The 72,089-nt window shown below is 41.9% G+C and overlaps 1 protein-coding gene and 1 long non-coding RNA gene across 6 annotated transcripts in view; one reads left to right on the forward strand and one right to left on the reverse strand.

Moving 5' to 3' along the window:
* The first annotated feature begins 717 nt into the window (after window positions 1–717).
* LOC105473390 (bestrophin 3) lies at window positions 718–48,323 on the forward strand. 5 transcript variants are annotated; one of them, XM_011727186.2, is made up of 10 exons: window positions 718–882; window positions 2,258–2,424; window positions 5,602–5,696; window positions 6,158–6,391; window positions 21,320–21,474; window positions 22,935–23,012; window positions 23,124–23,276; window positions 27,252–27,332; window positions 28,653–28,804; window positions 44,349–48,323. In XM_011727186.2, exons 2-10 carry the CDS (start codon window positions 2,273–2,275, stop codon window positions 45,256–45,258), a joined length of 2,010 nt encoding a protein of 669 aa, XP_011725488.1. In that variant the 5' UTR covers window positions 718–882; window positions 2,258–2,272; the 3' UTR covers window positions 45,259–48,323. The 5 variants fall into 5 exon arrangements, with proteins under 5 accessions (XP_011725488.1, XP_070927555.1, XP_070927557.1 ...); XM_071071454.1 differs by having other exon boundaries at window positions 718–2,424; XM_071071456.1 differs by lacking the exon at window positions 5,602–5,696 and having other exon boundaries at window positions 6,246–6,391.
* Window positions 48,324–69,502: 21,179 nt separating this feature from the next.
* The window catches only part of LOC105473391 (uncharacterized), a 9,632-nt gene continuing 7,045 nt past the window's right edge, over window positions 69,503–72,089 (reverse strand). The window contains exon 4 of the long non-coding RNA XR_982212.3: window positions 69,503–70,084. This is a non-coding gene — a long non-coding RNA (uncharacterized lncRNA). The remainder of the gene's footprint in view (window positions 70,085–72,089) is intronic.

Below are 72,089 nucleotides of genomic sequence, written 5' to 3' on the forward strand. Positions count from 1 at the left end.
AAGTGGGCAAAAATCCTGTTTATATTCTTGTCTGCTCCAGTTTTGGCTTCATAAGAATTTTTTTGTTTGTTTTTTGAGGCAGAGTCTCTCTCTCTGCCCAGGCTAAAGTACAGTGGTATGATCTCAGATCGCTGCAGCCTCCACTTCCTGGGTTCCAGTGATTCTCCATCCTTAACCTCCCGAGTAGGTGGGATTATAGGAGCCCACCACCAGGCCCAGCTAATTTTTGTATTTTTAGTAGCGACGGGGTTTCACCATATTGGCCAGGCTGGTCTCGAACTCCTGATCTCAGGTGATCTGCCTGCCTCGGCCTCCCAAAGTGCTAGGATTACAGGTGTGAGCCTCCGCGTCCCAGCCCAGCTTTAAGAATTTAATCTTCATTTCAAGCACAAAAAGACTGTCTTTTTTTTGGTGGGGGGGGGGGTGTTGGGGCCTCTTTTTTGAACTCTTTAGGGCCAAATGAACCTTTCTTCCTTGATCCCAGGGTGGAGTCAAAATGAATCTAACAGACAAATGGCCCAACATCCTTCATGTCACTGCCGACTTCTCATTCAAAGGGGTACTTGGGGTGGCAGGTGGAGTTATAATTATAGCTTAGAAAAAAGCAGCATCAGCAGCTGTCGCTTCTGTTTGTTCCCAGCTATAACTGTCATCAGTGGGTAAATTGGCATAAACAGGCCTCCACAAGTGGAAAAACATTTAACCCCTGTACTTGTCACACTCTGGGTCCTCTCAGTGGCCAGAGAACAGAAAGAAAATCTGACTGTGCACGAGCGAAGGGTAACACCGGGCGTGCAGCACCGACCTGAAGGCGCCTCTTCAGGGGGAGCCCCAAATTTGAAGATTCTCTTTCCTGTCGGAGACTCCAAACCAAATAAATAGGTTAGTGCCCAGAGTAAACCTATGCATTTTAATTCTGACCTCTACTTGCTGTGATTTTCATTTTCCTGGCAGAGCTTAAAAAGAGTGAACTACTAAATGAAAGAAAGGAAAGTTATTTAAGGACTGTTACTTAAAATTACTGGGAATCCATGAGAACACATTATGAAATGGGCTTAATGTATTATGCTCCTCTCCCAATTTTGGCTGTATTCGCACTAGACAAATAGACAAGGTAAAGATGGAAAAATAAAACCGGTTTTGTGGCATAAGTCCCATCCTTTTGTAATGCCACTTACTTATGCCAAAAGGCCCTCCCTTCTTTATTAAAATCCGTAATGTTGAAAGCTAAGTTTGTGATTTTAGAAAATGCTGTAAACGTAGCTCCAGAGTTTCATTTCCTTAGGGAAAATAGGCAAATCAGAGTTGAATTGTTTTTCCAACAATGAGTAAAGATAGAACATTTTCTTGTTTATGATAAAATGTGTGGTGTAGGTTACTTTACAAAAGAAATCTGCTACAGAATTTATTTTTTGTGTCTAGTACAATTCTACCTAAAAGCTTCATGATTTCAGTCTAAGTAGCTCTATAAGACTCTCCTCATAGATCCTTTTGAGAAAAGATTTTAAATAAATCTAATTTTATTTGCATATATTCTATCTTAGCCAGAAATTGAGCAGGATTTAGCTCTGCGCTGTCTGTTTCAAAACCTGAATATTTAATGTATTGGTGAAAAGTGGTGGAATTCCAAAGAACTCACTGAAAACAAGGCTTTGGGGCCCAGTGCTCATCCTAACCACATTCATGAAATGGACTCAAGTAGAAAGAGTGGTAAATAATAACCTCATTTTGTTCAGTTCAAAAGAGAATGTGAACCATCCCTAAGCGTTTATGTACAACCTTTCATGAGGAAAGTGCACCGTTCTTATTTATCATTATGGCCCAACTTTTTGGCTACCTTTTGAAATGCAATGAGTGCTAACGATGTACTTGGACCTCCACTAGAGAGACATCTACATGCAACCAAACCCACCAAAAGTGCCCCATCAATTACATTCCCATGAGGGCCTTGTTTGTCTCATTTGTTCATTCAAATACATATTGACCAATGGCTATATAATCTAAAAATAATATTTAACAGTTAAGGCAAGTTTAGGATGTCTAATATTACTCTTCCCAGAGACTCCTGTCTTCCTGCTTTCTGCTAAACTGAGATAATGGTTATCTGAAAGTTCCAAATTATAGAAACTAAGAAACACAAAAAAGAGATATAGCTGACTAGTTGCTGGCTTGAATTTCCTTGATATACAGACATACAGATTTATGCCCTATTTTAAACATTGCTTTTTACTTGTGTTTTGTCTTCTTGCTCTTCTAGAAAAAACTATCCAAGATGACTGTCACTTACTCCAGTAAAGTAGCAAATGCAACTTTTTTTGGATTTCATAGGTTACTCTTCAAGTGGAGAGGCAGCATCTACAAACTACTGTACAGGGAATTTATTGTTTTTGCTGTTCTTTATACAGCAATAAGTTTGGTGTACAGGTACTTTTCTTTGCATGTCTCTTTAAATGGCCATCAGATATTGTATAAGAATACAGTCTCAAAAATCTGAACCTTTTGATCGCCACTGACTTTGCGTTATGTAACTCCTTTTTTGCATGAGCCTCTCTTTTGTCTTCTTCCCTTCAGGACAGATTTTAATCCACCACTAACCATTGTTAGGATGTAAAATAGACCCTCACTGTAAGATTCAAGTGGCCTTCATTCCAGCCCCAGTTGTGCCTCAAGACTGTTGCAATAGGCATAAAATGGAAGAATTACCCTTAGATGCTTACTATGTGAAGATTTTTGAATGGGCAAAGTCCACAGACAACAATTATTTGTGCTTCTGTCTACTTGTCATTCATAGTTGATGATTTGACAGCTTGTAGCAACTACCTATATAATCAACATGTTCATGATTGGTGTATGTCAGGCAAAAGCTTTCCTTCTTTTTGCCTGGAATGAAAATATCTTATCCAGGATGATGCCTGCCACACTTAACAGTACCTCAACTAAAGCAAAGGCCTGTAGACTAATTTATTTTCTTTCCATTTTCTGAGTTGAGGGCATGTTATGTTCACAAAAGGAGGTGCTTATTCTTTATAACATTACAACATATGCCTGTCAGATTGACAGGAAATTTGAGCAATATCAAGTCCAAGAAATACTTTGATGATGAAAAATTATAGACTTAATAAAATTTCATCAGTACGATAAAAGGGAAAACTTATGAGATTTTAAAGCTTTTTAAATTAACATCGAATGCATAAATTTCTTCTCTGGAAGAAGCTAAAACTTAAAACAGGAAAGCTAAAGGTTTTTGAGGCTGTATTTCCATTTTTTCTACGTACATAGTTTGTTATTTTTCCTCTGCATACAGATAAACAAATTTGTGTTTCATTGCTCTCACATTCTTCCTTGTAGCAACAGAATCTCCTTTGGAAAAGAGGGATATTAATTTAGTTGACTGATAATTATTAAAAGTAAAATAGGTAGAGCTATTTTTCCATATGTCAAAACAACCCTTCCAAGCAAGTGTATGCATTGGTATATATTTTGACAAAATATTTTTAGAGGGAAAGTCTTGTTAACAACCTCTAATAATTTTTCAGACATGTCATATAATATGATATTATTTTGGCAATTTAGGTGTGTATCACCTAAGCCTTCAGAATATGAAATGGTAGAAGATACAATGGTGTTTCGTGATAATTATCTCATTAGTTCATTTTTACTAATGTGAATTTATTGCTGCTACTGCTGCTAAGAATAGAACAGAATAGCCCTAAGGACAGTTGCAGTGTAGCTAGAAATGTTCCTTGGGGCCTCAACTTTTGTTCCAATATCATACTTATACCCCATAAAATGTTATGCATATATTTCTTCTAAAGCTGAGTGCTTACATTTATAACAAAAATTATCAGTTCAAGTCATCCTTAAATTTTTAAAGTTTAATTGTAATACCTTATTAAAATAGATCCTTCTGTCTTAATCAAAGGTATACCAAGGACTGTAGGATGAGTTTGTCAAGAAGGTCAAACATATCTGTAGAAAAAAATAGATGTAGTTTCATTCTCTGAGTCTTTATTAGCCCTATTATAAGTAAATAATTATTCCTAACAAAAGTTATAAGGAGGAACCAGATTCATTAATTTGATTACATTTCTTTCTATTTTTGGAGGAATTTGACAAATTTTCTGAAATACTTTCTAGCTATTAAAATTTCTACATCTATTAGCCAAATATTTTTTCCTTGGCCAACTACTAATAGCAACCATTTCATTATTAACTAAGTATGAGGCAATTTGTTAAATGGTTATATATATGTGTATATATATTATTTAATCTTTACAATAATCCATATATGGATATTTTTATCCCCACTTACAGATGAGAAAACTGAGACTCAGAGAGATGTAAAAATATGCTGAAAGTCCAAATTCATAAGTGTCAGACTTGGGATTAAAATCTGGCTTTGTCTGACCTTAAGAAAGGTCTATGCTTTCCACATTTAAATCCTCTTTGACCATGTCTGTTTGAACATCAGAAACCATTCTGGCTGTAATTTGTCATCAGCATAACCCTGATAGACCTCTGCAACAATCTGGTACCTCTCCTGTCAGCTTTCCCTGACTTCAGTAATTCTAACACCTCTTCCAAAGCTGGGGCAGGAATTCCAAACTCACCTTGTACCCCACACCTTCTTTGTCAGGACCAGTTCCCAACAGCTTTCTATCTGCAATCTAATTAGTTGCTTACTATTATCTTATTATCCCTTTGCTTCCTTTATCAAAGTTCTACTGACCCAAATGAGCCTTTGATGCTTGTTGTAATGGATCTTTCCTTGAGTTCCTTCTTCCTTTGGAACAGCTACACTCGTCGATTTATTCAAATTCATCTGTTTGGCTTTCCTTCCTGTATTTTGATCATTATTATTAGTTCACCTTAAAACATTTCTTCAGACTCTGAATCTCTTCCCTATAATGTAAATATCAATAATGGTCTCATTAAGTGCACTTATATTTAACGATACCAGAAAATGGGGTTTGGGCAGGATGGGTTAGATCTATAATATCAATTTTGAGAGAGTGACTCAATTTAATAATGAAAGTTTTCATTTTTCATTGTTAAATTTGTTTTAGACTCCAAACAATTCTGGGCTTTAAAATGAACAGGTATAATAAAATCCCTTGAAGTATAACACATGATAATCAAGAATGTGCTAAGTAGCATATTCAGGGGAAAGATCAAGGTGTCAAATTCAGTGTTATTATTGAACAATTACTTAATAATGCTAATTCATATTTAATCAATAATATACTCTTCTTAAGGTATTCCTGACGAATAATTGAAAACTGAACTATTTTGTAACATACCTTGCTCTAAATCCAATGAATCAATCATGTAAAACTTTTAAAATATAAAATTTTTAGAATAAAATGATTAATTAATCCCACTATTTAATAGCCAATCATGTTTACAAAATGTTAGCACTTGAAACATTAAGCAATTGAAAAGTTTTCAAGACACATCAGCTTAAGAAAAAAGGAAAAAATTATTGCTCCTTCAAAAATAAAACAGATTATTTGTGCTTAATTGTTTGCACTTAATGTCACTTGCAAAGCAGGTGCAGAAGTATAATATCATAAAGGGCTGTGCATTTTATTTTTGCTCCAGATTGTTACTTACAGGAGCCCAAAAACGTTACTTTGAAAAATTATCAATTTACTGTGACAGATATGCTGAACAAATTCCAGTAACCTTTGTGCTTGGTAAGTATAGGTCACACGCAGATTGCAGCCACACAGCTGTCTCCATTACGATGACACCGATGACTCTGCATGGGAGTGTTTCCAAGCTGAGAGGCATGCCTGAAAAGCCACCGCTTGCAGTAGAACCAGAATCATCCATAAGGTTTGCCTTCACGGCTGCTTTTGCTAAATTAACGCCAAACAAGTTTGAGGAAATAATCTGCTATTGGACATTTAAGCTTTCTCTTCACTAACTCTCCATTTTTGCAGTCAATATTTGAGATCTAATACCCACTTACAGGGTGCTTAGGCATTGCCAGGCACAAATGACATTTTTTTCTGGAAGGCAAAATCAGAAGATATGGATAATAACATATTTTTGTCCTCCAACCTCTAAAAAGGCTAAAATTCAGCTAAAAGCATCAGTGTCACCAACGTGTCTGCTGTAAGAAACTGCTTTATAATTTCCTGTTATTCTACAGGGTTTTATGTTACTCTGGTAGTAAACCGATGGTGGAACCAGTTTGTGAATTTGCCCTGGCCAGACAGGCTAATGTTCCTCATCTCCAGCAGTGTTCATGGAAGCGACGAGCACGGGCGCCTGCTTAGAAGGACGCTGATGCGTTACGTCAATCTCACCTCCCTGCTCATCTTTCGCTCGGTGAGCACTGCTGTGTACAAAAGGTTTCCAACAATGGACCACGTGGTTGAAGCAGGTACTACGAATGGCTTTTCCTTCACTAGGCTTTCTCAGCTGAGACAGGACCTCCAGAATTCCTTTGAAAATTCCTTATGTTTGTTTATTCACTCAAGAAACATTTAGTGGTCGGGCACAGTGGCTCACGCCTGTAATCCAGCACTTTGGAAGGTCAAGGTGGGTGGATCACCTGAGGTCAGGAGTTTGAGACCAACCTGGCCAGCATGGCGAAACCCTATCTCTACTAAAAATAGAAAAAATTAGCCGGCCGTGGTGGCATGTGCCTGTAATCCCAGCTACTGGGGAGGCTGAGGCACGAGAATCACTTGAACCCAGGAGGCGGAGGCAGAGGTTGCAGTGACCCGAGATTGCAGCACTGCACTTCAGCCTGGGCCACAAAGTCAGACCCTGTCTCAAAAAAAAAAAAAAAAAAAAAAAGAGAGAGAGAGAGAGAAAGAAAGAAAAGAAAAGAAAAGAAAAAAGATAAAGAAACATTTATTGATTTCCTACTATGTGCCAGAAGCAAACTAAGAGACAAAGATGAATAAGACGTGATTCCTGCCCTCAAGTTTACTTCAGCGGTAGGGGAGAGAAAGTGGCAGATAGTAACATTGCCTTAAGGTAAACATAATAATTATCATATTTATTTAAACAATCTGGCTGGGGGAGCTCTTTGGGAGGCCCAGGCGGGTGGATCACCTAAGGTCAGGAGTTCCAGATGAACCTGGCCAACATGGCGAAACCCCGTCTCTACTAAAAATACAATAATTAGCTGGGCGTGCTGGCTCACGCCTGTAATTCCAGCTACTCAGTAGGCTGAGGCAGGAGAATCGCTTGAACCTGGGAAGTGGAGGTTGCAATGAGTCGAGATCGTGCCATTGCATTCTACCCTGGGCAACAAGGTCCCCATCAGTCCCCAAAAAATAAAAAAAATAAAAATAATCTGTCATATTAACTTACAGTTTTCTAGCACTATACGGTTTTGTCTCCTTTATAGCTATTTTGTTTGGACCTCAAGAAAACATGAAAAAGGTAGAAAATAGATTCAGAAAGGTTACAACCTGCGCTAAATTACACAGCTGATCAGTGGAAAGGCCAGAATTAAAATTTACGCTCCAAACTCCTAAGTTAATACTTTCTAATAGATTCTGGTAGGAACCGGCAATGTCAATTTCATCTAGGCAGACACTGAGAGGTGATAGTCAAAAGCTGTTTTAGTGTGGACCTCTTGTCTCTTGTGCCTCAAAGGAGATGTAAATAGTTAAAGGATGATTCTCTTTGGTGTGTAAATATTTAGCAAAGAAGCTGTTAAGTCCGCCTTCGATAGGGCGAGGATTAAATGGATAATTCTCGGCACGTATGGATAAGAACCGTGAGGTGATTCTGCCTTTACATTGAGTCCAGTCTCACATTAGTTTGCAGTATTTAGTCTCCTTTCCTGAAATGTCCTGGAAAATAGATATTTTCGGATAATAGTTTTTGTTTGTTTTGGAGTTTTTGTTGGCTTTTTTTTGTTTTGTTTTTGTTTTGCCTTTTTAAATGGCTAATATAGATAGTGACTACTGAAGTCAAAATAAAACTGTAGAGATGAATGTCTACATTTCACATTTTATTCGAGAAGAAAGAACTCCAGTTTGAGGCATACACACAGACCAGATGGCATTCAGTACATCCAAAATACAAAGAGAAGTTTGGAGGTTTTATAAAAAGACAGAAATGTTACATATTGCTCTTTGAGAAAGTTCATTGGCACTAGTAAGTTTCTGGGGAGCTGGCAAGTTTTGACTGGTGAGCGATGGAGGTGGGTAAAATTAGTCTTCAAGTTGCAGCAGATCATTTCAGCAACTATAAAATTGGTTTCAGGTAATAGCAGGCAGTTTCAGCAACCAGGCCTGCAGAAAATTACTTTGTGTCTTGGCTGCTTTTTTTTTTTTTTTTTTTTTTTTTGAGACAGAGTCTTGCTCCGTGGCCAGGCTGGAGTGAAGTGGCACGATCTTGGCTCACTGCAATCTCTGCCTCCTGGGTTCAAGCAATTCCCCTGCCTCAGCCTCCCAAGCAGCTGGGACTACAGGTGCACACCACCACACCGGGCTAAGTTTTTGTATTTTAGTAGAGATGGGTTTCACCATGTTGGCAGAATGGTCTCAATCTCTTGACCTGGTGATCCACCCACCTCGGCCTCCTAAAGTGCTGGGATTACAGGTGTGATGGCCGGCCTCAACTGCTTTTTCCTGATGACTTCTTGACTCTGTTTTATTGGGTATGACAAGAATGACCCAATTCTATTATCAACTTTCACAATGATGAAGAACACAGAGTAAGGGTTTGAAACCTTATCTCACAGCTTACTAGCTGCATGACTTTGTCTGAGGTAGTTAACCATTCTGTTCCTCAGTTTCCTAATCCATAAAATGGACTTAAAGTAACTTATAATAGCACCTACCTCATATACCCCATCGGCTTGTTATGAGGATTTAGAAAGTTCATACTTGCAAAATGTTTAGAGCATTGCTGGCACACAGTAAGTGCTGCATGATTTCTTGCCATTGTAATGAAAGTATATCTCGAACAACAGCACAACATAGCACTCTAGCCGCTTTAGAAGAGGTTGCGAATGTCAAGGTGGAAATAAGGCAGAAGGGGTGTAGGTGACATTGTTAGAGATGCAGAGTGAGATGTGAGAAAGTAATGGGTGCCAGGAGCTGGTTAAGGGGGATTCAGGGGGAGGGTTTGAAGGCCTGGCACATGCACAGGTATATGATAATATAAAATCAGTAGGAACTTTAAAAAAAATTAATTGCCATCCTTCCTCCAAATATGAAAGTAGAATACTGTTTCAGAATGACCCAGTTAAAAATACTACTAGACAACTCAATTTTATCTTACCTTAATGTCTCCAGGAACAAATAGATTAAGAATTACCACCTCTAAGAAAGACCTAAAAACAAACAAGAAATGTATGACCTATTCCAAGTTGCTGAGCTAAAGTTTACTTGGATGAACAGAGGTGATATTTCTCCAGTTCTGACGCATCCTTGAAATGAAGAGAGTGCATTCTGACGGGAATCAGATGCCGGGTCCAATCCTCAAAGCAAATCTCATCTTAGTGTCACCTTCATATTAAAAGCACATCGGGAAGAAGCCAGGTTGGCTGGCAATGGAGAGGTCTCTGGGGCCTCTGGTCAGACATGAGCTCAGAGGACTGAGTTGTGCTCAGGTCTGAGGGGAAAGTAGATATAGGGAGGCAAATAGGAAAATGATGTGATTTCATTTCCTTTGAGTGTATTCTTCAGAATACCAAGGCCCACTCCCTCTCAAACTTGTACAGATGTCTGCCACGTACTTGCACTCTGACTTCTCCCTTTCCAAGGCATGTGGGATACTGAAATACTTCTATCTCTTCAGCTACCAATGTTTCTGCCATTCCAAGGGAATCTCAGAATGAGTCCTTCACTTCTGGATGTACATTTAAACTAGTCTCTAGGAGTGGTCCACAGACCCACAGGCCCTCTACATCTTGAATAACTTGAGTTTATGTATTTAAAATGTATATTCCTGGGTCCTACCCACATCAGGCCCTCTGAATTATTATAGAACCTAATAGAACCTTTGGATGTACGGCCTAGGAATCTGCAGTGAAACATGCTCCTGTGTTGGTTTTTTTAGTACCCCAAAGCTTGAGAAGTATTGCATCTTTTCTGGGATGCTTATTTTTTAAACCCTTTTTCTTACTCCTGGGGCAAAAGGCTTTGGCAACCACCAACTCAACGATAATAAAGCAGCAGCAATTAAGAAAGGATGGATTGGAGGTTTCAGCTTGAGGTTCCTGAATTACAAAGAAGAGCTTTGAGGAAGCAGGCTGGTGGGAGGGAGGCTACTGTATAAGGGATTTGAATTCCACCTGCTTGGATGTAACAAGCATTGTTCTGACTTAAACTTTTTGGTTGGTCTGTCTGAAGTGGATGAAGGGAGAAGAGAACTGACAGAGGAGCTCTGATGAGGTGAAAGCCTTTCCAAGGGTCCTGTGACACAATCACCGATTATCTCAGTGAGAAGGTCCCAGTTGCTCTCATTCATTCCTAAGTACGTTCTCAAAAGACAGAAAAGGGGTAGTGGGTACAGCTAGTCCCCACAAGAATATATTGTGCTTCTGGCAAGTAATTTTGAAGATAACTACTTTCCTCTCCTGATGCTTGTAAATACTGGATAAGATGTTTTGATTTAGTATGAGACCATACTATACGCATGCATTGTGTGTTACGCGGCAGGGCAAAGGTTCCAAGCCGCTATCCTCTAAGCCAGGAGAGACGCTTCAGAGGCCTGTCTTACTGGCTGCCCCAGGCCGGCACCTCCTGTCACCGGCAGTGCTGACTCACTGAACTTCCTGCTGCTTTCCCCAGCAGAGAGGGCTGACTCAGAGTCTGCACATGGGGTCCACTTCCAAGTTCTTCCAACTGGGCATATGCCTCCGCCACTCTCTAACTGTCCTTTGCCTGTGCCAAGGTTTCTGGGAAGAACAGGAAGTTCAGGGATGGCGGAAAATGTTTGGCAGATCCCCTGAGTCCAAATCCAGGGCACCTGCTCCTGCCTGAGGGCAGAGAGGACTGGTAAGAAAAGCACTGAGGGCCCCAAAGGGGTGGAGACAAGGTTAAGGGCATGAAGGACCTTCTTGTCAGTTGAATTCTCTACATAAAATCACCTGTAAGAGAAAGTACATGTTCTCACACTTCAGGGTGCATTAGATATTGTTAAAATCAATATTGCTAAAAATTTGGATCCCATGATACCACTTCCAGAGATTCTGACTCAGTAGGTCTGGAATGGGCTCCAGGAATCCGTGTGTTGAACAAACTCCTGGAGACTCTGAGGCTGGTGGTCCCTGGCTTGCACTCTGGGAAGCAATGGGCTTTGAGGCAATCAGTTTCCCTCCAGCTTCTCTTTCTTCTGCGAGGGTTTTTGCCTACATAGAGTCAGTGCTGGACAGAAGGAAATAATCGAGAGGGCCAAGAGTGAGGACCAGCACCTCCTTCTGAAGCATCTGGCAATTCCTTGGCTGGAGCTGGACAAGCTAGGTCACATACCTGCTCATCCTTGAACTTTCCTTGCTTTTAAGTTGGACAGTCAAGTTACATTATTCTGAAAAATAAAAAGACCAAAATGCATGCTGCTGGGGAAATATATATAATTTGATGCTACAGGTTAAATTTCTCAAATTAAAAATAAAGTTTTTATTTCTGCTTATATGAAAATAAAAATACAACAGTAGAATTCAGAATAATGTCTATTATCCTGAAAAGTCCCTGAACTGGTCTGTGATCAATTATTTATCAGAGATACTGCAACAGCCTCTGTTACTTTTGCCTATTGGCTACAAATGTGCTCTGGAAAATTCCAGTCATTCCAATCACCTGCCCTGGGAGATGTCACTCATTCCAAGTCAAGTCAGATGCACAATTCCAGATCTTGGCTGAGTCAAGTGATGACCTTAGTTGTGTGCATATAGTATGGTCTCATACTGAATCAAAACATCTTATCTAGTATTTACAAGCATCAGGAGAGGAAAGTAGTCAACTTCAGAATTACTTACCAGAAGCACAATGATACGTAATAGGAAATTATATACGTTCCTCTTAAAGAAACATTACCAAGCTGATGCTAGATCTATTACGCCTTTGCTCATGCAACAAAGGTTTATTGTGTGTACAATATATGCCAAGCACTGTGCTGGGCACTGGGAATACCCTTATAAGCAGAACAAATATGGTCCCCATCCTCATGGATTAGTAAAGTTTACTACAAATCTTATCTTAAATTAATCATTGTCGTAAACAAGCACAAATGTATTTACAGTTAAACTTTACATCTCTGCATTGCAGTTCTCTCTCTCTAAAACAAATAGTTTCTGTCTGTATTTAGTAGTTCATAAGAGTAGTTATAAGACAGTAGCCTCTGAGGAAAAAACACCCTTTAATTTTCTTAAAGCCTTGGAGTCTTTTTTTTTTTTTGGAGACAGGTTCTCATTCAGTTGCCCAAGCTGGAGTGCAGTAGCACGGTCATAGCTTACAGTAACCTCAAACTTCTGGGCTCAAGCCATCCTCCTGCCTCAGCCTTTTGAGCAACTAGGACTACAGATGTGCACCACTGTGCCTGACCAATTTATTTGTTTATTTATTTTAATTCTTTTTTTTTTTGATATGGAGTCTCACTATATTGCCTATGCTGGTCTTGAACTCCTGGCCTCAAGCAATCTTCCCACCAAGGCCTCCCAAAGGGCTGGGATTTCTGGCGTGAGCCACCACACCTGGCCTGCCCTGGAATCTTAATGTAAAGTTTCTTGACTGTCTTCTCTGACTACAGGGAGTCTAATGAGACGCCACTGGAATTGTTAGTGACACTTATGGTTAACAGACATTAATATAACCAAGCAAGCCACCAGTTGTCAATGGATGTTGAGATAAAAGTTCTAACTTCAGATGCTCTGGCTATAAGGCTAGCCCTATAACTGGAACTCAGGTCTGGGTCACTTACTGCTTAAAAGCCAAACAACTCAAGAACTTTGGTAAAAGGAATGTTAGCTTTATTCGAGAAGTCGGTAACCAGGGGAAGGCAGTGAACTAGGGTTGAAAGGCCACCTTTCAGAATTGTGCCTCTAGGTAAAGAGTTTTTAAGGGAAATTAAGAGAAATGAAGATCAAAACCGTCTTGTGAAATGTAAGCAGTTTCAATCAGCTGGGCAGTTAATCATTGCTTTCTTGGTGAAAGTTTTGTGACATTCTGCAGGTGCCATCAGCCTATTCTTACAGGCTAGTCAGCCCATTCCCAGAGCTGTTGGTCAATGTATTTTCTTTTTCTTTCTTTCCTTTCTCTCTCTTTCTCTCCCTCCCTTCCTCCCTCCCTCCCTCCCTCCCTCCCTTCCTCCCTCCCTTCCTCCCTTCTTTCTTTCTTTCTCTCTTTCTTTCTTTCTTTCTTCCTTTCTTTCTCTCTCTCTCTCTCTCTCTCTCTCTCTCTCTCTCTCTCTCTCTCTCCATAGAATCTTGCTGTGTTGCCCAGACTGGAGTGTAGTGTTGCAGTCCTGGCTCACTGCAACCTCTGCCTCCCCAGTTCAAGTGCTTCTCCTGCCTCAGCTGCCCAAGTAGCTGGGATTACAGGCACATGCCACTACACCCAGCTAATTTTTGTATTTTTAGTAGAGACAGGGTTTCACCATGTTGGCCAGGCTGGTCTCGAACTCCTGGCCTCAAGTGATCCCCCACCTCGGCCTCTCAAAGTGCTGGGATTATAGGTGTGAGCCACCGAGCCCAGCCAGCATATTTTATTTTATCTCTGTTGAAGGTTCTGTTTTCTTGAGGCTGTTTTTTGGGACTAATCTACAAACTCAAGGAAAACAATAATATTATTCAAACAAGCAAGCTTTTCTCTAACATGGAATTAATACTGTTAGAACCACATTTGCGTTTCTGGCACAGATAGATCATTTAATCTGTGATCTTCTCTTCTCTCACTAAGTAAACTAAAATGACTTTTGTATAACATATTATGTAACATTCACAAAATTAATTGAATCTGGTATAACATTTCTGCCCCGAGTGGCTGTTTTTTGTTTTTTGTTTTTTCCCTGATGCATTACACAGCTCTGGGGCTCCTTGGTCTCTGACTCTCCACTGCCTTGTGTTATAAGAGTGAGAGCCAAGGGAATGGTGGTATTCACAGCTGTGCCAGTTTTTCCTCTGTTGGCTGAACTTTTAGAGGCTGAGTAAGTCACCCCTCTGTAGTCTCACATGATGAGGTCGGAACAGACAGAATGTCATCTTGTGAGTGAAACTTGAATCACCTATGTGTACTTGCTCTGCACATGAGAGAAAGTGCATGCAGAACTAGCCCTTCTTGGATTAATAGCATGGATAGTCTCGGTGGGTCAGTGTTTGAAGGTTCCCCCACATTTCTGTTTTAGGAGTTAAGTAAAGGTTATCCACTCAGTGTTTCTCAAAGTATGGTTGCAGACCACATTCACCGAATTAGCAAGGGCGCTTCTTTAAACCGCAGGTTCCTAGGCAACCTAGGGAATCAGATCTAGGGCTTAGGACCTAGAAATTGACATTTTAAACAGGCTCCCTAGAAGCACTGCAGATGTTTGACCCAGACTGAGAAGGCCGAAATGATCAACATGAGGGCAGTTGTTCAACCTAAACTTTGCAGCATGTTGGAATCTCTGGTGATCTTTTAAAAATTCAGATGCCTGACTCCCATTCTCAGATATTAGTATTCATTAGGTATGTAGAGCAACCCGGGCATCAGGATTTTTCAAAACTCCCCAGACCATTGTAATGTATAGCAGAGTTTAGGAACAGCTGCACTAGAACACATCAATTAATTCCTCCAATTTCATCTGCAAATTGCCTCAGATCTATTCTACCCAGGGCAAATAAAATTCTGGGCCACTATGCAGATGAGGATTTAAAAGCACTGATTTCTTTGTATGTTATTTCTTGTGTGTGATTATGGAGAAGGCAGTGAATTACCAGATGGGATACTAATTTAGGGACAAGGATATGGGTAACTAGAGATTTGCTCATATCAATATAATAGAGGAGTGTCTGTCTCTGTTCCTTACTGCTACTCCCAGAAACTGATTTTACTCCACTGTATCCTATTTCAGACTTTTCCAGCTATGGTTTGTAACTCATTATGGGATTCTTAAATCAGGTTAATGGCTTGTAACCAGCATTTTTAGTGGAATGGAATGGAGAAGAATAGAATAGAATAGAATAGAATAGAATAGAATAGAATAGAATAGAATAGAATAGAATAGAATAGAATAGAATAGCAGAAAGCACATCATGCGCATACGGCAGGGCTAATAACTGTTTCCTGAACAACATATATCTTACTGTGGTTCATGGTAAACAAACAAACAAACAAAAAACCTGGTTGGCATCCTGCCCTGCATGATGTTGTTGCGATGTGATTTCATTCCTCTCTCAATCTCATTTTGCTCCCCCCTTGATTTTCCCAATTGACAGGGATTTCTAAACCTCTTCCATTGAATGGAAAGGACAGCTGTAACTGAAGTTGGTGGCTTCATTCCATTCATTTGGAAAACACAGAGATAAAAACAAGCCAGGCACGTTGCACTCTTCCTGAAAAAGTGTCATCCCTTGGAGAAGGGCTCAGATGCTGAATGCACAACTTTCTCTTTCAGAAAGAACTGGCATCAAACCCATTCTGCCTTCAAGTTTTGAGATGCAGAGCTTTTAGTTCCTCTGCTAATAGAGCCTCATATGAATACTCTGCTTGAAAGGCAAAAGACATCTGCCTCAACTTCAATCAAGGAAAAATAGACCAACTGTACAGCAGGCAGAATTTATGATGACTGGAATTTTGTCTATCAATGGATGTAATTAATCCTTTGGCTTGAGGGCAATAAAATTTTGTCTTAAAGTAGCAGATCCTGCTCCATCAAACCACAACTCAACAGAGAGTAAATGCAAACATGTATCTATATTGAGAGATAGATTTTACTCTGATTAGAAAGACGAAGGAGGGTTTTGGGGATAAACAATAAGAAATTGCTGAGCAGAGCTGAGCCAGCCAGAAGGAAAAGCGATAGCAAGAGAAACTGTAGGCAGATGCAACGGCAGGATAAAATAGCTATGCCAGGGGTGTGATGGGGCCTGAGGAGAGCATGGCATGGAGACAGACACGTGCAGGGAACCAAGTGGTGGGAGGACAAGCCCACTGAGAGTGTTGCTGAACTGTAGCAGATCAGTAACTATCATTAGCATAGCCTCAGCAATGGCAATAATGATCATATTCTGAAAAAAAAAATTGGTCTCTGCTTAAAATGGCTTGAAGTCCTGATAAGGGTGACATTCTGTTTCATAACAAATACTTTTGGAATGGACTTGACCAACAATCTAGAGATTTTCTTTCAGTTGACCAACTTTGATTTCCAAAGGTGTTACTTTTGTGAACCCCAAAATCTGAGACAGGTCTCGGTGAGTTTAGAAAGTTTATTTTGCCAAGGTTGAGGATGTGTACCCATGACACAGCCTCAGGTGGTCCTGATGACATGTGCCCAAAGTAGTCAGAACAGTTTGGTTTCATACATCGTAGGAAGACATAAGACATCGATCAACATATGTGAGATAAACATTGGTTCAGTCTGGAAAAGCAGGGGACAACTCAAAGTGGGGAGGGGGCTTCCAGGTCATAGGTAGATAAAAGACAAATGGTTGCATTCTTCTGGGTTTCTGATTAGCCTCTCAAAAGGAGGCAATCAGATATGCATTTATCTCAGTGAGCAGAGCAATGACTTTAATAGAATGGGAGGCAGGTCATAAGCAGTTCCCAACTTGACTTTTCCCTTTAGCTTAGTGATTCTGGGGACCCAAGATATTTTCCTTTCACACTTTGGATAAATATGATATGTGACCCTGCAAGGAATAACGAAAGTTATTCTGCTTATATATTCTTAGAGGATACATTAATGTCTCAGTGATTGTCATTCATCTTTCACAGCACCTAGCAAAATACTCAAAAAAGTTGTGCTAAAAACAAAATCACCAGCTCTTCTTGCTCTGCTTGTCCTCTTTCAATCTCTTGCTTTAGTGTTTGCACCAAATAAACCCTCACTCTGCATATTTGCCTTCTGCATAGAAGCTAAGAAAGGACTTGCTAGCACAATTTGATCCATACTTCTGAATAAAAAATAACCAGAGATAAAGTTATTCTTTGGTCAAATGATAGAATGAAGCCAGTATATAAACGGGATCATTTTTGAAAATTGCACTCTAGGTCTCAAGAATATCACTGTTAGACAATTGATATGGGATATGTGAGAACAGGCTACACAGCAAGTCTTTAAGCATAAAGCCAAGACAGATCAAGTTTATTAACTTCATCCAATGAGATTTAACTGGCCAGGCATAGTGGCACATGGCTGTAATCCCAGCACTTTGGGAGGCCAAGGCAGGCAGATCACTTGAGCCCAGGAAGTTCAAGACCTGCCTGGGCAACATGGTGAAACCCAGTCTCTACAAAAATACAAACTTAGCCAGGCATAGTGGCGTGTGCCTGTAGACCCAGCTACTCAGGAGGCAGAGGTGGAAGAACTGCTTGAGCTCAGGAGGCTGAGGCTGCAGTGAGCCAAAGATCACACCACTGCACTCCAGTCTGGATCACAGAGCGAGACTCTGTCCCATAAAAAATTGAAAAAAATTGAAAAAAAAAAAAAAAAAGATTTAATCATGCTCTTCAATTCTTTAAAAAGCAAAAACAGATTTTTTAGATCGTGCAACAACTCTGAGATGCACTGAGAAACAAGAAGAGAATTACCAAGCTCATTTTTATTTTATACTTCCAGGGAGAGTACCATTCTCCAGGCATGCAGAGAACCCTTCTAAGCTAGTATAAACAACCCGAGTGTTACCTAAAACTAGTCTCCTATTGGCAAATATTGGCTTTGTAGTTGTTACTTTGTTTATTTCAAATCCTGAATAAACAGAACCTTCAGTTAGTGGGACAGTGATTTTCAAACACCACTATATGTCAGAATTTCCTGCACAGCTTGGAAAACATGCAACTGCCTAGACCCAATTCTATTAAATCACCCAGGAAGATTTAAAAGAATGCTGATGCCTGGCCTCATCCTAGATTAATTGAATCAGAATCTCTAACAATATAAGACCTAGCCATTGGTTTTTTGTTTTGTTTTGTTTTGTTTTTGTTTTTTTTTTGAGACTCCGTCTCATAAAAACTCTGTCGCCAGGCTGCAGTGCAATGGCACAATCTTGGCTCACTGCAACCTCCACCTCCAGGATTCAAGCAATTCTCCTGCCTCAGCCTCCCAAGCAGCTAGGATTACAGGTCCCTGCCACTATGCCTGGCTTATTTTTGTATTTTTAGTAGAGAGTGGGTTTCACCATGTTGGTCAGGCTGGTCTCGAACTCCTGACCTCAGGTGATCCACCCGCCTCAGCCTCCCAAAGTGCTGGGAATATAGGCGTGAGCCACCATGCCCGGCTGCCATTGATATTTTCTAAAAGTACCCCTATGAGATTCTAAGGTGCAGACCTGGGTTGAGAACTCCTGCCCTACTGAGCCTGATTTAGTAGTCAGGGTCAGGGTCCAGCCCTCTCCATATTTAATAGATATCACAAGTGATTCAGGTCTATGGCCTTTGGATCTTATTCTTAAAAACAATGGCTTAGGTCACGTCAAAGATCTAGATAACGCCAAAGCTCTATAAATTGATGACTCTCAAAATGGGCATACCTCATTCCTCCTTTGACTTTTTTTTTTTTTTTTTACTGTAACACTATCTCTTAAATAAAATTTGGCCTGCATCATAAGGAGGGAGGATTATTTATTTATTTATTTATTTATTTATTTATTTATTTATTTGAGATAAAGTCTTGCTATGTTGCCCAGGCTGGTCACAAACTCCTGGCCTAAGTAATCCTCCTGCCTGGGCCTCCCAAAGTGCTGGGATTATAGGCATGAGCCACTGCACCTGGCAAAAGGACAGGTTACCTTAAATAGGACAACCAGATTTGTTAACTGATTACAGATGGTTAAAGATAGAAAAATGTGTTATATTAGGGCAAAAGTTGATTTTCGTCTGAATGTAGTATCAGAATTCCATAAGCAAATGATTGCATTTCTGAGGGAAAAAACCCAAAAATTAATATCTAATAAAAACCAGTTTTATAAATAAGTTTTAATTCAGAAAACAATATTTATATTAAATCATAATTAACATTTAAAAGCTACTTAAAGATCCAAGGGGGTAGATAACAGGAGAGTCATTACAGCATTATATTTAGTAACAAAAAAATCAAAAACAACTTAAATGTCTTAAATGTCTATTCAAAAAGGAACTAGCTAAATATTATATACGATTAACAGTGTTAATATATAGAGAGCAGCCATTAAAAGGAATGCTGCTGCTTTCTATATATTAATTTTTTAAATCTTCAAGATATACCTGAAAAATAGAAGCAAATGGCAGACACATATGAAGTATAAAATCTTTTGTGTTTTTAAAAATAGGCCTGTATGAAAATCCATGAGATTTCTCTGGAAAGATACACAATAAACGGATCATCGTGATTTCCTCCAGGGAGGGAAACTTTGTGACTGGGAAAAGGAGACTTTCCCCACTAGCAGTCCTTTGGCCCTTTGGGATTTTTGTGCCATTTGAATTATTCAATCTAAATTTCTAAAAAGAAAAGATCGGTCAGGTGGCAGCTCACGCCTGTAATCCCAGCACTTTGGGAGGCCGAGGTGGGTGGATCACCAGGTCAGGAGATTAAGACCATCCTGGCTAACACAATGAAACCCCGTCTCTACTAAAAATACAAAAAATTAGCCAGGCGTGGTGGCGGGCGCCTGTAGTCCCAGCTACTCGAGAGGCTGAGGCAGGAGAATGGCGTGAACCCGGGAGGCAGAGCTTGCAGTGAGCCAAGATCGCCACTGCACCCCAGCCTGGGTGACAGAGCGAGACTCCGTCTCAAAAAAAAAAAACAAAAAAAAAGATCAAGTGTAAACTGCAAGTTTTAAAGTGCATCTTGTTGCAAACAAACCCTGGTATATAGTAGGCATTCAATAAATGTTTATTAAATAAATCTGTTACCTTATTCCTCTTCTATTATTCAGTCATTCAATCTCCTCTTCCCTTGGTGTTTGGGGGAGGGAGGAGGAGGCAGAGGATAACTAAAGTTTCACATAATATGCCTTAGTGCTTTGTGGGTGCTAAGTGTGTGCTAAGCATTATGTTAAATAACATCTTGACACATGTTCATCATCTCAGGTAATTCTACAACATCCTTGTGAAGCAAATATTATCTCTCTTTTACAGATGAGAAAGTTGAGGCTCAGAGAGGTCACTGCAAGCCCAAGCAAATTGCATTTTATACACACACACACACACATGCACGCATACACACATGCACACACACACACACACAAAGAAACCCTTTTTTGGGGGGCGGGGAGACAGTCTCACTCTATCACCCAGGCTGGAGTGCAGTGGCAGGACCTCAGCTCACTGCAACCTCCGCTTCCCGGGTTCACGCGATTTTCATGCCTAAGCCTCCCCAGTAGCTGAGATTACAGGTGTGCATCACCATGCCCGGCTAATTTTTGTATTTTTAGTAGAGACAAGGTTTCACCATGTTGGCCAGGCTGGTGTTGAACTCCTGACCTCAAGCGATCCACCCACCTCGGCCTCCCAAAGTGCTGGGATTACAGGCGTGAGCCACTGCACCCAGCCACAAATAAACAATTTTAAAGTATGTGCAAAATGCTATGGGGACAATGAAGATGAATATACTCTTTGCCCTTCAAAAGGGTCATAGTAAGGGAAACATTTATGTGTAATATTACTGTGATGCAAGCCAAGAGCGAGTACCATGTGGGAACTTCAAAGGGAAGAGATCCCCCAGGAAAGAGAAAGAAGGACTCAAGGAAGGCTTCAGAGAGGAGAACGTGATTAAGCAGGACTTGGAAAGGAGAGATCAGGAGAAAAGTCATGTGAATCACGTGTTCGGCACTATGCCAAGTGCTTTGTATACATTCTCATATCGTATTATTTTAATCATAACAATTCTAAGTATTATGGTTCCCAACTTTAGATGCCTAAACCAAAACCTAGAGAAGAAATTTCCCCAAATGTTCTAGTTCACATGTAATGTCTCCTTACCTCCTGATGGCCTCCTCTATCAGGGATTTTATATAACTTGTGGGTGTGCATGTATATGTATGTGTGTGTGTGCTCACACACACACATTCCTTAACTCTAATATAAGTATAAACTACTTGAGACAGGAAATTTTATTTCATATTTCTTTAATATCCCCTCATTATATGCTTACATATAGATGCTGAAATGTGGTAACATGTTAGTGTCAAACAGTCTGTATACCTACCCATTTTTATTTTTTTGTAAAGGTTTTATGACAGCAGATGAAAGGAAATTATTCAACCACCTCAAGTCTCCTCATCTGAAATACTGGGTTCCATTCATCTGGTTTGGAAACCTTGCAACTAAAGCCCGGAATGAAGGTAGAATCAGAGACAGTGTTGATCTGCAATCATTGATGACTGTAAGTATATCATAAATCACAAGGAAAAGGTGCTAATTAGAGACCAAGGGGGATCTGGATATAGCACATTAGACCAGGAAGAGTCAGCTTTGTTCAGTCCTGGTTCCGGAGGAACTGGAAAGATTGGAGCAGTGTCAGACCCCTCAACATGTAGGACAGAGGTGGTACACAGTTAAACTCGAGTTGCTTGGAAATGGTTCCTTGGAAGCTGCATTTTAAACAGAATCATGCTTTGTAATAGGCTCTGTAAGAAAGTATTCCTTGATTGATTAGCCAAGGGTCGCCAACGGCTCAGAAAGCTATGGTGCCCCTATAGTGTATTTGCCATCCCTGGCTCCAGGATTCTAGAAAAAAATCTGGAGGAGAAATAAACCTCCCCAGCCAAATATTTCCCCAAAATTGGAATATCGCGACTTAAGCCAACCTTTCAGATACTCTAGTAAGTAAAATAGTATTTTCACTAAACAAAATAACCCCCCCAGAAAAAATTTTTATGTAAGGGCTGGATATATTGGTGCCATGACAATCCCCTCCCTGGATTAGGCTAACGGGAGTGAATTGTTTAAAAATAGCACCCAAATTAATGTGAACTCTTTTGCCTAGTCTTACATAATAACTTGTGTACAATAGATGAGAAAATCAAAGAATCCTGTCCTTCCTGCTTCAGAGATAGATTTTCTATCGATGTGAGTGTTATAGTCTCCATTTGTGGGAGTAATTATATCTCTTTTCTAAGATCTACAGTAAGCATGTTTTAAAATGAGAGAAACAAAAAAAAATTGCTTCCAGATTACATACCAAAATCGATAAAAATTACTTATTTAAAATATTAGCAATTTCCTTCTCACCATGGCTTTGGGCCAATATACACGTTGGAAATTATGGGTTCAATAGAATGTGGGGGGGGTATATTTCTATGAAGGCCTTTTTTTTTTGGAAATAGTCTCAGTCTGTTGTCCAGGCTATATGCAGCACAGTGGTGCAATCATGGCTCACTGCAGCCTTGACCTCTTATACGCAAGTGATTCTCCCACCCCAGCCTCTGGAGTAACTGGGACAACAGGCACGTGACACCAAGCCTAGCTAATTTATCTACTTTTTCTAGAAACAACGTGTTTCTGTGTTGCCCAGGCTTATCTCAAACTCCTGGGCTCAAGCAATCCTCCTGCCTCGGCCTCCCAAAGTGCTGGGATTATAGACATGAGCCACCATACCTGGCCATGACTTATTTTAATATTTTTTAAATGTCCAAATGTACTCATCAATGAACTCATTGTTCCAATGATGTTCATTGATTGATTGTCATTTTTAGAACTTTCCTTTTGGAGTATCCTTGGGAACCAGTTTACTAGTCTTGTAGTCAGTCCTGTAAAAGACATGCTCACATTCCGAATCCCAGTAAGTGCTTATTACCACACCTGTCATCTTAGTAAATCATGCTTGATCTGTTTCTGGCTTAGGAAATGAATCGATACCGCTCTTGGTGCAGCCTCTTATTCGGTTATGACTGGGTTGGGATTCCGCTGGTTTACACCCAGGTAAGAAATACTTTGCATGGAATTCTTTATTTCTACTTGTCCACCTTGGCACTGTAGCTTTGCTGTGGGAGGCCAGCACCGTCCCCTCACTCCGGTCTCTCTCTGTTCCAGGTTGTTACTCTTGCTGTCTATACCTTCTTCTTTGCGTGCCTGATTGGACGCCAGTTTTTGGATCCCACCAAAGGCTACGCAGGGCATGACTTGGATCTTTACATTCCAATCTTCACCCTCCTACAATTCTTCTTCTATGCAGGATGGCTCAAGGTAGCCAATGGTCTCAGGGCCCCACTTTGTAATCTGTTATGTTCCAGACTCTCCACACTGATCCTTTACTGAGTCTTTAGCAAATCATTCACGAGTGAGTCAAAGGTAGATCTAACATGTAATAGCTCAGCAATATTATTACTTTTCTGCCAGGGATTCAAGTGACAGGGATATACTCAGTACTGTCTGAAGCAGTTCATTTGTGCAAAGAGATTAGAATAACACTCTTTTATGGTTATTGATTCTCTTTTACGTCTCTGTGTATTCCCATTAGGATTACAATAATGTAACTAAAGTAATAAGTGTACCTGCATTGATATTGTGTACCACAATAAGCAACTAGGCAGAGTAAAAGAGTCAACAAGAAGCCTTATAAATCAGACTTAGCCATTAATATTGCAGTAGAATCTTGGTTCTGCTCAACTCTATAAATAGTTATTGCAGTTCCCTGAAATTCTGCTAGCTGTCCCACAACATTAAATGTACCCCATTTTCTTTTTTTTTTTTTTTTCCTAAGACAGAGTCTTGCTCTGTCGCCCAGGCTGGAGTGCAGTGATGCAATCTAGGCTCACTACAACCTCCGCCTCCCGGGTTGAAGCAATTCTCCTACCTCAGCCTCCCAAGTAGCTGGGATTACAGGTGTGAGCCACCGTGCCCAGTCTAAATGTACCCCATTTTCAAAACCAGAACCGAGACTCAGAATTCCTCAGAATCAGAACCAGAAACACCAGAAATAATGACAACATCTGGTTTGCCAGGGAATTAAACAGGTTCAGGAGGTGAGAACGGCTTGCCTAACTATCTGTGTAGAATTTTCCTTGTTTCCCCTCCCTTCATCACCACCTCCTCAAATGTATGTGTGTAAATATCAGAGACCCGATTCTTCCATCACCTCTGTAAACTTCCAAATGGGAAGTATGTGATAGAAAAAAATCAATGACAATGGCTTCATTAAACTCATTGAAAGGCAATGATGGTATGAAGATGATATTCATAAAGTAGAATTTTCAAATGTTTGGCCTTCCAAAGAGCCATGCGTTGTCATGACCTGTTGAGGCCTTCAGGTTGCAGTGAAATTTTCCCTGCAGAAGTCTTTCATTTCATTGGTTTGAATCTTAACCAAAAAAAAAATATGTTGATATTTCCAATTATACTCCAAAGAGTAAAGGCATGTCCCTTACAAATGGCAAAAGCATTTTTAATCAGATTACCATGATTCTTAATTATTTCTACCTGCATAGGAGCAAGAATGCAGAAGAGACTAATGACTTTCATTTTCCATTAGAGGAAAAAATAGAGTTTAGCTTTATAAAGACAAAATCACCGCAGTGGCCCAAATACTCAATCATTCTCAAAAAGTAATTTTCTTCCTTTCCCGAGTTGCGCCAAGCTTTTTATTCTTTGTTTTGTGTCCATGTAAGGTGCTTGACCACCTGTAAAGAGCAAATAATGGTTCCTTCCTTCTGACATGCTTTCTAAAATATTTACATCCTTTTCCTTTATAAACTGTTTTAAAGTCCAGCGCGGTGGCTCATGCCTGTAACCCCAGCACTTTGAGAGACGGAGGTAGGAGGATTGCTCAGGAGTTCAAGACCAGCCTGGGCAACATGGTGAAACCCCATCTCTCCAAAAAAAAAAAAACAAAAAACAAAAAATTAGCAGGCATGGTGGCGCATGCCTGCAGTCCCAGCTACCGAGAAGGCTGAGGTGAAAGGGTCGCTTGAGCCTAGGAGGCCGAGGGTGCAGTGAGCCATGTTCACACCATTGCACTCCAGCCTGGGTAACAGAGCAAAACCCTGTCTAAAATAAAATAAAATAAAATGAAATAAATCTTAAAAGAAAAAATATTAAAAGGCACAATCTTAGCTCCATTAAAGGATAGGCAAACCTGCTGGGTGTGGTGGCATATGCCTATAATCCCAGCACTTTGGGAGGCTGAGGCAGGAAAATCGCTTGACCATGGGAGGCAGAGGTTGCGAGCCGAAATCACACCATTGCACTCCAGCCTGGGCAACAAGAGCGAAACTCCATCTCAGAAAGAAAGATAGGCAAACCTAAACACCAAAGGGTTGTGCCTCCATTTCTAAACAGCTGTTCTATCTCAATGATTAGGATATTTATAAATCTTTTCAAAGTACAGAAAAGCCATCTTAACCTTATGAATAGTATATCATTCAGTTACTTGCTGGAAATGCAGCCCTAAGTGGAATAAAAGATATATTTTGAGATTGTCAATTCAGAAACATACATGCCATTTTGTCAGTTTAATGTAGACTATGATAATATATGCAGGACTGATTGCATAAAAATGAAAATCTGGATAGAATAAAAAAAGGTTTCAGGACTCAACCCTTAATTAATCTAAGTAAATCTCCAGGCAAGAAAGGGCAGATAGCCCTACAAAACTGGTGACAAGAACAACATAGATATCACTGTGAGGCTTACTGATTCAGGACACAGACCTGCCTAAGGAAAGGCACTTAAAATAAGAGCCACATATTAAAATCCCCTGGGAGCTTTACCCAACACTGATGCCTGGGCTCAGCCTGGTTAAATTGGAATCTCTGCGGAAGGGACCCAGGCATCAGTTGGGTTTTTTTAAGAGCTCCTCAGGTGAGTTTAATGTGCAGCCGAGGTTGAAAAAAACTGCTCTAAGTATTAATACGTTGACTTAAATCCTAAAAGCAGGTAGATTTTCTACTGAATAGTTTCAGAATCTAGAATATTGAGACTCTAAAAACTAATCACCTGGTACCTTTATTTTACACATTTAAAATGTTTTTCCATCTAGACTCAATGTAAAATCTCCCTCTCCCCCAACTCTCTCCCTCTCTCCCTCTCTCCCTCTCTCCCTCTCTCTCTCTCACACACACACAGGCATGCGCATATGTCCAGATAATAAAAACCAAGTGAAAATTTTCAACAAGGAAGATGATAGATAAGTTGTATTTGACACATAAACCTCTCATCAAGAAGGCTATTCAATTCAGGAACATGATAAGAATATTTAATATTGATCAAATATTCAAAGATATGCGACAATAGTTACCTAACATTTTCCCGGCAGGAAAACTAACTTACTGGATAAGGGTAAATCCTTTAGTGTAAAACTAAGTAAGCCTCAATTTCCAGCTTTAGAACTTACTAGCTCTCTGACTCATTTACTTAGCAGTTACATTCAATAACTGTGAAAGCTGGGCCAGGCACAAGTGGCTCATGCCTGTAATCTCAACACTTTGGGAGGTCGAGGAGGGCAGAACACCTGAGCTCAGGGGTTCAAGACCAGCCTGGCCAACATGGTGAAACCCCATCTCTACTGAAAAAATCCAAAACAAATTAGCTGGATGTGATGGTGCTCACCTGTAGTCCCAGCTACTCAGAGGACTGAGGCAGGAGAATTGCTTGAACCTGGGAGGCAGAGTTTGCAGTGAGCCGCGATTATGCCACTGCACTCCAGCCTGGGCAACAGGGTGAGACACTGTCTAAAAAAATAAAAATAAAAATAAATTGTGAAAGCCTCTTATATTATTTTCTTTCATTGTGATTTAAGTCTTTCTTTGCTGTTTAACCTTCTCCCTGTGTACATTTTGCCTTATTATCTGGGCCCTGTAAATTCCCTGAAAGCACAGCCTGTGGACCCTTCAGGGTGCCTTGCAAATAGTTGGTTCTCCTTCACTGTTCACTCATTTGATTTGGCTCCTAAATCGGAAATGGCTTCCCCTGATAGGGCCTGCATTGTCACCAGTTGGATGGACAGATCCATTTGGAGAGCATACCTACAAAGGTGTATCATTCATGGTTTGAGAATCATGTCTTGCTTGCTAATAAATATCTGGGTAGAACAATCTACTGCCCTCTACTCTTCATATTATGAAAGTCACAAAAGGAAGCAGAGAGGAAAATAGGAATCATCTCCAGATTCTATTCTTAGTTTTCACGGGTATCATGATGGATTTATTTTATGTTCAACTACAGGTAGCAGAGCAGCTTATCAACCCTTTTGGAGAAGATGATGATGATTTCGAAACTAACTGGTGCATTGACAGAAATTTGCAGGTTAGAGGAATTTTCTTTCTCTTTCAAATATTAATAATAAGTCACTTGTGATATTTCAAATCTAAGCAGATTTTAAATGCACGCCTCTTGGCTTCAGAGCTTTAGCCACAAATGAAAGAGGCTTGGCTGTGCACTATGCTGTCTCAGGTCCTTTTGGAAGCTTATACATCCGGGATTTCAGCTCCAGTGAAATGTAGTTCCTTTTAAGTAGAATTTCAAGCCAATTTTCTTTGTAAGCCTCTCTATTAGCTTTTTCTAGCCTCTTTCATCTCAGCATAGAGCAGTATTTTAAATTGTTCTTTGGTTTGTTTTCTATTGCCAACCAGAGAGGTTAATAGTGACTTAAAATGGCATCCAGACACAATCTGGTGGGAGTTCCCAAAGTCGTATCACATCAATCCCAGCAGTCAGAGAGCCACCGGTTGGACACTGGGAGCCTGGGCCATGCCAGCCTGTGTCTCAAATCTGCATGAAATGCACTAAATGGGCCCCAGGGCCCTTACCCTGAAGCACTATTCCAGAGAGCTTTTCATGAAGAACCAGCATGAAGGAATTTTCCTTTTAGGCAAGACTCTCCCTAGACCATTCTCTTCCCCGTGAACTACAGATGAGTGAAGGCCTTCATCTTGTTCATTTGTTTCAAGCCCTTAGTTGGCAGTTAAGTAAGTCCAAACATCTCACAGCAGATCCCAATGTCAGTCTCTTAGGGAGGACACATAATGCCGAGGTCACTCACTTTGTCAAAATCGGAATCCCAGAGGATTAATAATGTATTCATGTATCCCTTTGTCAAAGCCAAGAGGAGAGAGCACCATAGCACCAAGCAGTATAGACTTCTTGATATGTTTTTCCAAACAAAGAAATGAACAAGAAACCAGGGCATATAAGAAGTGATGCCAAGTAAAAATATGTTTACGGGGTTAACAGAATGAAAACTGGAATCTTCACCTTCCTGTAATATTTGGGGTTAAGTGGGTGCTGTCAGGTAAAACAACAGCATAATTGTGAGCACAGAATAAAAAGATGGCTCCCCTCCCTCCAGCTAAGAGGCAGCTCCTCTCTGGGGTGTGTGGTTTGATCCCGGAGTGTGGGAGGCTTGAAGCCCCACTTATCCTCATTGCAAAGTACTTTTGAGCAGTAAACGACAGATACAACTCTCTGTGGCAGCTGTGGTCATGGCAAATACGAACTATAGACATTGGTATATTCACTCACTTAGACTGTGTCCTAGCCCACTCTAACTCTCATCTGCCCACAAAAACTTCTCTTTTTTATTTAATTTACATCTGAGTTATTCTAACAATATAACAATGATTTTAGGTCTCTCTTTTAGCTGTGGACGAAATGCACATGAGCTTACCCAAGATGAAGAAGGACATTTATTGGGATGATTCTGCTGCTCGTCCACCATACACACTGGCAGCTGCTGACTACTGCATACCCTCATTTCTGGGGTCAACAGTCCAGATGGGGTAAGTACATTTTTTTAAAATCTCCAATATTTTCCAGCCTGAGCAATATAGTGAGACCTTATCTCTACAAAAAAAAAAAAAAAAGAAGAAGAAGAAGAAAAGAAAAGAAAAGAAAAGAAATAAAATAATTTAAAGTAGCCAACTGTGATGGCACCTGTAGTCCTAGCTACTTGGAGAGGCTGCAGTCGGAGGATTGCTTGAGCCCAGGGGTTCAAGGCTTTAGTGAGCTGTGATTGTGCCATTGCATTCTAGCCTGGGTGACAAAGTGAAACCCTGTCTCAAGAAAAATAATTAATTAATGAAAATTAAAATAAATATCTCCAATATTTAGGAAGTGAGCAGATAGATCACTGTTCTAATCTTTTTACCTTTTTTTGGCATTTTTTTCTACCTGGGCTTAGTATGTACGTCAGTCTCTGTTCAGTGGTTTTAACACAGTAATCACCCCTATGTATAATGAGCTTTAAAGTTGAGGCCTGAAGTAAATCAGGCACAGTTCTATATTTCATTAAGTCTGAGCATGTATTTGATATTGCAGAAGTGTGTGAATGTGGGAGAATTTTATTTGCTGAAGGCAGATGCCACAGTTTCCACGTAAGTTAAAGAGAAAAGCACAGACTAATTCAGAAAGTAAGAAACTCTCCACTCAAAAACAAAACAAACAAAAAACTGTAGCAAAAGGGGAAACTTCTGTGGAATTTTTCTTATAACTCTTGGCAAGACTGTGGCTCATAGTTCCCTGAGGCATGCTCTAAGCGGATTTATGCAGTGGGTTCGTGTCCCGTGGTTGCTGCCTGTGACCCTTCTTTCCCTCCTCCCCGAAGTGGCCTGCCCTCCTCCTTCCACTTGCAGGAGATCTCACTTCAACCCTGTTCCCTTTGCTGAATGTCTCCTAATCCCCATCAGTGATGGTTTGTGGCACTTCTCTTCCAAAGGGGCCCCTGAGGCTGAAAACCTTTCAAGACCCAAAGAAAAGGAAGACTGAAAGTGGAATTTCAGTAGTTCTGGAAAGTAACGAGAAAGATTTAGGAGCCAGGAGATTTGCCTTGTTGCCCACAAAGCACATCTTAGAGAAGGTTGCCTACTCCAGGCTAGATTTGCTTCTGCTTCTAGCTAGCCTTCTAAGACCAGACCCACCCACCCAGGGCTCCTTCCAGGCCAGAGAGCTCATCCCAGCCCTCAGTGTATTCCCAGTTTCCATGGATAGGAATCTCTTGTTGTATGCATGTCTCAGCCTTCATGATACCTTCTGCCGGGGCAGAGCTTCATGGATATCCAGCAATCTTCTCAATTTTCAGAATTAATAAGAGCTGTTTTTCCGTGAGTTTGATTTTAGATAATTAAATATGCTTTATCCTTCTCCTCACTCCCACCATTGATTAATGCAAAGTACTTGAAGATTTAACTTGAAAAGAAAAGAGACCAGCAATGCTTATAGAATCAGGGCATCATTGTGATGACTCTATTTAGACTGCAAATGCTCCGCAGGCTCTATTTCTAATGTCCATTGAGTTGTTCTTACCCCGTGGTTAAGATGATTATTTGAAGGTCTCAAAATTTTTATCCTGATCTACTTACTCATCCTAATCATCATAATTCTGCAGATTACCATATACATGTTCATGTTCTTTAGAAAATATTAAAACACAATGTTTCTCCTATTTCTAAATACAGAAACAGAATTAGGGATTGACAAGATCTCAGAGAAAATTTCTTCCCCAGAAGATTATTGGGAAGATTCCATGAGATTGTAAACATTAAAATGCTTTAGGTAAAACTATAGAGCATGATGATTATTATCACCTAGTCAAGTCTTATTTGTGGATGTCAAACTGAAGCAGAGAAAGATTAAGTCACTTTAAGCTATTTTTCATATTAAACTCACCCTGGAAATTTAGGACAGAAAATAAAACAACTGAGAGAAAACCAGGAGGTACAATATTTAAAACTGCAGCAAAAAAATTATCAGTTGTCAGACAGAAGTCCTCCAACTAAAATGGCCTATTTGCCAGCAGGATGGAGAGAAGAACAGACAAAGGCCAGAATCTATGGGGAGAGGGTTTTGTGAGAGGTTTAACTGGATCTGCTAGAACCAATTGATCAAAGAAACTATTAGGCAAAAGCTCACTTGATCTTGATTTTCTGTAGAAATGAGGACCATTAAAGTGGACCACAATCCAGGAAAATTTACTGCAGGAAAACAGGCGATCAGAAGCCCTGAGTTGATAGAAATGGCGCCCTTTGGATTTATTAATGTCTATTTTTCCTATGATTTCCTATGATTGTATTAGAAAAAATGTTTCTGTTGCCTATGACGAAAACCAAATTCAAGCTTTCTTAAGCAAAAGGAGGTTTATAGTGTCACACCCAGAGACGAGCCTAGCTTTGGGTGTCACTAGATCCAGAGGCTCAGAGAATGTCACCAGGACTCACCATTGCCCCATGACTCTCAGGTCTGCTTTTCTCTCCACTGGCTCAGATTTCAGGCAGTTTCTCTCATCCTGAGGGCAAAATGGCAAAATGGCAAGCTCCAGGCTTACAGCTTACCGTCTCAGCTAACCTGTGGAAAGGGCACATCTCTTTTCCAACTCTTGAAACTGAAGTGCTGGATTTGCTATGACTGACTGGGCTTGGTTCACATATCCATTCCTGGGCTAATTACTATCAACAGGGAGACAATATTTTGACTATTCATGGCTGGTTTATAGGTCCATCTTTGAACCAAGGGTTACAGTCAGCCCCATCCAACCATATGGAGTATGTGATATCTCAAGAAAAAGCAAGATGCTATTATCAGGAGAAGAGTGAATGGTTTTGCTGAGCTGGCAAAAACAGTAGATGTTCTCTAAAATCATTGAAGATAATTCCCTAAGCAATGAATGGTTCCTTCACCAAATACAAGGTCAATGTCAAATGAGCCACCTGACTGAGGCTCAGGGCAAGGGGAAGGTAAAAGTTAAGAATTGCTCTAGCACCGGTGGTTTTGTTGGTGCTGACTGAGCCAATGAGCTCTTTGCATGAGAGTGAAGACCACATATCAAGATGCTGTAGACACAAGCATTCCATTTTATAAAAGTGCCTACTGCTTGATGACCATATCAAATCCTTTCCTGGATGAGATTTTTTAAAATTTTCTTATTCTCTTTGAGGTGTATGTTCCCAGCATATTGAATTCAGAAATCAAATTGTCCTTACCTTTTCATATCAATGTTTTTGGTTTGTAGCCACAATTCCCATAATAACCCGGATATTCTAAAATCAAAGCAATGCCCTTCAAGAACAGAGCAAAAGTACTCCTCTCCAAGGGCCACCTGCAGGATCACCCGCCTCCCAGCCAGCACACTCAACAGCGCTGTTCACGTTCAGCACACTGTTCATTTCCACTTCAGAAGGAAACTCCTCGGAGACAATGTCTTCATTCTCTAAATTAAGGAACATGTTCAAAACATGGCCCTATTTTCTGCATATTTACTAAATAGATATAACTCAAATAAATCAATTTTCCTTCTTTCTATCTTAAGTACAAATTTAAAATGTATTTTCCCTTGGACCCTCACATACAGAATGTGCTCATTTATTTATTCAGGTACATTTTTTTCAGGGCCTACTATGAGGTAGGTTCTATGCCAGATGCTAGAGGTAGTCAAAAAAAGAAAAGAAAAAAAAAACACCTCCTAAGTTCACAGATGTAAGGCCAAGAAAAGTGACACTACAATGTGGTAAATGCTACAGTGGAGAAATGCTAAGCCTTATGGGAACACACACAATGAAGACACACTTCACTCAGCCTAGTGAAGCAGAGAAAGCCTCTTGGAGTCAGGGACTCTAATATGCATCTTTAAGAGTGAGTTAGGAGGCGGTCATGGTGGCTCACAACTGTAATCTCAGCACTTTGGGAGGCCGAGACAGGTAGATCACCTGAGGTCAGGAGTTCAAGACCAGCCTGATCAACATGGTGAAACCCAGTCTCTACTACAAATACAAAATTAGCTGAGCATGGTGGCACAACCTGTAATCCTAGCTACTCAGGAGGCTGAGGCAGGAGAATCGCTTGAACCCAGGAGGCAGAGGAGGTTGCAGTGAGCCGAGATTGCACCATTACACTCCAGCCTGGGCAACAAGAGCAAAGAGTAAAACTCCATTTCAAAAAAAAAAAAAAAGAATGAATTAGGAGCCAGTGAACAGATAGGATTGAGGGGATTCAGCAGAGGGCACATTTCAGGCCAATATGGACAAAGACAGAAAGGAATGATAAATAGTGTACTCAGAGTAACAATTTGATAGGCAAACCGGAAGAGCCAATAAATGAATCTGGAGAGGAGGCAAGGGCAGAAGATGGAGGGTTTTATAGGCCAGGTAAGGGTTTCAGCCGTTATTCAAAGCTATTAAATGACAGGGTCCCATTTTTGCTTTAGAGAGATTAGCCTGGCAACTGGCTGAAAGACGGATAGCTGAGGATAAGACCAGAGCCAGAGTGAGCAGGCTGTTGTCATTTAAACAGGAGAGGATAAGGGCCTGAAACAGGTGTATCACAAGGGATGTAGACAGTAGAGGTGACGGAAGGGACAGATTCACGAAAGGAGAAGGAGTGAAGAATGGTAATAAACCAAAGATGAGAGAGAGTGTAAGGGCGAAAGCTGCTCTAAGGAAAAGATTATGAGCTGTCCCTTTTGCTTGTGTTGAATTTGAGATCTCTATGGGTAATTCACATGGAGATGGCCAGCAGGCAGGGAGTCCAGGGGCAAAGGATGCATTTTACTGGTATCAGTACGTAGAACCAAAGAGTGGGTGGGAAAGCTCAGAACAGTGTCAAGGAAGCAGAGCAGAATCCGAAGGGTAGAACACTATCACTGAAAGGGTGGTCAGAGGAAGAGGGTAGTCAGAGTAGAAATGGTCAATATAGATGCAGAGTAACCCAGAAAATGCCCTGCCAAGAGGCCAAAGGTACAAAGTTTCCAAATAAAGCCTGAAGAGCATGCCATAGGTTTTGTATGTTAGGGTCATCAGAGACTTAGGTGAGAGTGTGGGGTAGAAATTAAACTGTAGTAGGTTAGAAGTGATTTATAGGTAAGAAGATCAAATTGCCAGTGTAAGCTGTTTTCAAAAAATAATTTTATTGTAGAAAAGTTCAAACCGGGCCAGACACGATGGCCCACGCCTGTAGTCCCAGCACTTTGGGAGGCCACGGCAGGCAGATCACTTGAGGCCAGAAGTTCGACACCAGCCTGGCCAACATGGTGAAACCCCATCTCCACCAAAAATACAAAAATTAGCCAGCGTGGTGTCACACACCTGTAGTCCCAGCTATTTGGGAGGCTGAGGCAGGAGAATCGCTTGAACCCAGGGGTGGAAGGTTGCAGTGAGCCAAGATCATGTCACTGCACTACAGTTTGGGTGACAGAGCGAGACCGTGTCTCAGAAAAAATAAAAAAAAGAAGTTTAAGCAGTTCCAAAGGTAGAGAACAAGCTATGATAAAGCTCCATGTATCCATCACCCCTTCAATTATCAAGTTACGGCCAGTCTTGTTTCATTCCCCACCCACCTTTATCTTCCCTGCCATTTGATCATGGTAAAGCAAATAGATCATAATGCCATTTTCATACCTAAAAAACGAAAATAAAACAAACCCAAAACGCATGTAATTCCTCAATTCATTAAGTATCCATGGACTATTTTTTTGAGAAGTCTGAATTGACGGGGTAAATAAATCAGACCGTATTCACTAAGAGACAGGGATGCTGGTCTGTTTCCTCCCTCAATTCAGACTTCTAGGAATGGCTTTTTTGTTTTGTCTTGGGTAAGGCTAGTGGCGTATTTTTTACTTGCTTTGTTTTTTGTTTTGTTTCGTTTTGCAGGGGTTTTTTTGTTTGTGTTTTGTGTTTTGGTTTTTTTGGAGACAGAGTCTCTGTCACCCAGGCTGGAGTGCAGTGGCGTGATCTCAGCTCACTGTAACCTCCACCTCCTGGGTTCAAGCAATTCCCCTGCCTCAGCCTCCCAAGTAGCTGGGATTACAGGCATGCACCACCACACCCAGCTAATTTTTGTATTTTTAGTAGAGACGGGGTTTCACCATGTTGGCCAGGCTGGCCTTGAACTCCTGACCTCAGGTGATCTGCCTACCTTGGCCTCCTTAGAATTACCTTCACCACCTATACTGAATTTCACTCAGCTGCTGTACCTGGCCTTGTTTGGACAGAGCCATTAAGACTCCCTCTGGTGTTTACTGTAGTGCTGTCCACTGTGTAACTTAGAATCCCTTTTAGCAGAGGACCCACAGGAAGAAACGTATTTCAGACATTGGGGGGAAAAAAGGAAGCTTTGCCTCTTCTGGGCAAATCTTACACTATTTATCTTATAAACTTTATAATTTTATAATTAATGATGGTTTCCTTTTCATTTTGGCTGCTGGGAAGCTGACAATCAAATTTGTAGTCTACCTTTACTAAGTCTGTGGAATGGGATTATTTTGGAAGGTATTTCTAGATTCTGTGTCTTTTATGATTGTTTCTTATTCTACCTCTACTATATTGGCCTGATCTTATATATTATATATATTTATATAATGTAATATATAAATATAATATTTTATATGTCATATATACTACATACTATTATTGCATCATATGTATTTCCATAAGGCCACATCAAACCCTTGGTAAGATGAAGCAAGATGTGATAAAGAAACAAATTAACAACTCTCCTTGTTTTGAAAAAGGAAGGAAAAAAGACAGGCTGAGGAAAAGGAGCCCACTGGAAGAGAGGAAAGACACAGGAGCAAGGGGGGATGACTGAGAAAGGTCCTAAAGAAGACATAGGGCCGACCCCGGGGGGTAGGGGAGGTCCCAGTGGCTGAGCTAGAGGGAAGCAGTTGAAGTTGGATACAGTAAGGGGAGAAGGGGAGTTGGTGCCTGTGCAGCCAGGGAAGCGGGAACCAATGTTCTTGCCTCATCTAGTCATCGTGTCTTAATCTAAAGGAAGCTTTAACAGAGCTCATCTTTCTCTGTCCAATCTTGGACCAAAGAGCTACTGTTTTAAAACTGCATTTTATAAGCTTTAACACCAAACTAGTGCTGAAGTTCCATCTCCTGATCTTTGCATGGGGCACATTAAAAATCACCTTTAAAATCAACACTCCGAATGAAAAAAGGCCAGTTAAAAATCTGAATGCAGTCCCCAAAATAGAAATGCTTTCATAAATATGCCAGTCTTGAGCATTTACTAAATAATGATAATTATTGCATGGCCAGTAAGCTACACTTAGTCATTTTATGAGTTAATAAGCAAGGAAAAAATATTTCTTGTGTGAATTCTTTTACCATTATCTCATGTGGGATCACTTCAGTTGAATCTGTTTTGTTTTTTCTTTTGTAATACTACGGAATCCTTTCTAATCTGCTGTAGTTTTGTTTTTGTTTTTGTTTGCTTTTTGCCTTTTGTATTTTTGAGACAGAGACTCCCTCTGTCATCCAGGATGGAGTGTACAGTGGTGCAATCACAGCTCACTGCAGCCTCGAACTCCTAGGCTCAAGCTGTCTTCCTGCCTCAGCCTCCTGTAGCTGGGACTACAGGTGCACACCACCATGCCTGGCTTTTTTTTTTTTTTTTTTTGAGACGGAGTCTCGCTCTGTTGCCCAGGCTGGAATGCAATGGCACAATCTAGGCTCACTGCAAGCTCCGCCTCCCGGGTTCATGCCATTCTTCTGCCTCAGCCTCCCGAGTAGCTGGGACTACAGGCGACCGCCACCTCACCTGGCTAATTTTTTGTATTTTAGTAGAGACAGGGTTTCACAGTATTAGCCAGGATGGTCTCAAGAGGCAAAGGTCTGGCTATGCCCATTCTGGTCTTGAACTCCTGGTCTCAAGATATCCTACCACCTAGGCCTCCCAAAGTGTTGGGATTACTGGTGGGAGCCACCATGCCAGCCTTGATCTGCTGTTTTAATTAAGGCATCTTTTCATTAGCTTAACTATGGAGATGCTATTAACCAAGATTGAGAAAACACCCACGAGTAGCCAAAAGAACATTGTCTGTAAGAGGCACAGTGAGAAAATATACCCAAACCCTAACGTAATAATGAGTTTTCCTGGGACAATAATAAACACATGCGTGATAAAAATAACTTTACCAAAAGAAACTTTAAATGCTTAAACTCAAGATTTTTAAAAACAAATGAACAAAAATCAAGGTCCAGAACTACCCTGTCACTACTGGCTTGAGGTAGAGGTAGAATGCCTGTCTTCACATTATATCATCATGAGTCACTTCAAAATTCTTACTATCTTTTAATTACTTGGGATTACCCATTAACACAAATTAAGACTCTGAGGAATGAAACACAGAAATTAAAGACTGAAGTCTCATAATGCCCTTTAGTCCTAACTTGAAAATCAAAACAGCCAACAGTAAAGAAGATAATCCCTTAAGGGCATTGGAAAAACCCTAACAAACTATCCATTCATAACAGCTAAAGGACTCGAAATTTTGGAGAAGAGAGGCTGTAACTGCTTATGAAATGGATCACTCAAGTGTGTCCAGAGCGCTTGCTCTGTCTTGCTAATCTAAAAGCATGCTCCAAGCTTGTAAACTTTAAACTGCTGACTGTAATCCCATTTAAAGAGCTTTGTTTTATTGGGCTTTTCTGCCATAATTCAAATAATTATGTCAAAATGTTCTCACATATATAATAATCTTAAAAAAGGGGTCTATGAAGTCAATTAAGGATCCACTTAGTAAAGAGGAAAAATATTCAAAATTTTAAAGAACTCCTTCTGGCTAGGAGTTGAGGGATTTATTTAAGATGTATTTGGTGCTATGGAACTGTGTCAGAAATAGTCATTTCTACTTATCTATCTTTATTCTAAAAGTTCTAGGAATATGTAACAATAACCTGATATTTGGTAATTATACAGACATGCAAATGTACTTAATGTACACAAAATATTTAGAATTATACAGTAGGTCAGAAGTATTTTTAGTGATATTAATTCAAATATACCAAAATACATATTTTAGTGAGCAAAGACTTTATTAAGGTGTGGTTAAATATACTTCTATGTTGATATTACTTAGTAATCCTCTTTAGTCAACTATATTCAAATATTTTAGCTTTACAAGAAAATACATAGTCTGATACATACTATTGCATGCTTGTATTACAAACTACCAAAAATATCTCAAATTCTGAATTACTAACTTCAACAAAAGTGTATTCTGGGAACACTGACTTTTCACTTAATGTACCAGAAAGGAAGGAGAAATGGAAACTTCCAAGGAGATGAATGTGCATTAAGTTTATAATTTTAGAACTACTCAGGGATTCTTTCATACCCTGATGTGGGGTCACTATGGGCAATCAGTTTTCATCTTTAAACGGTATCAGATGTGTACATGGCTTGATTTCCTTTTTTAACAAAATTCCTACAGAATAGAACACTATTGAAGAGGGAACTTTAAGTGAACCCCTACTTTTGGCCATAATTTCTTTTTGTGTCAGCCAGCAAGAGCCGAACATAACCAGGGTGGTAGGATGTAGCTAGATAAGCCTTGTGAAAGGCACAGGAGACCACTTCTTCAACCAGATTTGCTAAAGCCTTTGGTTCAATGATCAGATAGGCCAACACTGGGGTAGCAGTGGGGTCATCAGCTCTAAATGCAGCTTTCTGGGCTACCTTCTAGGATGCTCTAGAGCTTAGAACTGTCCACCTGAAAGAGAGTAGAGAGAGGCTGGGTGAATACAATATTTGGTCCACTGGATTTTCCTCATAACCCTTAGCCCCATACCTCCCGGTTCAGAGGGAGGGTTGCCTTGTCCATTGTATAAATCCTTGGCTACAGCTTTGATGATGATTCTGCAGTGCAGATGGTTAAAAATAGCCGCATGTGCCTCAGATGGGTTTGAAGAGTACATTTTGCTTTGCCCATGAAAAAATGCTTCTCCACGCATGTCTCTGTCCTGATAGATTCTCAGGCAAATTATCGGCTCCCTCCAAGGCAGTCGCCTGACTGTGAGTACACTAGCAATTTGAAAACAATAAATCTGCAGTGAGAAGTAGAATTCATCATACTAAATATCGTTTTCCTAAATTCCTCATTTCAGTTCTGTTAAAAAGGCCTCTTTTTATTTGAATTTAAATTGTCAAAATACCGCTTCAAAAGTAGAGCAGAGAAAGAGAGACAAGTATCATCCAGTTTTATCTTTCAATCTTTTTGAAGCTCTATATTTACCTAATCACTCTCATGAGAAGGGGGTTGCTTTGCAAAAAGCTTTCTTTGGAGAAATGCATTAAATCCTTCAAGCTATCAGGGCTATTTTTGTCTTTCTATATTAGACACACCCCAAGAAGTATGGCAGTCTGCTGACATCTTCGTCAGCCTGGCTCTTGCCTCTTTGTTATGGCAGCAGAGGGTGAAGCATGTTCTTCTGCACCCCTGACCAGCCCAAGCATCTTTTAAAGTTCCTAATAAATCATGGCTGCTTATGCCCTCAGATGTTTGTCATTTGCAGGGGAAACCGTGGGGCTGGTGTTTGTGGAGGTATTCCATATAGATTTTGAAATTTGGGTTTTTTATTAATACTTGAGATTAAAATTATTTTAATCCAGACATCTATCTAATCTGTGGAAATAATACATGCGCTTCCTTCTTCTGGACTCACCTATAACTAACCAGCCTGACTGGCTTAACAGAACCTTTTCTCTCTCTCCTTCTTCTACTCTTCTCCCTTTCAAAAATAGCCCAATATATGACACAATCGTTCTCATTCTCATGTTTTCTATGTTTTTGTATTGATGCTTTCTATTGCACAATAAGTGTATATTGCAGAGTTTGATGATGTTTGGCAAATGGCACAAAAAAAACAATATTGAGAGGCAAGGTCAGGGCAGTCTGTCTCCACAGTTTTCACCATTTGAGCAGCCCTCTCTTCCTTCCCTCAAATAACCCAGCTTCTTCCAGTTCTTATATTTCCTCTTCACGCGCCCAGTGCCCTATCATTAAATGGCTTATCATTAAATGGCTAAGTCATCCCTTTTGAAGGTGTTAATTTTTAAGTGATATCTCCTGGTGTAGTAACAATTTTAAAAGGACAATCTTGAAGAAGAAAAGAGAGTGACCTTCAGAAACACATTATCATCTCCTCCAACCCTGTATGAGAAGTCAATGATGACTTAGAAACCACTTCTGAAAGTTTGCCAGTCATTGACAGAGTCCTTTTTACATCTTCTACTTTCAAAGCTTTTCTACAAATGTCACCCCTTTTGAACTTTCAAACAACCTAAAAGGCAGGTAAAGGATAATTATCACCAGCTTACCAAGAATGATACTAAGTCACAATAGATTAAATAAGTCCCCAAAGATCACACAGCTGGTTGGTGTCAGCATGGACAGCAGCAATCCTGGCTCTGCAAGTTCTCAAAATAAATTATTTTTCCCACCACAGAGACAGTTCTCAAATTTCATCCCTGGAAACTGATGGCTGCATGACACTTTCCATGAATGTCCTCCTATCTATAATTACCTGCCTCTCTCAGTCCAAATAAGTTCCAGAACATAAAACCGAGCTCTTTCAGCTGACTCTCTCTAATAGGAATATAATGAGGGTACTTTTGTTCTATCATATAATATTTCTGCTATTAGTTGGTTAAGTGGTATTATATTGAGCCTCAGGATTGTACTAACCCTAGACTAAGAGGATACTTTAAATATCAAATAAGGAGCAGAAAAAAAAAAAAAAAACATAAAATAAACTAAAATTTATACCCCAGCCTCCCATTTGGGAAATACTCTTTCAAACTATTCTAAGGCCAAGTGTGGTAGCTCTCACGTATAATCCCAACACTTTGGGAAGTCAAGACAAGAGGACTACTTCAGGCCAGGAGTTCAAGACCAGCATGGGCAACATAGGGAGACCCCATCTCTACCAAAAATAAAAAATTAGCCAGCACCCACGGTCCTAGCTACTTGAGAGGCTAAGGTGGAAGGATCGCTTTAGCCCAAGAGGTCAAGGCTACAGTGAGCCATGATTGTGCCACTGCACTCCAGCCTGGGTCACAGAGTGAGGCCTTGTCTCTAAATAAATAAATAAATAAGTATTCTATTTTAAACTATTTTGTTCTTAAAGCACAGCTTCTGCTGTCATATTGGGAATAGTGGCTACCAGAGAAAGGAGGAGATGAACATTGTGTGTTTAGATCTTCCATGGAAGCATTCAGAAGAAATGTCATTAGGTTTGTCATACTGGGGAGTTTCCCTACTGCTCTGTTACAGCATTAAGACCTGGAGGGCATCATTCATCACTCAGCGTAAGATATGTAACACTGCCCCCAAGAGCACAGAACACGAAGTGTTCTTCCAAAGACCGTGTTTCAGACTAAAGGAGTGAAAAGTTTTCAAGTCATGTTTCTTATCCAAAGCAATCATCAACATTGCTTTTTGTGTAGCCTTCCACCATGGACACCCCTACCAACACCACACAACCCTAGCAATGCCCTCCATTCTCAAAGACAATCCACAGCTTCCCTCTGTCTCCGGGATAAAGGCCACATCCCGCAACCTGGTACACGACTCTTCATGGCACAGTCTAAGGACCTCTTTCCAGCCTAGGCCTGACACTTTCCTGTGTTTCACACAGATTCAAGTACCTCCTATTTCTCACAAACACCCTCAACTTTCCTGCTGCCTTATCTGTTCAAGTCACTTCTTTCATGTGGAATGCTCTGTCCTTTTCCTATCTATCCAATTCCCACTCAGTGTCAAAGCCCAGCTCAAAAATTTGCTTTGCCCCAAATGTAGATATTTATTTATATGTCTTCTCTCTCCTTTTCAGTGATCATTTAAAAGGTACCTAATGCAGCAAATTGTTCATGATAAGTGCTCAATAAATTTAGTCGGGTGAATAAACAGATAAATTTCATGCATCCACTCCATAGTCTTATGAGCCAGGAAGGTACAATAAGGTCTTCTTGGCAGACCTACCCAATGTCAGTCATGAATCAGTAGAATGTTAGCAAGAACACTAGACGTTCTGCAGCTTGCTTGTTGCAACTTGTCTTTTTCCCCCATCTATGACCCAGGGGTTTATAACTCTTGTTGCAGTTGAAGGTCTTATACATACGTCCTACAACAGGGCATAAAGTTTTTGTCTTTGAGTCACAAAGTTTTGAGGTATTAAAAATAAAAACTTTTTTCCCTAGAAGGCTGTCTTTCTTACAATACTGCATCCTTTAGAGGTAGTTTAAAAAAACAAATCTTAAATAAATAGTTGAGATTCCAAATGGAAGACAGATGCTTGTCCTATATAGAGAGATTGCCAGCTTGTCCTTGATTCCCAGAACACATCCAGAGTGGCGATGGTAGTGAATAAGTTCACTTGTGGCTCCGCTGGTGTCCTCCTCCCTAACTAAATCGGTGCCTGTGGAGTGTGACTGGAGAGTTGACCAAATGCAATCCACCCAGCAGGGTCACCAAGGCCACTGAAGCATGAGTCTGCATTTTTCAAGTCGATGTAATAGAATCTGAGCCTCACATAGTGGAGGGTGGATCAGAAGGCTATCTGGTAGCCAAGGGCGCTGCTGGGGCTTTAGAAAAACAGCACAAGGCTGTAATCGAACGCCGTCCAGCACATTCAGCCAGTTAATCATCTCAGTCATCCATGTTTTATTCATAAACATGAGGAACGATGTTTCTTTGGCTGCTTGCTTTGCCCTTTCAAGTTACACCAGTATTATACCGTCCCAATGTTTTCCTTCATGTCACATAAAACGCACGTGGCATCTTGTCACCAGAGATGTCTCTACCAATATTGGACTGAGACCGGCTGGTTACTGTTGCTCCCAGAGCTAGCACGATGAGCATTTGTAATTCAAGGGCAAGGTTTTAAGTTGTTCTTCAAACCCCATTAAGGCTGTAAGTCCATGGAGATGTGTAGCAAATAACTATGTAATCCGAGGCCAGAGTAGACCAAATTACCAAACAGGCTTATCTCACCTCAATTATTCATTTTATGTCAGTCCTGAAGGAGATTTAAAATGTTAGGATTGGCCAAGCGTGGTGGCTCATGCCTGTAATGCCAGCACTTTGGGAGGGTAAGGTGGGTGGATCATTTGAGGTCAGGAGTTTAAGACATCCTGGCCAACATGGTAAAACCTGTCTCTACTAAAAATACAAAAATTATCTGGGCGTGGTAGCACCTGCCTGTAATCCCAGCTATTGAGGAGGCTGAGGCCTGAGAATCACTTGAACCTGGGAGACGGAGGTTGCAGTGAGCTGAGATCATACCACTACACTCCAGCCTGGGCGACAGAATAATACTCTGTCTCAAATAAATAATTACTTAACTAAATGATAGAATTATTTGTTTTATTTTTTAAATGGTAAAAAGCCAGCAGGAAATTCTTGGTAGCCAATCCATCAAATTTAATCACAAAGGGAGCCCAATCGTGATGCAAGTTCACCCTACCTGGATGAATATATCCTTTCCACAAGGTTCCAATTTCTCTTGTTTTAACCCTAATTGTACAGATGTAAATGCAAAGCCTCATCAGGAATGTTTACAAATTACCTCTGAGCAACGACTGTGCTTTACTCACTCTTCCACCCTGGGCTCTAGCAGGCTTTCCATCACAGTGATTAGGAGCAGGGACTTGGAGCCAGACTTCCGAATTTGCTCTCGCTAGCTGCGTACATTTAGTGAATCTCTCCAGGCCCCAGTTTCCTCATTTGTAAAGTGTAAATAATAATACTAATACCAACTCATCTAATTATTGTGATAACTGAATGAATCAATGCATAGGAGGTGCTTAGCAGGGCCTTAGTATATAGTCAATAAATGTGAACTGGTCATTGCACTCTCATGAATTTACTCTCATCCATTGTTAAGGGGGGGTTTTATGGGTCCTTGGGAAACATGACTTTAATTCAACTGTACTAAGGGAGAAAGAATATGTACTAGGTGATAGATAGATAGATAGATAGATAGATAGATAGATAGATAGATTCATAGATATAGATATATAGATATTTCTTAATGTCTAAGTCTCTAGATCAGTGATTCTCAAAGTGTGGTCTGGGGATATCTGGGGATCCCTAAGACCCCTCCAGAGAGTCCTGAAGGTCAAAAATGTTTTCATAATAGCACAACATGTTATTTGCCTTTTTCATTCTCATTCTGTCAAGAGTGTCCAGAGGAATTTTCCAGAGGCCACAAGATATGTGATGATGTCATCACTTAGCAGTAAATGGAATGTGTGCTTGTACAAGCTTGCATTTCAGACATTCCCCAGTTATAATTTTAAATACAGTAAAGAGTAGTAGATATAACCCACATAAGCAAATCTCTTTGGGATATTCAATAATTTTTAAGAGTTTAAAAGGAATCTGAGATCAAAAAGTGTGAGAGCCTCTGCTAGACTATCTCAAGTCCTCAAACCCCCATTTAAAAATATATAAGGCAAACATACCAAACTCATCTCTTAACTCTGAGACTCTGCCCCCAAAACTAGGCCCCCGAAGCTACTCTGCCTGGGTCTTGTCATTGTGTGTTTCAGGCTGTCTGGGTCCGACTTTCCTGACGAGGAGTGGCTGTGGAATTATGAGAAGCATGGCCACCGGCATTCCATGATAAGAAGAGTCAAGCGGTTCCTGAGTGCCCACGAACACCCCTCCAGTCCCAGAAGAAGAAGCTATAGAAGGCAGACAAGTGACAGCTCCATGTTCTTACCCCGAGATGACCTCAGCCCAGCCAGGGATCTACTGGATGTGCCCTTAAGAAACCCCCACAGGGCCTCACCCACCTGGAAGAAATCCTCCTTCCCAGAAGGAAGCCCCACGCTGCGCTCCAGCATCGGAGAGCTGTCCACCATCAGGGAGACCAGCCAGACAAGCACTTTACAGAGCCTGACCCCACAGTCCAGTGTGAGAACCTCGCCCATCAAAATGCCACTGGTGCCCGAAGTACTGATCACAGCGGCCGAAGCTCCGGTGCCCACTTCAGACAGCTACCACCATGACTCCGCTACCTCCATCTTGAGCTCTGAGTTTACAGGGGTTCAGCCAAGCAAGACTGAGCAGCAGCAGGGCCCCATGGGATCCATCCTGTCTCCTTCAGAGAAGGAAACACCTCCCAGAGGCCCCGGTCTCCAGACTGTTTCAGCCAGTGCCGAGGAAAATATATTCAACTGTGAAGAAGACCCTGGTGATACCTTTCTAAAAAGGTGGAGCTTTCCCGGATTCCTGGAGTCCAGCCACACTTCCCTAGGAAACCTAAGTCCAGACCCCATGAGTTCTCAGCCAGCTCTTTTAATTGACACAGAAACATCCTCAGAGGTCAGTGGGATCAACATTGTGGCTGGCTCTCGAGTCTCTCCTGATATGCTGTATTTAATGGAAAACCTGGACACTAAGGAAACAGATATCATAGAGCTGAACAACAGGGAAACTGAGGAATCACCCAAATGAGTGCCACAAAGTTCTAGGACCTGGTTCTGGCCTAGATTCTTATCTCCCCAAAAGCAGCATTAGTCCCAGGACATACCTGAAGGCTGGTTAACTTTTTAAAAACATGATCACACGATATAAGCTACTTAGAACTTTGAAGGGCATTATGATCCTGACTTTTTGAGAACTGAGAAAAATCAAATGCATTCACGTCATCCATCACAACATGGCTGTCACTGGAAGTTACACAGACCACAGTGATAAATAAGTATTAACCAAATAAGGAATCTGAAAAATATACACGACTTACAAATTCATAGATTATTAGCTGTGGAAAGAGTCTCATAAATCATAGTCCAATCCCCTAGACCTAAAGGCCCAGACACATAGGGTTCTCTATTTCTCTTCTTTTTTCTCTTTCTTCTTCTCTTTAGCCATAAAGAAAGGAGATGGATCACACAATGCCTGAAAGACCCCCTCCTTCCTAACTTTTCGTTCGAGGCTTTCTAACCACCTCATTCCTACTTTCCGATAACTAGTATTGTTATTATCACTTCCTGATTCTTAAGCTTCATCAGCACCAGAACACTTCATTCTCTTCAATTTCCTTTTCTACTTTTGTCTCTTTCCCCTTTATTCTGTCATCCTTTTTTCCCCTTCCCTTCTCTCTGGTTGTGCTGCTTTTCTAGTGACTCTAATCTGTCCCATTTTTCAGGTTATAATATTTCCTCTTGCCAAATCTGTTGCTTACATCTTGCCATGAATTTCAAAATATAAGACATTGGCAAAGCCTCCTACAGAATCATCAAAGGTGTCAACGAATCCAGCCTGATACCCTTCTAGCCTCACTTCCAGTGGAAGGCCTATAGGAGTGATGGTTCCCCCCATGCCCTTGCAGCCATTGCCATTTCTTTCTGCTTCCACTCTTTGGTCTTGGGCACTGGAGAAAAATGAAGCCAAGAGAATATGAAATTTGCATAGCCAAATGCTATGGAACCAAAGAATAAGATGACTCACTCACGTGTTTAACTCGAACTCTTATGCAAAAATCCCAATCGTGTTGCAACGTGGGACCAGTTACTGTGTCTATCGGGTCATTTGGGAATGAGGTAGGATACTGGGCTGGGTGGCTAATGGGGTCCAGGGCTGCATAACGGGGACCAGATGTTGGTACTCCTCCCAGGGAGCTCTCAGGACGGCTGTTTGTCGTGAGCTCCCAGGTGCCTAGGCCATGCCTTACGACTGCTGCACTTACCATTTGTCATATGATGACACTTGACTTCATATGGCTTTAGAAATAAAATCACCCTCATAACTACCATTTATTGAGTGCTCACAGTGTTCCAGGCAGCAGCGAATCTCATGAGACTGATACACTGTTATTTCCATTTTAAAGGCAAGAGAAACAGGCTTTAGAGAAGTAAGGTATTTGCCTAAAATCACATAGCCAAGAAGTGACAGTGTTCACATTCAAACCCAGGTTTATCTGACTCAAGAGCCCACACTGTTAACCTGTATGCTTTCTCACTGTCCTATGCTATCTGTAAGGCCCTGAATCTGCCAGCAATTTGCCCAGCATTCTGGAGGATGCTCCAAGGGAGGCATGCCCAAAGAGATTTAGGTTCAGGCTAAATCTCTCCAGCCTCAAGGGCCTCTCTGGGTCCTCCCCGCTCAAGTCTACCTGGGTCTTTTATGCACTCATAGAGAAGGGCATTGCTCCAGCTTGGAGTACCAGCCATAGTCCTCTTTATTTTTCATGACAGAAGAAAGTTGGCAGGACCCTCCTTCCCTTCGCCAACTCCTCCTGATACACAATGTTAAAATTGGCACATTTTCACATGACCTCATATCTCCCAGGCCTCCAAGCTGCATGACAGCAATGACACTGACTTTAACTTTTCTCAAAGGATTGAAAAGAAATAATATTAGAGGAAATGCTACACACCTTGATGGTTCTCTATGTTGGTTGGTAGTGTTAGCACCTGGGAAAGCACCATTATTCCCAAAGCACTACGCATAGACTATGGGATCAAGAGCCAATATAACACTTCAAGAAGGCAGGACCCCTAACCTTCTCCCAGTCACCGCGCTCTTAATGCTATTTTATTGGATGTTTCAATTTCAGTCTGTCTATTCTCTTCTCTTTGGTTCTATCTGTTGCTCAAATTCAAGTAAGTTTCTACTTAGCTGCTTTTGAAATATAATCAGCTTTCATTCCTAAATCCAAGGTGATAAATTATACACAAATATAATAATACATTTATGAAGGGCTGGCAGTGTTCATTTATCTCTGCTTCCATGCACCCCTTATGCACTTTTATCCAGATAATTATTTAATTTCCTCAATATTTCTTCAAAATTTGAAATAGAGTCTCATTTTCTCCTTGCAGTGAAAACTAAATTATGGCATGCTTGATGAGCCCATGTGGTTGAATTCAGCTACAAAATCAAGCCAGCAATTGCTCAGAGCAGATGAAGAAATTCTCTATTAATTCTAAAATGAGTTTTTACTCAACGCAGACCATGGTTGAAAAAAACAAAATGATTTCTTCTCATGTACCTGATTTAGTTGCCTGCCTAGCTCCTTTTCCCCGAGTGCTGGAACCTTCACCCACCTGGATGAATGGTCACATGGCCTGGTGCCTTAATCTTTTGGGTTTGCATTCCAAGAACAGGCTCAACTCTGTCACGTTAAATGTGACCCGAAAGCCAGAGAGTGCGGTGAGGCCAAGCTCTATTTGTTGTGTTCTCTCCCTGCTTTGTAGAGATAACTCTGCCCTGACACTGAGGTCTGCAGTTCAGTAAGGAAATGGCCCACTAACTTTTTCTCAATTTTCCAAGAATTTAGAGATGACTGGCCCCCAGCAAAACAAAGAAGACTGTTATCTCCCATTCCTTTACTGTCATGTCTACTTCATGGTGTATCGCCTCCATCACTCCAGGCATCCACTTTCAGCCTGGTTCAGCTAAGCTATGGAAAATATTTTAAATGGAATGGAAAAATGTAAAATTTGCCATGAAAGTAAAGATTTGTTTAAATCTTAAAAATATACCTCTTCTTTTAGTGTTTTCCCCTCTAGATTCCTTCTCCAGATAAATTAGATAAATTGATTCAATTTTTTCTTTTCTTTTTTTTTTTTTTTTTTTGTTGAGACAGAGTCTCACTTTGTCACCCACAGCTGGAGTGCAGTGGCACAATCTCTGCTCATTGCAACCTCCACCTCCTGGGTGTAAGCGATTCTCCTGCCTCAGCCTCCCGAGTAGCTTGGATTATAGGTACATGCCATCACACCTGGCTAATTTTTTTGTATTTTTAGTAGAGATGGGGTTTCACCATGTTGGCCAGGCTGGCCAGGCTGGTCTTGAACTCCTGACCTCAAGCGATCCACCCATCTTGGCCTCCCAAAGTGTTGGGATTACTGGGATTACAAGCATGAGCCACCATCCCCTGCTTGATTCCACTTTAAATCAGTTTTCTGAGATCTTATTGTTATAAAATCTACTCTCTGAGAATCTACTGAGCCCAAGTGGCTATGCGTTATAATGGGATAAAGAAAACCAGTGTTTTCCTTTATAAACTTGAAAAAGTCTCTGTTCTTCTGAACTTCTTATTCTCATCTGTAAAATGAGCTCTTTTCTGGCTCATTTCACTGGGCCTTCATGAGATGTCGTGAGAGAAGGCTGGGAATGCAGCAGCACCGTATGGATGGCAAGCATGACTGGGGATTAATGTTCCCATGGATTCACTATGAACTTCAGAAAAAGCCCTTCTTCTCTTCCTCATTTAGTTACTTGTTTGCCAGGATCCCCTTATTCTACAGGATTCTAACCTCTTTCATTCAGGAAGCTTTTCTTATTTCTTTTTTAGAGACAGGTCCTGCTGTGTTGCCCAGGCTGGCCGTGAACTTCCTAGCTCAAGAGATCTGCCTGTCTCAGCCTCCAAAGAAGCTGGGACTTACAGACATGCGCCACTGTGCCTGGCTCAGAAAGCTTTTCTTCTAAGACGCACACCATTAAGCTTCCAAATAATTGATCTTGTCATTTCTCTTTGGCTTTTTTTCCTTTCATATGCTTCCCAACTCCTCCCACGTCTTCTTTTTCTGCAGTGTTTTTTGTCATAGTTCTTCACTGTCCACCATACCCCAGGCCTCATTGTTATGGCAATGAATTCCTCCTCTGACCCATTATGTGTCTCCATCCCCTCAACCAAAACATGGAACTGGAGAAAAGTAGTTGCTTCTGTTTTCTCCACTATAAATCGAGAGGCTTTAGAACCCCTGGTTCAAAGTTAGAAGACCCTCTTGAGGTATCTAATCTCCCTAAATCTGGTCCTAGACCAGTTAATTAGAAAGAACAACTACAGCTGTAAAAACGCCTAAGCAAGAGCCAGTTGAAACCTATTTCCCCTGCCCCTCTCTCATCACAATCATCTACATGGTCAACAAAAAACATTTTCTGATGTGCTGGGCCTATTAACAGCAACAACCAAAGATTTCCTCATTTCGTCTTGTTGAACTATGTCAGATAGGTCCTCAAGACTTTTGCATGCTTTTTTGTTTTTTTAGTTTCTATGGACCTTAATTTTTGGGACAGGCTTTTCCGGTCATAGGGCCACTGAGTCAAAAGAACCAATTCAAGAACACCAGGATCGTTCTCTTTTTGCAAATCTTACAAAACCCAGAAAAAAAGATTCCTATTCACTGGCAAAGCTCGAGAGACAGAATCCTAACAAACATTCACCTCTCTCCAAACTCTCTCCCTTCATCACCTCCACCTGTGCAGCCAGCTCGTGCCAGTCCATGGCAAATGGAAAACGCACCAATTTCCCTGTAAAATCAAGACCCAAAAACCACATTTGCCCAAGTAATTAATTCACTTTGGAGGTTACATTTTTGTGTTTTATTTTGTTTTGTTTCTAGGTTAATTCAGAAAGTGGACTCAAACCTCCCTTTTGCCACAGGTAGATTTGTCCAGGTGGTTACCTAGAATCATCTTCTCTGACCTTCTAATTTTAGACATTTGCCAAAAGCAGCAAAGGGAATGTTGTATCTTGTATCCTGAAAACAAATAAGAACGTTTCTAAAAAGGGTTTTGCACAGAAGTGCTGATGTGTTCCAGGTTCTTTGTCTAGGCCAGTGGCTCTCAGCCAGAGATGGCTTTGCACCCAGAAGATATTTGACAATGTCTGGAGATAATTTTAGTTGTCATGCTGGGGAGTATTTCTGGCATCTAGTGGGTAGAGGCCAGAAATGCTGCTAAATATCCTACAATGCACAGGACAGACGTCCACAACTATTTGGCCCAATATCCCAAGTTTGAGAAACCTGATTTAGGCCAATAAGAAGGTAAAAATGAGAAAACCACCAAGGAGATTAGTGATGAGAGATGAGCTAGAGAAAGAAATAGAAGAGAAGAGATTGGCCCAGCAACAGACTAAATTCCTATTCTGTGTACAAGCTGTGAAATAATTACCATTTCTCCCTTGATGATAGAGGATCCGATATCTCAAATTCAGAAAAATCGGATTTGAACCCGGAGGTTTATGCTTAGATTCCTTGAATGGCTCCTACCAGTAAGAGTAGCTAAATGCCATTGCTGGCATGACTGTAATTTCCTTAGATTATAGTTTACATAAAGATTGACTATCGATCCGGCACAGTGGCTCATGCTAATAATCCCAGCACTTTGGGAGGCCAAGGCAGGCGGGTTGCTTGAGGTCAGGAGTTTGAGACTAGCCTGGCTAACATGGCAAAATCCCATCTCTACTAAAAAAATTTAAAAAATTAGCCGGGCATGGTGGCGCACACCTGTAATCCCAGCTCTTGGGAGGCTGAGGCACAAGAATCACTTGAACCCAGGAGGCGGAGGTTGCAGTGAACTGAGATCATGCTACTGCACTTCAGCCTGGGCAACAGAGCAAGTCTGTCTCAAATAATAATAATAAATTCTTCCCAATATTATTGAAGAACTTGTGCCAATAAACTGCTAGACTGTGGATAGACAACTGATCTAGCTTCAGCTTTTATATATGTCTTTCTTAGGACTGAACAAACTGTATCTTCTAGACATGTAATTTGGCACTTTATTAGAAAGGACTTTTTAGTAGAAAAGTTACAATGGATGGGGTCAGTTTACCACCTTCCCATGGGCCAAACTCATGGATTCCTCTGCCTCAGACTTCCAGGAGAATAACATCAAGGAATTTGTGAAATCCTGGATGATGTCACCAGTTGGACTCATATTCATAGTCATTCATGAAACATTAAGCAACTATTGAGTGTCAGGCATTCCACTAAAGCTGGGTGTCTGGGAAGTTCTGTCCCTCCCACCCTCCCTAACAGATCTGCCACTCTCTCTGCAGGTCCTGGGAAATAAGAACATGCCTTCTGAAGCTCATTCATGTTTGCCCCTGAGTTTGTTTTCTTCATCCCCAATGCTGTTCCCCATCCTAACTATTTTAGTTTAACGTGAAGCCCTTTGCTTGTATACATTCTTATAGAATGCATATTGTTTTGTGTGCAACTGTTTTTGGAGTATAGGTCTCATCTGTTTGTTTTTCACTTAGTACTATGTTTTTCACTTAGCACTCCCAAATTCTCTCTTGTAAATCTTATCTACTCCCCAAATTGCTTCTTGCTGCGTACTCCAGAATGTCTTATATCTCACTTACGTACTGTCCCAATTGCCTCTACCTCCCTCCAGAGACCCTAGGGACCTCCCTCCAGACACCCTAGGGACCCATAGAAGAGTTTCTTTGGGGTGTAGACCCATGAACAGATTGATCTCCTCCAGAAGTGTCCTTGCATCCCTTTCCCCAATCCCAAGCTTGGCATTGCCTCACTATCTGTTTTTTCCAGCCTGACAAATGTAAACGGATGCCTAACTGTTGTTTAATTGACATTTATCTGATTTCTAATGCCATTAAGCATCTCTTCATGTGCCTGTGCATCCTTTCAGGACTCTTCTTCTGAAAATTGCCTTTTCAACTTCTTTGCTTTTTTATCTAATGGACTTTCTATACTTTTCTTATTGATTTTCGGGAGTTCCTTCTGTTTCTAGACTGGTAATAGACCCTTGTTGGTTTCACACATTGTAGTGGTCTTTTCTGATCTTTTGTGTGTCTATTAAAAGTATCCATGGTATTTGTTTAATAGAAATCCTTAATTTAATATAATCAAATTCATCAATGTTTTTGTTTTATGCTTTTGAAGTTATTTGTATAAGAAATACAAATTTCCCATCCCTCTCTCATGATATTCTCCTACATTTTTTGTCCTATTTCCTTTACAGTGTTAAGTAGGGATAAGTTTTGTTGTTTTTTTTTTCTCCATAGAGTGAGCCAATTATCTCCCCATCTACTAAACGACCTTTCATAAGTTCTACATATTTTTTGCAAATTAGATACACTGGTATGAAACAAATAGCATCTGAAAGAGGGGAGAGAGAGGGTGATATGAGTGGAAGAAAAGAAATAAAACTCCAGCTCCTCCCCACTAAATACTAACTTCCTTCCAAATGCCTGCCCTCCTGCTACCTGTGAGTGGTGACATTTCCCCTTTCAGTGCTTGGGGCATAGCACTCATTTGCACAAAAGCCGACTAAAAATAGGCCAACTCTTGTATCAGACTAAACTGCAGGAGTAAAGCCTGCTACTTAAGGAGCTGTTGCTTAAGGAGAAACAGAGATGATAGTTCAGGACCCTTCAACACTCAGAAGAAGGCAGGAGCAAATCCAGAGAGGTGGAGTCCACAATCAAATTCTATTTAGGGTCTGGGATCAGCAAAGGTGGAGGCTTGCACCAAATGGCCAGCATCACTTGTTCTGCTGAGGTCTGCTCTGGGTCTACAGTCTAAGTCTTTACTCACCTTTATGCCTCAAAGATGGGTGAATATTGAGTGTTTACTGCCCCCCTTGGCCCTGTCCTTATAAATCAGCTGCCATGCTTGGATGGTTGCAGATGGGTTCAGAAGTGAATGAATCTCATCTTGTTTTTATTCCCAAGGAACAAAACTTTCTGGAAGTGGCAGCATCTTCAATTCTAATGATAAGCTTGGTATTAATCCACATGGTTACTGGACCCTACTGACTCCAAAGGAAAAGCACAACCAAGATTAGAAAACACTTTCAATCAGTCATTTTTTTCCAAATAAAAATGGAATCCGATTACTTTCATAACTAAAGAATGAAGGAAGACAGGCAGATTTCTGTCACATTCATTCACCTCTCTTCAACATGGTTTTGCTCCCCCGGCCCTGATGCAGAGGCTCACCTCTCTTCAACATGGTTTTGCTCCCCCGGCCCTGATGCAGAGGCTATGTGCCCCTGATACTCTGCAGGGAAAAAGGTTTAGCTGGAAGGGGCTGGATGGGACAATGCCCTTCTCGTGGGTACAGTGGAAATGAGACATGCGCCAACTTGCCTTAGAAGGCAGCCAGGCCCTTTCCACTGGGATGTAAGCTCCATTCACTGGCTTTTTCAACCAGTGCATCTCCAGTGATTAGAAAACTGTCTGACCATATGAAAAAAAAAAAAAATAGGTGCATGGATGCTTGAAGGAAAGAAAAAAATGAATAAATAAAACCAAGTCAGATCTAGATCCAAAGTTAGGAGACCTGAAAACCTCAATCAAGTGTAACCACAAACTTAGCTGTGTGATCTCAGTCAAGTTACTTGAACACTCTGGACTTCATTTTGCTCATCTCTAAATGAATGGTTAGACTAAGTTATTTAAAATCCCTCTCAAGGCCAGGCACAGTGGCTCACGCCTATAATCCCAGCACTTTGGGACTGGTGGGTCACTTGAGGTCAGGAGTTTGAGACCATGGTGAAACCCCTTCTCTACTAAAATACAAAAAATTAGCCGAGCATGGTGACAGGCACCTGTAATCCCAGCTACTTGGGAGGCTGAGGCAGGAGAATCACTTGCACCTGGGGATAGGGGGGCGGAAGTTGCAGTGAGCCGAGATCGCACCACTGCACTCCAGCCTGGGTGACAGAGCAAGACTCCATCTCAAATAAATAAATAAATAAATAAATAAATAAATAAATAAATTCCTCTCAAATGCTGGTTCCAGTAACATCTCTGGAGATTCTATACCTGGGGAGGAAGAAAGACACAGTTGTGATGAAAATTAGAAAATTGACCTAAATAGTGAAAGGAAAAGGAGCGTGAGATCAGGAAAGGGAGGGTTAACACCTTTTGGGTACTTAGGTTGTGCCTGGTGTTTTACATATATCACTTCAATCGGTCCTCATGACAGCTACAAAGTAAATAGGAGGAATATAGAAAAGCTAAATAACTTGCTACAGGTTACACAACAATTAAAATTTCAGTTTGGGATTTGAACACAGGTCCCCTAGGCTCATTGCTGATTGTACTATTCCACACCACATCCATAATAGTTAACCAGGTTGGGATAGAAAGTTATGTTTGCAGCACACAACTGATAAGTAGTCAATCACCAATCACTGTAACCACTCAACCACCTCTGCCGACTTACCCTTTGAGGTCCATGGAGGAACCTTGGGAGACCAACATTTATTGAACCTATTAGGTGGCAGTTACTGCAGTAAGTGCTGTCCATGCCTTATCACATTTAATTCTCTTAACAAGCTGTGAAGTATCTCTGAGCTCATTTTATAGGTAAGGAAACTGGGGTTTGGAGAAAAAACTTAGCGTTCCTGGGAGCCTTAACAAAAATGCAGTGAGCTTTAGCCCTTCCAAAAGCTTACCTATCAGTCTGCCCTTAGCCATCCTCTAGCGGATGTCTGGTAATATTATAATAAACCAATACTGAACACTCTGCCAAATAAGTAGAACACAATTTGTGCTCTAATTCAATTGGCCATCCCTTTCACCCTGGCATTTCATCAACCAGAAAAAATTAAAACCAAACATCATCAAACAAAAGAGGCCCCCCCATAGGTTCTTCAATTCTCATATGTATATAAATGCCATTGAAGTCCCAAGAAAAGTGTCAAATAAATTTAAAGCCCAAAACCAAATAGCTACTGGATTTGAATCTACTTTCTTCTAATAGTTAACTGTAAATAAAGATGCAAATTGAATAAATTACATTTATTACAATCAGCAATGATTTATCAATTATACTAAAAATACTATTTAAAAAATAGCTAAACAATTAGGACTCGCCAGTCAAATGGTCTGGAAAAATAAAATAGCATTAAATATAATACTAGCAAAAGAAAGTGGAGTTTGTGTCATAATCAAAACCCAATGCAGTACTTATATCCCTAATAACACTATGCCCAGTGGAACCATAATTAAAGCATTACAGAATCTTACTGCCCTATCAAATAAGCTAGCCAAAAATTCTGAACTAAACAATCCCTTCAAAAATTTAATAAAAAATTGGAGTAAATTTAAAAAAAACTTACATCCTCAATCCTCATCTCTCTAGCCATTAAAATAGAGTTACTTATTCTCATAAAATACTGCATCATACCCTGTGCCCCAAAATTAATACAAAACCTTATTAAAACAACTCTCACTAAAACCTCTTGCAATCCTCCTCCCCCTAATTCACATAAACTTTTCCTTCTAAAAGACCAAGTAAAACAACAGAGCCAAATTATGCTAAAACAAATTTTTTTTAAGTTATAACAATTCCTTATCACATTTAATTCTCTTAATGAGCTGTGAAGTATCTCTATGCCCATTTTATAGGTGCGGAAACTGGGGTTTGGGGACATAAACTACTGCAGCCATGCCACAGAGCTGATAATGAGCAGAGCTGGGTTTCAAAATCAGGCCTGCGCATAAGCCATGAGGCAGATACGTGACTTCACTGAAGGATAGCCCAACCCTAGAGCTTATTTCTCTATAAACACATTCTCTACAGTTGTACCTGCTCCCCTCCTGATCCCTTGCTTCATTGGCAACAACTTAAACTCTTGGGTTTAATATGGGATTGTACTTTGTCATGAGTCCAAACTGGTTTGGGTGCCTGAAGCACATCTGAAGATCCAGTGCAAGACCAGCAATTCCTCCTTCTTTGTACACATGTGAGGTTTTCAGGTTCTGAGACCATGCTTCAGAACACTGAAATTACATTAAATGTGTGGCGGCCTGTGTGAATTCAACTCTGTGAGCTTGGCGGAGAAAAGAGAAGCACCTGTATACGTGTAGAAAGAAAAGACCATTCTCCCTTCTCCCCTTCTCCCCGGGAAACAGATGTCTAAGAATGAGTGGAAGATGGAAGATAGAAAAATCCCACTCCCTCAGCCTCAATTCCAGAGTGATCCTGGTGGTTAAAGGTACAACACTCGAATCTTTCAAACAACTTGGCTCCTAAACACAAGCCAACAATCTCATCTGCTGCTCAACTGAAAAACATTCTCCACTTTTTAGCATCCAGGCATGTGGCGTTCCTGAGAAATGCACTTTATTAATGCCCAACATGGTACCTTCCTAGGAGATTTTAATGGTAATTTTCACTCTACCAGTGTTCTCATGTGTGCTGACTTCAGGGCCCAACCCTCACAGATGGTCAGTATTACTCACTCAAGGCTTTAAACTAGGGCATTCCAGAAGTACCAGTTTCCATGATGAAAAGTGGAACAGTAGAAGCACTTAAAGCAATTTTACCGAATCTAGTTTTTGTCTTTTTTTTTACATTAAGCAAAATAATGTTTACTAATAAGTTTCTTAATTTAGTAGTCTGAAACACAATTAGATATATACAATTTTGGTCTGCAGTGGGAAGGTGTCTGGTAGTCTGAATCTGATTTTCAGATAGCTCTTTTATTTTTGGCCAGCATGCTCCAATTTACCGCAGTCTCCACCACTCCCTATTGTCCTACACTAGGCCTGCTTCACTCATTTGTTGCCTGCCTAGCCCTCATAGTTATCTTGAGTTTGTACTTCTTTTACTAAAGCATCACTGGCTCCATGAAGACCTCAGCCACTGTGAGTTCCATAAATGCACTGAGGGAAAGAATAAGAAAATGCAGAAGTTAAAGTTCTCAGATCATCTTTCTGCTCACTTCTATAAACTCCCAGCAGCCCCATGCTATCACTCAGACATGTTAAACCTGCATGCTTTTCTCTTGTTGACCTGCCTCTCTGGGTGAAATACACAGTCATGGTATTCGCCCTGGCTGGATGACAGTGTAAATCATCCAAGATGCAGGGACTCCCAGCACCAACCAACCCTGCTTGACCAGGCCCCATTGGCAGCAGGCCTGGCAGAGATGTCAGATCCCAGACAACTCAGGAACAGCATGTCATTGCCATGCCATTCCCACTCGGGAAACTCGAGCCTCTTCATTCAGGTTTGTATAGCCACAGCCGCTGTTCACGGAACCTGGCAGGCTGGTTGGCTCTTACCATAGGCGGGGCAGCCAGGAGCCCTCCTGCTATTTCCATCCTTTAGCCTCAGGAGCCATCAGTCACTCCCAGGTCAGCTCCACAGCAATGGGCATGGAGCGCTGAGCAACAGAGAGCACTCCACACAGACAGGAGATGAAAGGATTTGGGATGGGTTTTTTTTGCGGGGGGGGGATGGGGGCACAGGGGTTTGAGATGGAGTTTCACTCTCTCACCTAGGCTGGTGTTCAGTGGCACAGTCTCGTCTCACTGCAACCTCTGCCTCCTGGGCTCAAGCGATTCTCGTGCCTCGGCCTTCCAAGTAGCTGGGATTATAAGCATGCCCCACCACGCCCGGCTAATGTTTGTATTTTTAGTAGAGACGGAGTTTCACCATGCTGGCCAGGCCACTCCTGCCCTCAAGTGATCTGCCCACCTTGGCCTCCCAAAGTGCTGGAATTACAGGTGTGCACCACTGTGCGCAGCCTAGGATATGGAATGTGTTAAAGCCAGCTTTACTCTCCCAAGGAAAAAGGCAAGCCAGTAAGTAGAGGAAGAAGAAACAGCTAAGCCAGAGTTAGTAAATCCTGCTGGTGGGAGAGATGGCTGAGGACAAGATCAAACCCCCTCACTGCAGGGGAAATAAAACTTCTAAAAGTTGTAAGTGACCAAAAGTTGATAAAAGACTGATGTCAGGCAAAACGTCAGTCAAATGTAAGAGGCAAGAATATGCCCGTGTTCTTGAGTTCTCTCCATGATGGGCGCTGGCTTTGTGTCTAGCCAACACAGGTTCAGAGCCACTTTCCTCCGACTATTTCCAGGGACACTCAGAGAGCCTGTGGAAGGAGCACTGAGGCATTTGAGAGCAAAGAGCAGAAAGCCAGCATCAGAGTAGAAATGACCCTGTCCTTCAGCTGTCCCACCGAGGTCAATGGGGTCTGGCCCCACAGCCACCAGTGCAGTTCTCTGCAGCTGCCTCACCTCCAGTACCCAAGGCTAAGGGAGTCAATATTTCTCCCACACAGTTTTTGCAAATCCCACTCTGTTGTTACCCCACTGAAACATGCAGCATAGGGTGGGGCACAGTGGCTCACATCTGTAATCCCAGCAATAAGAGGCCAAGGCAAGAGGATTGTTTGAGACCAGGAGTTTGAGACCCACCTGGGCAACATAGTAAGTGCCCATCTCCACTAAAAAAGAACAAATAAATACATAAATATAAACTTAAAAACTAGCTAGGCATGCTGGCACGTGCCTATAGTCCCAGCTACTCAGAAGGCTAAGGCAGGAGGATGGCTTGAGCCTAGGAGGTCAAGGTGGCAGTGAGCTATGATCACGCCACTGTGCTCCAGCGTGGGTGACAAAGACTGTCTCCAAAAACCAAAACAAAACAAAAACATGCAGTAAAAATCAGATATAAGTATGTCTCCTAGGATCCAGGGCTGTCCAGAGTTGGTGTGGACATCTAAAACTTGTGTGATACACACAAATCCCCTCCCTCAGGGCCTCCTAGAACCTAAAAGAGCAGATACAGCATGGCATGGGTGTCACTGCCCCCTGCATCCACAACACCTGCTGGCTGGGTGCCGGCCAGGTACCTTTCCTATGTATTTTTCAGCAGACAGTGTGTACTTCCCATGGTCTGTGGTCCACAATATACCAGGGGAGTAAGTTCTTCTTGTTTTTTGTTTATTTGTTTGTTTTTCCTAGAGATGGATCTTGCTATGTAGCCCAGGCTGGCCTTGAACTCCTGGACTCAAGTGATCCTCCCACCTCAGCTTCTGGAGTAGCTGGGACTACTGGGATATGCCACCGTGCCTGGTTTATGGTTTTACTTTACATTCCACATATAAAACCAAATTTCAAACATGGCCTGGTCAACCTTTGTGAAGAAGCGAGGTCTTTGAACATAAAAGTAAGAATATGAGCTTTGGGCCAGGTGTGGTGGCTCATGCCTGTAATCCCAACACTTTGAGAGGCCGAGGCGGGCGGATCACCTGAGGTCAGGAGTTCGAGAGCATCCTGGCCAACATGGCAAAACCCCATCTCTACTGAAAATACCAAAAAAATTAGCAGGGCTTGGTGGCAGGAGCCTGTAATCCCAGCTACTCAGGAAGTTGAGGCAGGAGAATCACTTGAACCCAGGAGGTAGAGGTTGCAGTAAGCCGAGATTGCACCATGGCACTCCAGCCTGGGTGACAGAGCAAGACTCTGTCTAAAAAAAAAAAAAAAAAAAAAAGAATATGAGCTTTGGACTCAGATTTCATGGGTTCAAATCTTGGATAGACCACTTTTGGTGACAAGTTACTTAACCTTTCTGTGACTTGGTTTTCTCACGAATAAAATGGAGGTAACAGTAATATCTATTTTTGTGGGTGTTAATAAATTCATATTACACTGCCTGCCGTAGAGCATACACAATAAATGCTTGCTATTACATTTGTATCATCATATTATTAAGTAGTATGGTGATTAAGAGCTGAGGCACTGCTCTAGTCGGGCTGAAACACTTTCCAGCTGTGAGACCTTGGGTGAGCTACCCAACATCCCTTAGCCTCAATTTCATCAACTACAAAATTGTGTTAATGCCAGAACCTTCCTCATCAGGTTGTTTGAAAAATTAAATGAAATTGTGAAGATAAAGCGATTAATACAGGGTCTGATGCAAAGTTATGACTCAGTAATTATTAGCTATTTTTAATATTAGTTAAAAAAATGGGCCACACTTTCGAGCAAAAGATTTGGGATTAATTTTTTCTCCCCTTCCCCCTCCTCAGATTTCATAATTTTTAATGTTTCTTCCCTAAAGTATATAAATGACTATTTTGCGAAGTCAAATATCTATGGACATTATTTCTTAAATCTCCTGCCTTGGACCGATTTGATAAAAACAGCACGTAACAAACTCCACGTGGCGGAAGCAAAGGCCAAGGGAGGAACACCAGCGAGAGTTTCTCCACGCTGCCTCCAGGTGGCAGCAGTTAGCATGGTGAGCCTCAAAAAGCCCAGATGAGAGCCTCCGCTTCAATCCATCTGAAACCAAGGGTGGAAGCTTTGTTCATCCCTGAGGGCGACTGGAGGTTCTCAGATGCACTTGACATTGCCTCTGGGGAAGGAGGCTTGGGACATGGATGGACAGGGCTGGGGTGATCAGGGCTGCCCCTAACGTATGTAGAGCCCCTGTGTATGTAAATAATTTGAGTCATTCCAAATGAGTATGCTGAAAAAACAAAACGCTGCACCAGACCCAGGAGTGACTCATGCATCAGTCAGGTTCCTCCTGGAAGTAGGGCCTGCAGGATAACCCCATACGCCTTAGAGCGCCTTGTCCACATGGCATTGCCAGCCCTGCCAGTCTCAGGCACCAGGGAGGGACTTGAATATGAGAAACTTTAGAGAAAGATGCTTCAAAGCACAGAGGGGCTTTTGGGTAGAAACAGCCTTTCTTAGGGGCAGGGGTTCTGCATCCCTTGGTCCAAGATAATACACAAGTACACACACTTTAATTATTTCTTTAAGCTCTTGTTAATGTTTAAAATCCGTTCTAGTATATGTGCTGCCGAAGCGAGCACTAAAATCCGTTCTAAATGGATTGCTTACCAAAGACAGAATCCAAGAAATTGGCAGCTGAGGGTCTTATCAGGAGGGGGAAGTGGGCCGGGCGCGGTGGCTCACGCCTGTAATCCCAGCACTTTGGGAGGCTGAGGCGCGTGGATCACCTGAGGTCAGGAGTTTGAGACCAGCCTGGCCAACATGGAGAATGTCTTCAAATCAGTGGGGAATGTGGAATGGAGAGCCTCTTCATCTGCAGGACATCAAGGAACAGACCTCAGAGGCTGCTGATACCCGCTGGCTCCCAGCTGGTTGGAGTAAATGCATTCACAGTAGGTCTCCATGTCACTGACCTGTCAGTTCTTATAACCTTGGGGTGAGAAGGGAATTTTTGTGTCACCTGGTTCAGTGCCTTTTTGTGTGATAGAATTCTCTCTACAATCATCCTGCCAAGATTCATCCAGCTGGAATCCCTTTAGTGAAAGACAATTCACCCTTCCTGAGACAACACACTGCGTGCTGGGACATTACACTCTTTAGAGGCCTTCTCCATGTTGAGTGAAAAGCTGTCCCCTGACAGCCAGATCCCACTGGTTCTCATTCTGCCTCTGGGTCCACACCTAAGAAGTCCATCCTCCTGCCCACTTAGGACCTGCCTCAAACATCTGAAGAGTATGATACTTCTATACATGCTCTCAACACACACACACATGCACACACACACAGACACACACACACACACACACACACACACACACACACTTCGTTCCTTGAGACCAAACCTTGCCAAACCAAGAATCAAATTGTTCTTTACATCTGATGATCCTGAGTCCTTCCACTGTCCTGATCTGTCTCTACTGGCGGTGTCAAAAATGGTTCTACTCAAATGTGCACCCGGAAGCAAGCACAATACTCCTCATGTTTGGTGGGTGGGAGGTGGAATTTTTTTTTAACCAGTGCAAAGTAGAACAGCAAAATCAGCCTCCTTGTTAGGAACACTCAGCTTCTATCCATGTGGCCCGCGATGCTGGGGTCATGCCTGTTCTGTGGGCTGCTGTACCTCCCAGAGGCTAGACCACTGTCTGGCACTGGGTAGACGCTCAAGAAGTATTTGTTTAATAGACATGAATGATATATTGAAAGTATAAGTTCATTTTTGTTTTACCTTTTTATAGTAGCAGTTAGTGATTGTTGTTGCCAATAGTCAGGAGGAACTTTGGGATTTCATATCAGATATGATTCTGCAGGCTGGGCTATTGGCTACGTGTAGCAAAGTCTACTAATTGTCTCCCAGGATCCATTCTCGGGATCACAAGTGACTACATTTGGGCAATAGAATGTGAGCAAAACGTGACAGGTGCAATTTGCAGATCATCTCCTGGAAGGAGAAGCTGCATCGCTCCCTTTCTGCATTCCTGCTGTCTGGGAGATGGCTGACTGCAGCGATCTTGGAAGCCATGTGTTGAGGATGACAGAGCCACCCCCCGATGCTGGACCTGTTTCATGACTTGCATGACACTGGATTCGGGGGTCTCTTTGTTACAGCATTTCAGCTGGTGCCCTAACTAATACAACAACATATCCTGGAATTTCATCTCAGGAACTCTTCATAGCATCGGTCCTCTCTCCCATATTACCCTTTAGTAATATTCCAGAGCCCATTACTCCCAGTACCATAATCACAAGGTCTCTGAGCAACAACGACAATTCCAAGGACTAACCTTAGGCTTACTGTTGTCAATCAACATTTGACACCATTGGCCAGGTGTGATGGCTCACACCTGTAATCCCAGCACTTTTGGGAGGCCAAGGTGGTTTTGGAGGGCAGATCATTTGAGGTCAACTGGCAAACATGGTGAAACCCCATCTCTACTGAAAATACAAAAGTTAGGTGGGTGTGGTGGTGCATGCCTATAATCCCAGCTATTCAGCAGGCTGAGGCACAAGAATCTCTTGAACCTGGGAGGTGGAGGTTGCAGTGAGGTGAGATCATAACACTGTACCCCAGCCAGGATGACAGAGTGCTACTCCATCTCGGGGGGAAAAAAAAAAATCTACACTTTAAAAACTCCAAGGCAAAAATATCTGGACAATAGTTGAAAAATACAAAAATGAAATTTAATTAAAATACTGAAAACATTATTATAAGAAGAAATCATCAAATAAAGACAGAGATTCCAACTTATTTTCTCCTCAAGGTCACTACCAGCAACAGCTTTGCCTTTGATCCTGTTATTTTCTTTGACCTATTTATGGCACAACTACTAGTCTCACAGCAACCATGCAGTGCCGGTCATTATTATTTACAGATGAAGAGTCTGAGGGCGCCAGGCACGGCGGCTCACACCTGTAATCCCAGCACTTTGGGAGGCCAAGGCAGGTGGATCATGAGGTCAGGAGATCGAGACCATCCTGGCTAACACGGTGAAACCCCATCTCTACTAAAAATACAAAAAATTAGCTGGGCGTGGTGGTGGGCGCCTGTAGTCCCAGCTACTCAGGAGGATGAGGCAGGAGAATGGCGTGAACCTAGGAGGTGGAGCTTGCAGTGAGCCGAGATCACGCCACTGTACTCCAGCCTAGGAGACAGAGATACTCCGTCTCAAAAAAAAAAAAAGTAGGAGGGAGATCTGAGGGTCAGGAAGGTTCACATTGCTTTCTCAAAGCCACACAGCTATCAGGCAGCAGAACCAGCATTCAAGCCCGTCAGTCTCCAGGCAGCAACTTTCTGTTACCACCCCAGTAAGTAAGACTTTTCCAGTAACAAATAGAACAGGAGTGTGCTTTTCAACTTTGAGCTGAGCCTCCTCACTGAGGCTCTGGACTTGCCTCTTCACTGGGTGTTGGCAGGCACCAAGACAGAACCTGCTGGATTTGTAGAGAAGCCAGCAGTGAGGGAAGTGTCTGAATCTGCAGTGACTTGACAACCATCAAGACAAAATTCAATTTGCCCTCGAATTTTCACACTCAGGGAAACATGCACGTGCACATACACACACATCAAAAGAAAGTTTGCCAAAGATTCGGGGTGGCAGGCCAGACGTAAACTGCGATCAAAATCATAGAGAGGGTGGTGACAGCCTCCACCCTGAAGGCCAGGAGCATAGGACTATCATGGATGACAGAGACATCAGAGAAGGTACCTGGAGTGCCACAGAGTTCCCGAGAGGGAGCCCAGAGCTGCTGACAGCAACAGACACAGCCCCGCCTGTCCCCACATGCCTTTACCTTGCTTCTGCATCCTCCAGTACGCTGTAGAAGCACTCTCCGGGCAATCTATATTAAAGGACGTATCACAGCAAATTGCAGACAGAGTGAACTTTCAAAGCCTCAGGCCTCATTGTTTCATTCATAATTTTTAAAAATCTTTCAAAAGACTAAAAGCAAAGCCCAAATTCCTCAATATGGCATACAAGGCTCCCCAGCTCTGGCCCCTGGTCCCCTCCTCAGCCTCACCTCTCACCACTCCCCTCCTCCTGCCCCAGCCATTCCCCAGCCTCACTTTGCACTTGCCTTTTCCAGCCTATCTGCCTGTATTGCAGTTTTACCAATGGCCTCGTATCTCTTCCAACCAAAACGTTTGTTTTTCTCCTGAGTGAAACCACCATACCCAAAAATGGCCTCCATTTGGTTGACTTCTACACATCCTTAAGAGGGTGGCTCTGATGTCACTTTATCTAGAAAGCTTTCTCATGCCTTTCAGGCCAGGGCAGGCTACAGAATTCCATATCCTCTGTCTCCCCTGTCACAGCACCTATTCCCTATTGGACTGCAGTTCTGTGATGGCACCAAATAGCATGGGACATTTCATTCCGTGTCTAACACACAGTAGGACCTTAATAAATATTTGTTGAATTTGCCTTTGGGAGACCATGAGCTCTGTGAGGCTGCAGAGGCTACAGTCCCAGGACCTGGTGTGATACCTTTCATATGCTAACCATTCACGACTGTTCTCAGACTAATGCTTTTCCCCCATCCCTCCTGCTACCTCGAATCTTTGGCAAACTTTCTTTTGACATGTGTGTATGTGCACGTGCATGTTTCCCTGAGTGTGAAAATTCTAGGGCAAATTGAATTTTGTCTTGATGGTTGCCAAGGCCCAGTCATCACATGTTTCAATGTTATTGGCTCCCACTGAACCAAAGGCATGGTTTAGTTGAAACTAACTCTACCACTGTTTGACTTCCCAAGGGAAAAACTGCTCCAGGCCAGGCACAGTGGCTCACACCTATAATCCCAGCACTTTGGGAGGCCAAGGCAGGAGGATCACTTGAGGTCAGGAGTTCAAGACCAGCCTGGCCAGCATGGTGAAACCCGCATCTCTACTAAAAATACAAAAATTAACCAGGCATAGTGACTCTTGCGTGTAGTCCCAGCTACTCAGCAGGCTGAAGCAGGAGAATCGCTTGAACCTGGGAGGCGGAGGTTGCAGTGAGCCAAGATCACACCACTGCACCCCAGCCTGGGCAACAGAGTAAGACTCCATCTCAAAAAAAAAAAATAAAGAAAGAAAGAAGAAAAAAAAGAAAACAACGCTCCACAAAACAATAGGGCCATTTTATCATGTGCTAATGTGGATCTTGTATTACTCCTAAGAGGTCCTTCCAGGTCAACCCAATTAAACTTCCAAAGATACTTTCCCTCTTTGATTCCATAGAGTCCTTAAGAATCTTGGCAACTCCCAACAACCTAGGACTAAATTCATTGTCGGCTGATACTTGTGACTAATGTTAGTAAGGAAATATATGAGGCATTTCCTAGACACATCTGAAAGACATGGTGCTGAAAAGTCAATAGGTAAATAAAGCAAACGAGCCCAGCAGAAACTTAGATGCATTTCCATCATTGTGGCTTTGTTCCCATTTACTGCCAGTAATCTGTCTGTAACATCTTTCCCTGAGCTTGACCCAGTGAATTGATCCCAAGTACAAGGGATGGTCAATATCTCACAGAAGCAGCTCATCACCATGGCCTTTGCCATGGCTGAGAAATGTAAAAATAGACATCAGGAAGCCAATTTGCTTGCAACAATGAAAAAAAAGCAAAAGGAAAAACTCACACCTTCTCAAAACCATCCATCTGAGCTAGGGCTGATCATGTTTTGTGTCACAAGACCAAGGATTCTAAATCAGACTGACAATGATTGTGCCTCTGATCCAGAGGGTCTTTCACAGCCAGGTAAAATCACCATGAATGGCGCGTTCCTGGAAGCACTGCCAACTCCAGAGAAGCAGCAGGATAAGGGAGAAAGAGCATGGGACGCAGAATGACAGGACCTGGAGTTTTGTCCCATGGTGCCACTTACTGTGTGACCTTGGACAAGCCATTTCAATCCCTCCAGGCCTCAGCATTTCTTATATTAGAGAGTTGTGAGTATTTATTGAGATAAAGCATATAGAACACTTTTAGAAAAGCAAAGCATAAGTATTCGGTACTATGTGATGGCTAATTTTATGTGTCGACTTGGCTGGGCCATAATGCCCAGATATTTGGTCAAATATTATTCTGATACTTATTTTCTTACAATTCTGGATTGTGGGAAAGGTAAGGATTAAAAAGAGGAAAATAATGACACTGGAGAAAGAAAGAAATTATTTTCCACTGAGACAGCAATCCTAAGCAGTGGTTCCAGATCGAATTTACTCTGCACCAAGAGTGAGGACATTTGGTAAATAAACATAAAGGTGAATATTAGATGAAAAAAGATCTAGGCAAATTAACATCATCTTGCACACTGAATTGATTACACATGTTAGCATTGACCGAGAAATGTAAAGTATCTCCAATCTATTTCCTTCCCATCACAGATGAGGACTCAAAGGCTCAAGGCTGGAAAGTGGCTGGTCTAAGGTCACACTGTGTGTTCTTAGGACAGTTAGAAAGAATGATTTCTTTAGAATATGCAACACTGCCTCCTAGAGTTTAGTCCTACAACTAGCACTGCAATTCAAGGAGGTCATTATACTGTTCTATAATACCACACCAGTATCTTATCAGTTGGGCTGCCATAACAAAGTACCATAGACTGAGTGGTTTATACACAACAGAAATTTATTTCTCACAGTTCTGGAGGCCGGAAAGCCCAAAATCAAAGTACTGAAAAATGTGGCATCTGGTGAGGGCCCTCTTCCTGGTTTGTAGACATCTAGCTGTATCCTCACATGGTCTCCTGTCTCGTAGTCTTTTAGTGAGGGCATCAGGAAGGCCCCACCCTCATGACTTAATCTAACCCTAATTATCTCCAAAGATCTCACCTCCAAATACCATCACACTAGGGATCAGGGCTTTAACACAGGGCTTTCAAGGGAGCACAAACACTCAATCCATACCAACTATCAATTACAAAATAAGTAAAATTCTTTCTAAAATACAAATCTTGACCGGATGCGGTGGTTCATGCCTTTAATCCCAGCACTTTGGGAGGCCAAGGCAGGCGGATCACAAGGTCAGGAGTTCAAGACCAGCCTGGCCAACGTGGTGAAACCCTGTCTCTATTAAAAATACAAATATTAGCCAGGTGTGGTGGTGCGCATCTGTAATCCCACCTACTCAGTAGGCTGAGGCAGGAGAATTGTTTGAACCCAGGAGGCAGAGGTTGCAGTGAGCTGAGATCGCACCATTGCACTCCAGCCTAGGTAACAAGAGCAAGATTCTGTCTCAGAAAAAGAGAGAGAGAGAAAGAATCTTTTTCATTCTAAGTACCTTGGTTTGTGGCTCCATTAAATGTAAGAGATGTATAATTTTGTAGCCCTGGGACATGTACTCAGCTTCAGTGCTTTGGTTTTTTTTGTTTTAAACTTTCATTTTCAGTGACATCTCAGGCTTGATGCCATTTCTTATTAGGATGCCTTAGCCCAGAAATCCTCCCACCCCATGAACCTGTGATTCTGATGCCTAGATTTTACTTCACCCGGCAGATACGTAGTGAGCACGGTGATGTGGTGAGCGTTGGTCTGGATGCTGGAGATACACAGGGAACCAAAGAAACAAAGTCTCGTCACTGATGGAGCTTACACTGGAGGGTGGGGGACAATAAACACATCACTCAATAAAGTCTATAGCTTGGGAGATGGTGATAGTGCTCTGGAGAAAAACTAAGCAGGCTGGGTGAGAGCGAGCAAAGAATTTTTGCAAAAGTAGCTGAGGATGAAGAACAGGATGTTTGAGCAATCATATAAAAGATGGGATAGGAAGTCACACGCTATATGAGGAAGAGTGTTCTAGATAAAGGAGACAGAGCTCTAGGTCAGAGCAGAGGCTCTGAGTCAGAGGAACCATTTTCCAGTCGTCAGATCCATCTGCGAAAGGAAAATAAGTCTTAGGGCCCCAAAATCACTAAGCCAAAGGGAAAAGTGGGGCTGGGAACTGCTGAGGGCAAACCTGCCTCCCATTCTATTCAAAGTCACCCTCTGCTCACTGAGATAAATGCATGTCTGATTGGAGAGGCTAATCAAAAACTCAAAAGAGGCCGAGCTCCATGGCTCACACCTGTAATCCTAACACTTTGGGAGATCTAGGCAGGCAGATCACTTGAGGTCAGGAGTTCAAGACCAGCCTGGCCAACATGGTGAAACCCTGTCTCTAGTGAAAATACAAAATTAGCTGGGCGCGGTGCCGTGAGCCTGTAGTCCCAGCTACTAGGGAGGCTGAGGCAGGACAATCACTTGAACCTGGGAGGCAGAGCTTGCAGTGCTGAGATGGCGCCATTGCACCCCAGCCTGGGCGACAGAGTAAGACCCTGTCTCAATTAAAACAAACAAACAAAAAAACCTCAAAAGAATGCAACTTTTGGCCGGGCGCGGTGGCTCACGCCTGTAATCCCAGCACTTTGGGAGGCCGAGGCGGGCGGATCACAAGGTCAGGAGATCGAGACCACGGTGAAACCCCGTCTCTACTAAAAATACAAAAAATTAGCCGGGCGCGGTTGTGGGCGCCTGTAGTCCCAGCTACTCGGGAGGCTGAGGCAGGAGAATGGCGTGAACCCGGGAGGCGGAGCTTGCAGTGAGCCGAGATCGCGCCACTGCACTCCAGCCTGGGCGACAGAGCGAGACCCCGTCTCAAAAAAAAAAAAAAAAAAAGAATGCAACTTTTTGTCCCTTACCTATCTATGACCCGGAAGCCCCCTCCCCACTGAGTTGCCCCCTCCTCTGCTTCCAGTCGTCCGGCCTTTCCAGACTGAATCAACGTTCATCTTACATGTATTGATTGATGTCTCATGTCTCCCTAAAATGTACAAAACCAAGCTGTGCTCAGACCACCTTGGGCACATGTCATCAGGACCTCCTGAGGCTGTGCCACGAGCATGCGTCTTTAACTTTAGCAAAATAAACTTCCTAGTTTAGGAAGTCCTAGTTTAGGACTGAGACCTGTCTCAGATAATCCGGGTTCACACATTCATTTGATATTAAAAGCCTACGTTTCTCCCGTTCAGGAGAAAGGAAACTTGGTTTCTTCACCAGTTCCTGATCCCTCACCTTGTGAAGATGGGATAGGAAGTGGATCCCCCCGCTGACAGTGCTGGGTACATCAGATCAAACACCGTCCAGTTGTGCCAGGACAAAGGTCATCCCGGCTCAAAGATGACTCTCTCAATCCTTATTCCAAAATGCTAGTATTGCCAAGCCGTTTGTAACAAAGGTGAGAAAAAAGCCCAGGAAGGAAGAAGCCCGCGCACTGCAGTAGGGCTATCGGGGAAGTTTCAGAGTTCACCTTGGGTGGAGGTTTTGGCGTCTAATCTACAACAACTGGGCATGACCATCCTATCAGGCATGATACTGCACTCCACCTTGATCCCCCAACCGGGCCCCACATACCTGTACACAAATCATCTGCTCCTGCCTCCCTTTCACATTCGGCAACCAGTATGTCCCACATGCTGTTCCAGGAGCAAGATATGCAATGATGAACATGACTGGCAACACCCTTCTTTTGTGGCATTTACCCCCATTTGGGGGAAACAGCCAAAACCTGGCAAAGGAGTGAAGAAGATAATTTCACAGTGTAATGAGGAGTATAAAGAAAATCAACAGAGCAATGTGGTAGTCACCATGAGGGACAGAGGGGTGTCTTACTTAGATGTGATGGGGGTTGGGGAAGGTCAGGGAAGGCCTTCTGAGGAGCTGCCATTTGACCTGATAGTTGAGTATGAAAAGAGCTAGCCTTCGGAAGGGTACTCCAGATAGAAGGAGCAGTGAGGCCCTGCTGTGGGCAAGTGCTCTGTGCATCTGACAAACAGACGTGAGTGTGTTTGAATCAAAGCCTTGAGGAGGTGGATGGAAGTGAGATCACACAGGCCTTGCCGTTCAGAGTAGGGAGTTTGGGTTTTATTCCAGGTGCAGTATGATGCCATTGGAGTTCTTATGCCAGTTTCTATGGCCTGACTTACCTTGTTAATGCAGCATCTGCTGCGTGAAGACCGGTTTGGAAAGGTGTTAGTGGCTTGAACTGGACTATAGCTCTGGAGGTAGGGAGTGGGCGAGCGGGGGTGAGGAGAGTATTCAGGATATATATATCAGAGCCATTTGATGAACTGGATATGGTTGAAGAAAGGAGGAATTGAAGGTGACTCCTAAATTTTCCCTCAAGCAAGTAGGTAGTTTGTGGTGCTACTTTGTAAGATGGAAAGGAGGGGAAGGCTTGTAAGTTGAGGGCGTGCTGAGAAAAGAATAGAGTTTTATTTGGGTGTATTAAACTCCATTCAAACAGAGATGTCAAATAGACAACTGTATATAAAACAAGTCTTAGAGGAAAGGTGAGGGCTGGATAGAGATAGTGGAGCTATCAACCCAAAGAAGGAAGTCGTGTTACTGGATGAACTTGGCTAGGAACTCAACCTTGGCTAGGTCCAGAATTCCACCCTCTTTCCATGTGGCCTCCCAGAGCCAGTGACTAGTAGAGCAGTGAGCATCTGCCTCTCTTCCAACCTCACACGCCACCCAAGCAGCAGAGATGACAGGCCTTCTCACCTGCCCCATCTGTCCTCCCCCTGTCCCCAGGAGATTCCTGGTGCTGTTCTGAAGGAAGAACGCCTGCCCTCCTTGCTGACAGGGAGGTTTGATTTGAGTGACACATGCATTCCTGGGAGCGACAAGGTCAGCTTCTACTATCGCTAGAGAAAGTTCACCACTTTCAACTCTAAGGCTGATTTCTTTCTCAGCTTATGGCTGGAAACTCACAGATCAGCAAACTAGGAAGTGGCATTTCTGCTTCCTTTTCACATCTCTCAGCCTGCCATAGGCACACAATATTGGAATTGTGGTGTCTAGTGGAATGGTGAACTCCCAGGTCCACCAGTGTCCTGATGATCTAACAATAATGATGAAAGTGATGGTGATGGTGCTAATCACTAACACTGACCGTTTACCATGTGCTAGACTTATAATAAAAATTTTACCCAGATTGTTCCATTGAATGCTCAGACTAATCTTATGAAGTTCTACTGTTCTTCTACTGTTTCCTCCATTTTACAAAGGAAGAAATTTATAGAAAAGATTGGTCTCTTCCTGGTTATCTAATCTCCTTCTAACTCCTTGAGACAGACATAAGCTGTCCAAGAGGAAAAGGGAAAAGTCTTAACTATGTGTTTTGCACTATAAAAGTAAATGTGTCACATGTTTTGGAAAAAATGGAAAGAAATCACCCATTATCATTTTAACATGCTTCCTTCCGATCTTTTTCTTTCTCCTTTCATCTTTGTTTCATAACTGTAATCAAGGTATAACCTAAATTAATATATATAAGGTATAATATAAATTCTCCATTGAATTTTTATTTATTTATTTATTTTTGAGACAGGGTCTCACTCTGTCACCCAGGCTGGAGTGCAGTGGCAGGATCACAGCTTACTGCAAACCCTGCCTCCTGGGCTTAAGTGATCCTCCCACCCCAGCCTCTGGAGTAGCTGGGACCACAGGTGTGCACCACCATGTGCAGCTAATTTTTGTACTTTTTTGGTAGAGATGGGGTTTTGCCA

The sequence above is a fragment of the Macaca nemestrina genome, chromosome 10 (genome assembly GCF_043159975.1).
Source record: "Macaca nemestrina isolate mMacNem1 chromosome 10, mMacNem.hap1, whole genome shotgun sequence".
Lineage (NCBI taxonomy): Eukaryota > Metazoa > Chordata > Mammalia > Primates > Cercopithecidae > Macaca > Macaca nemestrina.

Coding starts and splice junctions, on each gene's coding strand:
- LOC105473390 (XM_071071454.1), top strand. CDS start 2,273: ATGACTGTCACTTACTCCAGTAAAGTAGCAAATGCAACTTTTTTTGGA. Junction 6,392..21,319: donor GGACCACGTGGTTGAAGCAG/GTACTACGAATG, acceptor TTTTTTGTAAAG/GTTTTATGACAGCAGATGAA. Junction 23,277..27,251: donor TCTATGCAGGATGGCTCAAG/GTAGCCAATGGT, acceptor GTTCAACTACAG/GTAGCAGAGCAGCTTATCAA.